The sequence below is a fragment of the Prionailurus viverrinus genome, chromosome D1, assembly GCF_022837055.1.
Source record: "Prionailurus viverrinus isolate Anna chromosome D1, UM_Priviv_1.0, whole genome shotgun sequence".
NCBI lineage: Eukaryota > Metazoa > Chordata > Mammalia > Carnivora > Felidae > Prionailurus > Prionailurus viverrinus.
In genome coordinates, this window is record NC_062570.1 from 4471692 (window position 1) to 4543780 (window position 72089).

Genomic DNA, 72089 nt, shown 5'->3' on the forward strand with positions numbered 1-72089 from the left:
ATTAAAAAATTAAAAACAAACACACACACAAGAAATCAAATAAATGATGCTAGATCCTAGGTGTTTTTTGTCTGGGTGTTGAAAGGGGCTTGATAGATTAGACAAAAAAGGCAAAAGGGAAAAAAGGGAAATTGTTTGAAAATTTGAAAAAATGAATACACTGAAGTAGAATAAAATGAAATGATGGAAGTAAAGTAGAATTTGAAAAATTTACACAAAAGTAATATAAAGTAGAAAAAAATAAAAATATTTTTAATAAAAATTGAAAATACACATAAATTTTTTCTTTTTCTGTGTTCAAGAAAAAATAAAATGACTAAAAGACAAAGAAAAATAAATTGAATAGACGGACTGGCGTACAAACTGAAATACGACTGAAATACAACTGAAATTACTTCGTTTTCCCCTCGAAGTCAAACTATGAAGTGCTTTATGGTTCATAAACTAAGTAGGCGGAGAGTCTTTTGTTCCTGAAGAGCGAGATTCGCCCAGTTGGATGGGGTTTAGTGCAATGGCTCTTTCTCCACTAGGTGGCATTGCTTAGCTAACTGGGGTGGATTGTTGTGGCGCTTGTAGGTGTGTGTGCACATGCACAGGAGCAGTGATAATGGCTTCACCCAGCTACCCCCCTCCCCCCCCCCCGTCTCTAGTATCAGAATTTTGTGCTCTCCCCTTTCAGCAGCCACACACCTATCCTTTGTCTTCAGCTGCCATCCACTCCCCACTTCCACACTGTCCTTTGTCTTCAGCTTCCATCAACTCCCTGCCCAAAGCAGAGCCTCCCTGCTGACTTTTATCTCAGATGTGGCTCTTTTTCCCCACCCCTTATTTCTGAGGAACTGCGGCTTTGACACGTCCTGCCCATCTATGAGAGGGTCTCACTGAGGAATGGCCAGGTGCTGGTCACACCCAGGAACGTTTGCGGGACCATGCTGCTGCTGAGACCCAGAAACTTTGGCCACATGCCAGGGCCCCCCCCCACCCCGAAAAAGTCTGCACGATCGTGTAGCAGCAGTGTTTCAGGAATTATGACATATCACAACACACACCTCGTGCCAGGTTTCCCTCTTAACATCCTTGTTCCAGCCCCAGTGAATGTGGTTGTTCTCCCAGGTCCACTGAGGCCTTTGCCTTTGGGGAGTCACATAGCCTCTATTAGGTGTCCTCCCAGCAGGGGAACCACCTTTCCCTGTGTGGCCCGAAGACACCTGGACCCCACTCTGCTCCTGGGGATTAGCCCTTTCCACCAGAGCACTGCCAGTATTGAGCTGTGGAGTTTCAGACTCTGCACTCCCCCTGTTTATAGTCTTAATGGTATTTAAACCCTCTCCTTTCTCCTTTATCCCTTTTTAGTTCAGTCCCTGCAGCTGTTTCCACTTTTCTACTTTCTCTATAGCTGCTTTGGGGGGGTGCTTTTCTCATACTCTCCCGCATCCTCATCTCTGTCCTCTCTCTGCACGCAAAAACAGCTCCCAGCCCTCCATGGCTGCTCTCTCCCCTAGTTCACCTCTCCATGCTGTGTACCTGCTTATTTCTGTGGTTCAGGTTGTGCAGATTGTTGTGTTATCTTCAAATAAGTTTTATAGGTGTGCAGGATGGTTTAGTGTTGATCTGGCTGTCTTTCATGGATACAAGAATCCAAAAAAAACCCACAAAAACAAAAACAAAAAACCCATGCTGTTCTGCCATCTTGGCTCCTCCTGGTGCATTACTATTAAGTAAAATCTATAATTTATTCAGATTTCCTTAATTTTCTCCTACTGTCCTTTTTCCCCAAGATGCCATCAAGAATAGCATATTGCATTTAATAGTCATGTCTCCTTAGGCTTATTTATGATGATGGTTGTTGTATTTGAATTTTATTGTAGGTGTTAGTTTGCAGAATATTTTTAAGAATTTTTCAGAAAATAATTTCCCTAGTTTTATTCCTTTGATATTGCTATATAACTAAGCAGATTTTATGGAGGTTTGTAGAAATATAAATTATCATTGTGCATTTTCATCTATAGTAATGAAAAAAAATAGAATTGAGAAAGAAATACCAAGATGTTAGGATGCAGGGTCCAGTTTGGTAGAAAGCATAAGAATTATGTTTTCATTTGGACTCTCATCCTTACAAGCTGCATTCTTTAGTAGGTCATTTACCCTTTTGCTTCTGTATCTGTGGAATAAGGTCTGTGAACCTGGAAATTCCCCAGCCCTTGCACTATGAGAAAATTTAAAAAATATTTTCCCAGTACAAGTTAATAATCTAATGTTTCATGTTGGATATGAGCCAACACTTAGTATGTACCTAAGCTGGTACAGTATCTCTGCATTATAGATGACAAGATGTTAGAGAAGTAATTTGACCAGGATCATTGAGCAAGTAAGTGATTGGTCAGATTCTGGTCTATGACAACTTCCAAAGAGACAACATTGCTTTCAGCATCCATAAGCCTACAGCACTCTCCATCCCAGCCACCATGCTTGTCCTAGGTTTGCTCTAATGACCAACACTCCCAGATGAGTTTGTTTCTCTTGACAGTTCTATTGGTCCTAGCCATGTAGACTCTATAAAACACTATATATGAGCCTGGGTTGCCACCCACCCCAAAACAGATGTGCTGAGGTTTCTCAAAGAAACCTCTTTCTCTAACCAACTGAAATGCCTGAAGTCTGAGGGGTATTCACAGTTCTACACAATTTGCTAATATTTTAATTAAACATATATTCTTATTGTTTTCAAAAGTCTTCAACATACAGGAATGTTGTCTTCTGGGAGCAAGAGAGAATATTGTGTTTCCTTCTCAAAACTGAAAGGTGTTATGTATGTGTGAATGCATATGAAAGTATTTACACAGTGCTGGCTAAAACCATTTGCTGGGAAAGGGTTGGGCTGTTTAAACTACTTGGCTCCGGCAGAAACCGAAATGATGTCCTACACTTGGTGATTCTCAACTTTGGATGCACGTTAGAAACTCTAGAGGGAGTTAAAAGCCCCATGTCTCATTCCAGACTCATTAAATCAAAACCTCTGGAAGTGAGAACCAAAACAGCAATTCTGAATCTCCCCAGTTGGTTCTTATGTGTGGCCAAGAGTTCTACATTGTAACTCAAGAATTTAATTTTGTTACTTTACTTTCATTTGGGGGATAAACTTGTCCATGCTATCAATTCTTATAAAGAAAAAAAAAGATAATGGCTTATAAAAGTGGGTAATTATTAATGTTTGGTAATTAAACTCAACATTTTTTTTTTACTTACACATCTATCAAGTGCATTTTCTGAGATATAGAACTCTTTCGAGATGTAAAATAAACTAAATTTTCCCTGAAGAAATTCAGTTATCAACAGTAATCATGGACATCATAATATATGCCATTTTATCACAGAGGAACTTTATTTAAGTACTTTATTTGTTTTAAGTAGTATCTAAGTGGAAGATTGTATATTTTCAAATTTAATTTCAGTTTTTGTAAAGTAGTAATGTTAATATCTCAAATATTGAAGGTGATATTTGTTGACCACATGTACATTTATGTTAAGAAATAAGGTTTCTACCTTCCCTTAATTTTGTAAGATTTCAGGTTCCTTGAAGGAAGTGAAGTGTCTTTCTGTCCTTCCTTTCTTCCACAATGCCTAGCAAGTGCTTGAGATTGAATTATTACCTAATAACCTTTAGAAGGAAAGGAAGGGAAAGGAGCTGAAGGGAAGGAATGGGCAAAGGGCAAAGGAGTTCTCACATTTTGCATTTCACATTTCTTTTGAGGGATTTTCTGTTCTTTCCAATTGTGCATCTCCCAGATTATTATTAAAAGGGCCCAACTTTCAGGCTATTTCTGTTGAAAGGAAAGTTATTCTATTGGTTGACTTTGGTGCTTGGTCTTGAGAATAAGTTACAAATACATAGATTAAAATATTAAAAATATAAAAAAAACTAATATAAATTTTTTAGTTTAGATGGATTTATTTATAAATTGATGAATACCCACTCCTTACTATTAGAATTCTTTGTAAATCCCTTTATGCCATTTCTACCTATTTCAGCTTTTTTAAATCACTTTTTTGAATCCACAATACTATAAAGATTTTTTTAGACTAGAAATTTGCTCTAGATTATCTCTTGTTACATTCGCATTTTGACAGATGATTTTCATCAGTTAACAGAGAGAATTGGTCAGTAGCAATATTTTTTAGTGGTAGTCTCAAAACAGAAACTTCTAAGGGCTTTGAAGTTTTAGCAATTAACATACTATGTCATTAAAAAAATGAGCCACTAATGAGGAATGCCTCTGTGATATCAGAAAGAGATTTCAACCTGTGCAATTAAACAATATAAACAATATAGATGTATTTAGTGGAACGATTTGATAAATGTTATAGATGTGATTTGTAAAGTAAGTATTCCCTTAGCATCATGGGTTAGATAGCCAAAGACTGGATGTTTCTTGAGAAAAAGGTTTCTAGAGCACTGGGTGTTGTGTGGAAACCTGTTTGACAATAAATTTCATATTAAAAAAAAAGACTTTAACAAATGCTGCTGGGGGAACTGGACAGCAACATGCAGAAGGTTGAAACTAGACCACTTTCTCACACCATTCACAAAAATAAACTCAAAATGGATAAAGGACCTAAATGTGAGACAGGAAACCATCAAAACCTTAGAGGAGAAAGCAGGAAAAGACCTCTCTGACCTCAGCCGTAGCAATCTCTTACTCGACACATCCCCAAAGGCAAGGGAATTAAAAGCAAAAGTGAATTACTGGGACCTTATGAAGATAAAAAGCTTCTGCACAGCAAAGGAAACAACCAACAAAACTAAAAGGCAACCAACGGAATGGGAAAAGATATTCGCAAATGACATATCGGACAAAGGGCTAGTATCCAAAATCTATAAAGAGCTCACCAAACTCCACACCCAAAAAACAAATAACCCAGTGAAGAAATGGGCAGAAAACATGAATAGACACTTCTCTAAAGAAGACATCCGGATGGCCAATAGGCACATGAAAAGATGTTCAGCGTCGCTCCTTATCAGGGAAATACAAATCAAAACCACACTCAGGTATCACCTCACGCCAGTCAGAGTGGCCAAATGAACAAATCAGGAGACTATAGATGCTGGAGAGGATGTGGAGAAACGGGAACCCTCTTGCACTGTTGGTGGGAATGCAAATTGGTGCAGCCGCTCTGGAAAGCAGTGTGGAGGTTCCTCAGAAAATTAAAAATAGACCTACCCTATGACCCAGCAATAGCACTGCTAGGAATTTATCCAAGGGATACAGGAGCACTGATGCATAGGGCCACTTGTACCCCAATGTTCATAGCAGCACTCTCAACAATAGCCAAATTATGGAAAGAGCCTAAATGTCCATCAACTGATGAATGGATAAAGAAATTGTGGTTTATATACACAATGGAATATTACGTGGCAATGAGAAAAAATGAAATATGGCCTTTTGTAGCAACGTGGATGGAACTGGAGAGTGTGATGCTAAGTGAAATAAGCCATACAGAGAAAGACAGATACCATATGGTTTCACTCTTATGTGGATCCTGAGAAACTTAACAGGAACCCATGGGGGAGGGGAAGGAAAAAAAAAAAAAAAGAAAGAGGTTAGAGTGGGAGAGATCCAAAGCATAAGAGACTGTTGAAAACTGAGAACAAACTGGGGGTTGATGGGGGGTGGGAGGGAGGAGAGGGTGGGTGATGGGTATTGAGGAGGGCACCTTTTGAGATGAGCACTGGGTGTTGTATGGAAACCAATTGACAATAAATTTCAAAAAATAAAAATAAAAAATAAAAAAAGAGAAAAAGGTTTCTAATTTTTTCCTTCATATCAGAATGAAAAATAAAATGCTCTTAGGAGATGGTATCAATCACCTTCTTAAATTAAAAAAATTCTTAACTTTTAATTCTGCTATTAATCTTTAGTATAATGAGCAGTTCTGTATGTGTTTAAAGCATAGCACTTTGTTAATGATTTACCAGTGTCCGTATTTCTGGCACAAAATGCCGTGTTTTTCAACTGCTAAATTATATGCTGGTTATTCCTAAATACACACATATTTAACTCAAGTAGGTCAACTGCCTTAAATCAGTTTCTTCCTTTCAAAAATAATTCTAAAAGTATTTTTTTCTGAATTTACAAAGGTAAATTTCAGATTCCACCTAGAGGCCTTAGTAATAATACTCCTACAAGTTCAGTCATATTTAAGTCTTTTATTAGCAGCGAATGTATTTAAATACATGGTTATCAGTGCCCTGTGAGAAGGTGACAGTGAAGCTGAACCATAGTGCCCTCCCCTTCCCCTGCAGTCTCTAATAACATTGCCAGTGGTACCCTTTGTAGGATTCCAGGCATGCCCTCCTAATCATCTTTTGTAAGGTCCTATCCTTCCCCACCAAAACACCATAAACAAGATTACCAACTCACTTTCTCCCCTAACTCTAAAGTACCAGTTATTTAAAATGTCACCATTTTATTTTATAAAAGTCACCATGTATCTTGTGTCTGAAATTACACGTTACCATACCGGTGATGAGAACCATTTTTTTTGGTCAAGTATTTTCTGTAAATTGAAATTTATCTGAGTGGTACTTCTGTAATGTTTAGAGTAAACACAGATATTTTGCCAAAGTGGTATTTGTCCAGGCATATTACTTGACACTATGACATTTTGACACCATCAGTTGGAGTCTGAGTCCCGTGATAGAAGGAAAAATGCCATGTATCTACAGAGATGATTTCTCCCTGCTTTCCTGCACATGGAGAAATTAGGAGAAATTGTAAAAACCTACAGAGGTTATATGAGTTGGTTGTATTCAGCCTAAGAATCTTGAACTTTTAAAATAAGAATTTAAAAAATTAAGTGATATTTTCTTCTCAGGGAAATATTGGTTATTAATAAAATAGGACAAAATGTGAAAATCAATTTCATTTATTTCCTTTTATTAGTGAAAAATTTTATGATGAAACTTATGCATGTTAATACTGGTAGAAGAATAAAGTACTTGTTTTCTTCCCTGTTTCTTAACAATGTGACTAATGGTTTTGGTCTCCTGGCTATTAAAACAGTTAAGTAACTATTTTTAAAATAATTGTTAATGTTTGTTTATTTTTGAGAGAGAGAGAGAGACAGCACAAGTGGGGGAGGCGCAGAGAGAGACATACACACACAGAATCCGAAGCAGGCTTCATACTCTGAACTGTCAGCACAGAACATGACCTAGGGCTCCAACTCATGAACCTGAGATAATGACCTGAGGTGAAGTCGGATGCTTAACCGACTGAGCCACCCAGGCGCCCCAATTAACTATTTTTAAAAGCTTAAAATCTTAATTACATGAATCTAAGAATGATACTTAAATGCAAACATGATTACACAGATAACTGGCTCTTTCTACAGAAGTCTTTCTTCTTTTTCCTACTATAGACCTGCTGTTTTAATTTGGAAATTCTGTCTTGCTCCAGCGGGACTATTTCAACACAAATTGGTATTTGATTTTCATAACTTGCTAGCTCCTAACTCCTGTTAATCATGGTTTCAGTCTGATTCGGACATTCGGGAATTAGTCCATCTATTTACTGAACTATAAAGGGGTCCTTGCCACATAAGCACCACGATGGGCGCCATGAGGTATGGGAAGGGAACTTGCACGAGCGCCCCCTGTGGGCTAATTGCTCTTTTTCATTGTGCTCCTCTGGACTTGAGTTTATTTGTAAAATGAGGGACTCAACTCATGAATCCGTGCTGCTCTCCCAACCCAAAGATTCCTTCTTGGTGAAACCAGTTTTGGCTAACCGAGGTCTAACCCTATAAGCCTTCTATTTTTAGGCACCGTGGGAGAAATATTATCTTAAAATGCACTTGTTTATGTGCCTCAGCAGATGAATAATCAGTGAAGTATTAGGAGAATAACTGCATCTTTTGAGGAGTGGGGACTCTGATGTTTCCCAGAGCTTTGCAGTATTTCACACATTTCAGGTAGATAGCGGAGATTGGGTAACAGGTAACCTAACCTCAGGATAGATCCAAAAGCTACTGTGTTTTTCAATAAATCCCTAGGGCGAACACTATTTGTTTTCATAAATGTCCTCTAAAAAGTGAAGTCTAGTGTTAGGCATCAAGGCTTTGGTCTGATTAAAGCATTTATTATTTCGTGTGTGTGCTGGTCTACTAAGTACCTAGGGTGCCAGGAGCCTGTGTAGGGCAGATTCTGCACCATTTCTCATATTCTGCACCATTGCTACTTTGGACTGGAAAATTCTCTGTTGTGGGGAGGCTGTCCTAGGCATCTCTAGCTCAACTGAATAGATGAAAAGAATAGAAGCAGCTCCCCATCCCAGTTGTGAAAATAAAAAAATGTCTCAAGACATTGTCAGATGTTCACTGAAGGGCACAAATGTTCCTAGTTAACAACCACTGGTTTAGTGCAAAATGACCTTCTTTAGTGAGGCCGTACTGGGCAGATGGATGCCAATGTTTCTGAGTGGTTAAATTATTTAAATGATGTTAAATCTTGCTGAAAGGAATCTAAATTCATCATTGAGAGTTGCATGTATCTATTTTGTCTAACTGCTCGATGTTCCTGACATATTCTGAGTGAGGCAATCATTCCCTTCTTTACATGGGCAACACTTCTTGCTATCCTTCCCAATTTTGGGGAAATCTCAGTAAGTTGTCAAAAGAAATGCAGAAGATGGGCGCCTGAGTGGCTCAGTTGGTTAAGCATCTGACTTTGGCTCAGGTCATGATTTCATGAGTTCAAGCCCTACATCAGGATTCAGTGCTGACAGTACAGAGCTTGCTTGGGATTCTTTCTCTCTTTCTCTCTCAAAATAAATAAATAAACTTAAAAAAAAAGAAATGAAAAGAAAAGAGAGGCTGATGATTCAGTTTATAATTTCTCAATAGTATCTCCTTCCAAAATTAAATAATTCTCTGAGTTTTGTTTCATTGTATGATAGACACAATGACAGCAAATTTGTGCTATTTGTGTGGTTACTGATATTTTTGTGCATGTTTGGTGATATTTTGTGCATGATGTTTTGTGCCTTCTAAGAGATAATCGTTTGTTTAAATGACCATTTCTCCATCCACCCTGCCCAAGGATATCAGGGTTTTTATTGCTAGCATTTTTTAGGTTATAATAATTCTAATTCTGATAATTTCATTTAAAAAACCCTCAGGTCTTTTGACAGGAGGCAGCAGTGGAACTACACAAGCCTTCTGTGTAGTGTGTGGTGGGTATAGAGTCTTTTTCTCAAACAAAACACACAGAGTAAAGAGGCTGTGAGATGTATCTTGCCTCTTGCATAAAAAGATCAATACAGTGATCACAGGTCCAAACTGACGATCTTAGCATCTGAGATGTTTTTTAGGCAAGCCTTCATTACACAAAGTAATTTAATATAAATGGGCCTCATAAAAGCAAACCCAAGGAAATATAATAATATTGCAAAATGCTTTCTAACTTGAGAGAAGGTGCTTTATAATTATCTTGTTTAAAAGGACTATTGCCATTCAGCAGTTTTCTTTTTCTTCTTCTTTCTTCTTCTTCTTCTTTCTTCTTCTTCTTCTTCTTCTTCTTCTTCTTCTTCTTCTTCTTCTTCTTCTTGTTCTTCTTCTTCTTGTTCTTCTTCTTCTTGTTCTTGTTCTTCTTCTTGTTCTTCTTCTTCTTCTTCTTCTTCCTTCTTTCTTCTTTCTTCTTTCTTCTTCTTCCTTCTTCCTTCTTCTTCTTTACCTTTTTAAATCCAAATAGATAATCGCTCATCAGAACCAGGCCTATGGGGCACCTGGGTAGGGTAGTTCAGTTAGTTAAGCATCTGACTCTTGATTTTGGTTCAGGTCAAGATTTCATGGTTGTGAGATGGAGCCCAATGTCAGACTCCATGCTGACAGCACAGAGCCTGCTTGGGATTCTCTTCCTCTTCCTCTGCCCTTCCCCTACTTGTGTGAGCACCTCTCTCTGTCTCTCAAAAAAAAAAAAAAGAAAAGAAAAAGAAAAAAATAGGCTTACATTTTTCAGACAGGTTTCTTAAAAAAAAAAAGTATGGGGCACCTGGGTGGCTCAGTCGGTTAAGTGTCTGACTTTGGCTCAGGTCTTGGTCTTGCCATCTGTGAGTTTGAGCCCCGCGTTGGGCTCTGTGCTGACAACTCATAGCCTGGGACCTGCTTCAGATTCTGTCTCCTTCTGCCTCTGTCCTTCCCCACTCATACTCTGTCTCTGTCTCTATCTCTCAGAAATGAACAAACGTTGCCAATTTTTTTAAAGTACTATCTATTTCTGCTTCCACTTAAAATGGAATAACAGACTGGATTTATACTTCTACCTTAAACAATTAAAAATCTGGAGGAAAAGGTACAATAGAACAGTTTTTATGACACTGGCCACTAGGCAATAGAAAACAGTGATCCCTGAGAGATAGGAAACAAATAAGATGAGACACAGGATTTCCCTGGTATGTTGCTTTTGGAACATCCAGACTGTGGTGCAAGGAGAAGCAAATCAGGAGGCATCGAACAAATTCCTGCAGTCAGAGAGGTGGAGCTCAATCTGGGGAGACCAAGGAAGCTTGAGGTCACAGGGAACCAGTAAGGAGAGAGTTGCACAAAGACCACCAACATTCTTCCAAGGAGCTCCCTATATGTTCTGCACAACATTGATTATTGTTTCTATGTGAGAAGATTCCCTTGGCTCAACAGGGAAAAACACCTGGAAGGACTAGAGGAAAAAGTTCCTGGCCCTCACAAAGGACCTGGAACAAATTGCCTGTTGCCATCGGGAAGACCTGAGAACCTCATAAATCATGGGCACTGGGTACAGTACTCTGGGTGTTCTTGCCTCAGTAGTGGAGAATAATTAGCCCTACATGAAATACTGCTCAAGACTTGCCTAACAAATCCTAAAAAAGCAAGACTTGAAAAGACTGAATTGTTTCCAAGGAACTTGACTACATCCATAGACAGAACTCAAGAATATGTACAAGGATTTCCGATTCTGTGTCTCCCTCTCTCTCTGCCCTTCCCCCGTTCATGCTCTGTTTCTCTCTGTCTCAAAAATAAATAAAAACGTTTAAAAAAAAAGAATATGTACAAGGATCTAAAAAATATCCCCACTCAACAAAGTCAAATTTGTGATACTGAACATTCAACCAAAAATTACTAGCTTGCAGCAAAGCTGAAAAATATTACCCATAATGATGAAAAAGACCAATCAACACTGAAAGAGACTAATAGATGTTAGTATTAGCAGACAAGAGTTTTAAAATAGTTATTTTAACTAAATTCCATATGTTGAAAAGTTAATTTGATGCCTGAAAAAGAAAAATCCCAAATTGAACTTCTCGAGAGGAAAATCACAATGTCTGAGATTAAACATGCAGTGGATGGGGTTAGCAAAAGATTACACATTACAAAAGAAAAGATTAATAAATCTGAAGATGTTATAATAGAAGTTATCCAAAATAAACAGAAAAAGTAATTTAAATGATTAAATTATCTGTCTTCCATGGAAATACTTCAAGTATCCCAATATGCATATAATTGGAGTTACTGGGATACAGGGGTGTATAGGAAACATATCTGAAGAAGAAATAGCTGAAATTCTTCCTAATCTGAAGAAAACTAAAACTCACAGATCCAAGAAACTCAACAAATCCCAAACACAAGAAACATGAAAAAAACAACATCAAGGAAAATCATAACTAAATTCTGCAAGGGGTGCCTGGGTGGCTTACGTGGTTATGTACCTGACTTTGGCTTAGGTCATGATCTCACAGTTCATGAGTTTGAGCCCCACATTGGATGAGCTTGAGCCCTGCTTCACGTGAGCTCAGGCTCCACACTCTCTGTCCCTCTCTCTCTCCCTCTCATTCTGCACATTGTGGGATTCTCTCTCTCTGCCCCTCACTCACTTGGGCAGTCTCTGTTTCTCTCAAAAATAAATAAGTTTATTAATTAAAAAAATATTTAAATAAATTTTGCAAAACTAGAAAAAGACAGAAAAAGATCTAGTACATATGAAGGAATTAATATAAGGACGACAGCAATGTTCTCATAGGAAACAATGCACAGGAGGAGATGATGGAGCAACATCACTAAAGCACTAAAAGAAAAAACTGTCAACCTAGAATTCCATACCCAACAAAAATATCTGTCAGATAGGGAGGCAAAATAAAAACGTTTTAAAACATACAAAAGCTGAAAGAATTCATCATCAGTAGACCTAGAGTTCAAAACATGTTTGAAGAAATCTTTTAGGCAGAAGGAAACTGATAGCAAGTGTAAGTCCGGATCTACCCAGAGGAATGAAGAGCACCTTAAATGGTAACATCATGACCCTTCCCTTGAACTTGCAATATCTATCTTGCCCCATCATGACTTGGAACATGAAAGTGCTCCTGACTCAGCTTCAGGTTTTCCAACAAGGAATATATGACGAGGCATAAGGAGGAACACAATGATAAGACCTGTCCCTGACCAAACAGAGCTTCCTGACAATCTGGACCACTCACCTGGGAACTATTACTAAGAGACTAATAAAAGTATACTTTTTAGGATTTATGTATTTTAGAGTATTACTTATACTGCACATTGACCTCTACCTTAATTAAAACAATTATTTTTAAAGCTGTAAAGTGCCCTTTACATTAAGATCTTTAATCTACTTGGAAATTTTTTTCAACATGAAGACACAGGTGATCTGTAGCATCCTAATGGAAATGCTGTCTTTTTTTCACTAATCTGAAATGCCAACTCTATTATATATCAATCACCTGTATATACATGGAAGTCTTCCTTGACTTCCTCTTCTGTTAGTCTGTTTATATATATACTGGTGTATGTTCACACTAATAGGGAAAATTTTTATTCTTTATAAATATAAAGTTATTTATAAATATAAAATTATTCTTTATAAATCTATATAAATATAAAAAAATAAAGAAAAATCTTTATTCTTTCACCAGTGTTGGATTTCAAAATAAGTGTTAGAATCACTTTTTAAAAATTAGATGAAGAGGTTATTAAGAGATACAGCTACATCACAGTGATTTCAGCCTGTCTTACCAATAGTTGATGTATCCAGGAGTCTCCAGTTCTATGACAAAGGTTAGTCTCAGAATGACTTTTTGTCCTTACAACTATAGGGACAGAAGGAGACATGGTAGTGAAGGAGTGACACTTTGCTTACATAGTAGCTCCTAGGGGTCAGATTGCTTCCCTCTCTTCCACATTCCCCTGGGACTAAGGATCCCATTCCCCACTTGGTCAACATTAGCTTCAGCTATTTTGGTGTAGACCATGTACATGCAACTTCATTGCTGTAATCACACTGAAGTTTATATTGACTTCACACTGAGGACTCCTCCAAGGCATGGGACAGACTAACAGTTATCAGATTCACAGAGTGTAAAATATACAGCCCTTAATTTATTTTTCAGGGTTTTCAATAGATACTTCTTGACTGGCACAAGGGTTAAATTCTTTATAACTCCATTTTGATACAATGTTGAAGAGTTGTGACAACTTATTCAACATTTATTACTTACCATTGAGGGCCTACTTTGTTCTAGGTATAGTATTAAGTACTGAATATTCAGCAATAAGAAAAAAGATATGGATACTTTTCTCATAGGACAATCCAATATTTAAACAAAATAAACAGAAATGTACATATTTAATTTATAATTGTGCTTAATTTTATGAAGGAAAAAATAGGGTTGTATGTGAGAGTAAATGGAGGGCAAATAATAAATTTTTTATGTGTTAGAACATGTGTACAAATTAAAGGTGATCTGACCTGTAGTATAACCAGATTTCTGTAGCTAATTAAATATAAATTTTTCCTATAATTTATTTTTTATTCCACAGTATTCATGTTCACTGCCACGATAATGGTCCAGATATCAGGTTCACAAAGATGACCAAGACCAACTTTCTGTCTTTGAGGAGATCCTAGTTTGGTGGTTTACATAATTAGCAGTAGTACCTCTCCTTAAAAGAATTGCATACCAAAAGAAAAACATAAATATATCCTTTTCATTTTTCTTTCTTTTTATTTTAGATGAGGATATCACTCAGGTTCTGTGCTCGCTGGAGTTGTTGGGGTAAGAATGCCACGATATTGCCTGTTTGGAAATAATGTCACTCTGGCAAGCAAATTCAAATCAGGAAGTCACCCTCAGCGCATCAACGTCAGCCCTACCACTTACCAGTAAGTGTTCTCTGGCCTCCACCTCATCCTGTCGTTGACATTGCCTTGAGCTGATATCCTGTCATTTGTGAGACCCTGTATTTTTTGTGTTTGATCCTTTCATTCTCTGAGGTAATATGAATAGATGCACCCAGTCTGAAAGATAGCAACTGTGACACAAACGTTTATTTGCATCATGAGCAAGCATGAAGAGCCTGACTTGGCTGAGAGGAAACACAGGTTTGTCATTTTCCACAGTCATTGTCCTTCTGACAAGAGAACAAATGTTAAGTGGCTGCATCACACAAGAAGTCTTCACATTTCCAAAATGTTCCTCAGTATTTACAAAAGCCAAAGGAATGAGATAGAAAAGACATTTTGTCTACATTTATTCTTTGGAATAATTAAGATAAAAACTCTCTAAAGATAAATATATACTGGGCACAGAGTGAAACTGCAAACTCTATTTATTCTTAAAGGTCATATTTGTTAACTCGATACATACAGCTGACAGCTGAACGTATCTGTATTTTGTGCCTGGTAGATGTCCCCTCACCCACTAGACACTAAACTCCACAGGGACAGGGATGATCTCTGCTTCAGCTCATCATTATCTTCCCAGAACTTACAAAACATTTTTGGCACATAATCACTGTATAAATATTTATTGAATTATTGAAAAATGCATTGATAGGGTGGACTTCTCTAGAGTAAGAACACATGACTATCTCCTACATGTTAGACTTTGGATTTACACTAGGCATCTGTGTGCAAACTAATTTAGTGCCATGATTTGGATAACTAGGAAATCGTATTGTAAAACTGTAGAGTGGAAATAGTGGCCATTGAGTCTCCTTTATTTTATTATTTATTGTTTACTGAAGTATAATTAATATACTTCAGTTTCAAATGTGTAACATATTGCTTTGACAATTCTATACATTCCTCAGTGTTCACATGATAAGTGTAGTCAACATAAGTCTTCATAAAATGTTTTTACAGTATTATTGACTATATTCCCTCTGCTGTAGTTTTCATCTCTGTGACTTATTTATTTCACATTGGAAGTTTAATCCTTCTTAATCTTCTTTATCTATTTTACCTATTCCTCCACCCACCTTCCTTCTGGCAACCACCAGTTTGGTCTCTGTAAACATCAGTTTGTCTCTTTTCTTTGTTTGTTTGCGTTTTAGATTCCACATACAAGTGAAATCCTACGGTATTTGTCCTTCCCTGTCTGACTTGTTTCATTTAGTGTCATACACTCTAGGTCCATTAATGTTATTGCAAATGGCAAAAGCACATTTTTTTTTAATGGCTGAATAATATTCCACTGTATATGTATACCACATACTTATCCATTCATCGCTTGATGGACACTTTAGGTTGCTTCCATATTTTAGCTGTTGTAAATAATGTTGCAGTAAACATAGGGGTGCATATGTCTTTTTGAATTAGTCTTTTCTTTTTCTTTGGGTAAATACCCAGTAGTGGAATTACTGGATCATATGGTACTTCTGTTTTTAATATTTTTAGGAAACTCCACAGTATCTTCGAGTGGCTGCACCGTTTTACATTCCCACCAGCAGTGCACAAGGGTTCCCTTTTCTCCACATCTTTTCCAACATGTGTTTTTTCTTGTCCTTTTGATACTAGCCATTCTAACTGGTGTGATGTCTCATTACTTGTTTTGTTGTTGTTTGGGGGGGGGTGTTGGTTTTTGTTGTTGTTGTTGTTGTCTTTTTCCTGATGATTAGTGATGTTGAGCATCTTTGCATGTATCTGTTGGCCATCTGCATGTCTATTCAGATCCTCTGCCCATTTTTAATCAGATTGTTATTTGATGTTGAGTTGTTTAAGTTCTTTATTTATTTTGGATATTAACCCTTTATCAGATAGATCATTTGCAAATACTTTCTTCTATTCAGTAAGTTGCCTTTGCCTTTTTATTTTGCTTTCATTTTGCCACTTCATTGTTTCCTTTGCTGTGCAAAAGCTTTTTATTTTGGTGTAGTCCAAAGTTTATTTTCACTTTTGTTTCCTCGCTTCAGGAGACATACTTAGAGAAACATTGCTAAGGCTGATGTCAAAGAGATTACTGCTTATGTTTTCTTCTAGGAGTGTTATGGTTTCAGTTCTCATATGTAGGCCTTTAATCCATTTTGAGATTACTTTTGTATTTGGTGTAAGAAATTGTCCACTTTCATCCTTTTGCATGTAGCTAACAGATTCCTCAGAAACATTTTTTGAAAATACTGTCTTTTCCCCATTATATATTCTTGCTCCTCTATTGTAGGTTAATCAACCATATATGAGTAGGTTATTTCTGGGCTCTTTATCCTGTTCCATTGATCTGTGTGTCTCTTTTGATGCCAGTACATCCTGTTTTTATTACTATTGGTCTGCAATATATCTTGAAATCTGAGATTGTGATACCTCTAGTTTTGTTCTCTCTCAAGATGGCTTTGGCTATTTGAGAACTTTTGTGGTTCTTTAAAAATTTTATTCTAGTTCTGTGATAAATGCTGTTGGTATTTAGAAAGAGATTGCATTTAATCTATATATTGCTTTGGGTAATATGGACATTTTACCAATACTAATTCTTTAAATCCATGAGCATGGTATACTTTTCCGTTTGTTGTTTCATCTTCAATTTCTTTCATCAATGTTTTATAGTTTTCAGAGATTAGGTCTTTCACCTCCTTGATTAATTTTATTCCTAGGTATTATATCCTTTTGTTGCAACTGTAAATTGGATTGTGTCCTTAAATTTTCTTTTCTGCTACTCTTGCATTTCTCTACAGAAATGCAACACATACTTTATATTGATTTTGTATCCTGCAACTTGACTGAATTCATTTATCACTTGTAATAGTTTTTTGGTGGTGCCTTTAGGGTTTTCTATATATAGCAACATGTCATCTATAAAGAGTGACAGTTTTATTGCTTCCTTACCAATTTGGAAGCTTTTCATTTCTTTTTGTTGTCTTATTACGATGGCTGACTTCCAGAACTCCAGTGTATGAAAGTGGGAGGAGTGGAACCCTTATGTTGTTCCTGAAGTTAGAGGAAAGTCTCCCAGTTTCTCACCATTGAATATGATGTTAGCTATGGATTTGCTGTGTACAGTCTTTATTATGTTGAGATACTTCACTGAGTTTTTATCATAAAAGGATGTTGAAAATATCAAATGTTGTATCTGCATATCTTTACATATGGTTTTTACCCTTTCTCTTGTTAATGTGATTTGTCACACTGATTGACTTGCACATACTGAAACACCCTTACATCCCTAGAATAAAACCCACTTGATCATGGTGACTGATCATTTTAATATATTGTTGAATTAGGCTTGCCAATCTTTTGAGGATTTTTACAGCTACGTTCATCATATATGTTGGCCTGTAGTTAGTTGTTTGTTTGTTTTGCATTTCTGCTATTGTTGTTGTTAGGTTTTTGGTCTGGTTTTGGTATCACAGTAATACTGGCCTTGTATGATGGATTAGGAAGTTGGTTGATTACTGAGTCAATTTCATTACTAGTAATTACTCAGTTCACATTTTCTATTTCTTCCTGATCCAGTTTTGGAAGATTATATGTTTCTGTAATTTATCCATTTGAGTAAATTGTCCACTATGTTGGCATATCATTTTTCATAATATGCTCTTATCCTTTGTATTTCTCTGGTGTCGGTTGCTATTTCTTCTCCTTCATTTATGATTTTATTTGAAACCTCTCTCATTTTTTCTTCATGAATTTGGCTAAAGTGTTACCAATTTTATTTTTTTAGAAAACTGACTCTTGCTTTCATTGATCTTTTCAATTATTCTTTTAGTCTCCATTTTGTTATTTTCTGCTCTGGTGTTTATTTTTTATTCTTCTAACCTTGGGTTTGTTTGTCCTTTCTTTTCTTCTTAGTTTCTTTAGGTATAAGGTTAGGTTCTTTATTTGAAAATTTTCTTATTTCTTGAAGCAGGCCTGATTACTATAAAATTCCCTCTTACTGCTTTTGCTGTATGCCAAAGATGTTGGACTGTTGTATTTTCATTTTCATTTGTCTCCAGGTGTTTGTTGATTTCTTCTTTGATTTCTTGGTTGACACTTTCATTGTTGAGTAGCATTTTGTTTATCTTCCACCACATGTTGGTGTGCTTCTTCCAGATTTTTTTCTTATAATTGATTTCTAGTATCATATTGTTGTGGTTGGAAAACATACTTGATATGAGCTCAATATTTTTATATTTACTGAGACTTACTTTATGGCCTATCTGTTGTATCCTGGAGAGTCCATGTGCACCTAAAAAGAATTTGTATTCTGCTCTTGGGGGATGGAATGTTCTGTATATTTGTCAGCTTCATCTGATATAATGTGTGTTTCAAAGCCACTCTTGTTGATATTATATCTGGATGATCTATCCATTGATGTAAGTGGGGTGTTAAAGCCCCCTACTACTATTGTATTACTGTCAGTTTCTGCTTATATCTGTTAATATTTGCTTTATGTATTTTGGTGTTTCTATGTTGTGTGCATAGATATTTACAATTGTTATATCCTCTTGATGTATTGTTCTATTTATCATTATATAGTGCGCTTCATTGTCTTTTGCTACACTGTTTTAAAGCCTATTTTGATATGAGAATTGCTACACTGGCCTTTTGTGCACTTTCATTTGCATAGTATATGGTTTTTTTTTTTAATCTCTTCACCTTTAGTCTGTATGTGTTTCCAGGTTTGAAGTGAGATAGTTGTAGGCTGCATATAGATGGGTCTTGTTTTCTAATCCATTCAGTAATCCTATATGTTTTGATTGGAGTATGAAAACCATTTACATTTAAAGTAGTGATTAGTAGGTATATACTTATTTTCTGTGTTTTTTTTTTATAGTTCTTCTCTGTTTCTTCTATGGATCTTTTCCCTTGTGGTTTGATGGCTTTGCTTAGTGTTATGCTTGACTTTCTATTTTTTTGTGTATAACTATTAAAGGTTTTTGATCTGTTGTTACCATTGTGTTCATATATAACTTCTTTTTTGAATGTTTTTTAATGTTTATTTTTGAGACAGAGAAAGAGATAGAGTGCAAGTGGGGGAGGGGCAGAGAGAGAGGGAGACCCAGGATCTCAGGCGGGCCCCAGGCTCTGAGCTGTCAGCACAGAGCCTGACAGAAGGCTCAAACCCATGAACTATGAGATCATGACCTGCGCTGAAGTCAGATGTTTAACCAACTGAGCCACCCAGGCACTGCTGTGTTCATTATAACTTCTTAAGTATCTAGCAGTCTAAATTAAGTTGATAGTTTCTTAAGTTCAAACACATTGTAAGCACGAAATTTTTACTCACCCTCCATGTTTTATGTATATGATGTCACATTTTACATCTTTTCGTTTTGTGTATTTGGCTAATTTTTGTAGATACAATTGATTTTTACCACTTTTGTGTTTTAACCTCCATACTGACTTTATTAAGTGATTAATCTATTTTTTTACCATATGTTTGCTTTACATCTCAAAATTTTCCCTTTCATAATTTTCTTATTTCTAATTATATCCTTTCCTTTACACTTAAGGATTTCTCTTTAAAAATTTACATAAGGCTGGTTTAAAGGTGATGAATCCTTTCACTTTTGTTTGGGAAACTATCTTTCCTTCTGTTCTGAATGATAGCCTTGCTGGATCAAGTATTCTTAGTGTAGTTTTGTTTTGTTTCTTTTCTTTTAGCACTTTGAGTATATCATGCCACTCGGTTCTGGCCTGCAAAGTTTCTGCTGACAAGTCAGCTGATGGCCTTGTGGAATTTCACTTGTATAGAACCTTTTCTTTTTTTATGGCATCTGTTAATATTTTCTCTTTATCATTACTTATTACTCTTTTAATCATTATTTGTCATTTTGTGGGCCTCCTGGGATCTTTCTGCTTCCTGGACCTGGATGTCTGTTTCCTTTGCCAGGTTCAGGAAGTTTTCAGCTATTATTTCTTCTAATAAGTTTTTTTTTCCTTCTTTATCTCTTCTCCTTCTGAGATCCCTATACCGTGAATGTTATTACACTTGATATTGTTGAGTTCCCTTAACCTTTTCTCATTTATTGTTATTTCTTTTTATTTTTGCTGTTCAGCTTGGATGCTTCCCATTACATTGTCTTACAGTTTGCTGATCCATTTTTCTGCATCCTCTCGTCTGCTATTGATTCTCTGTAGTATATTTTTTATTTTATTAATTGAATTCCTTATCTCTGAGAGGTTATTTTTTCTATTTTCTTCTTGTTGAAATTCTCACTTATTTCATCCACTCTTTTCCAAAATCCACTGAATATCTTTATGACCATTGCTTTGAATTCTTTATCAGGCATATTGCTTATCTCTGTTTCATCTAGTTTATTTTAATGATAGTATCTTGTTCTTTCATCTGGTACCTATTCCTTCATCTCATTTTGCACGACTCTTTGTGTTTGTTTCTATGTATTATGTCAGCCGTGTCTCCTGGTCTTTAAAGTAGAAGCCTTGTGTAGAAGAGGGCATGTGGTGTCCTATAGTAATGTCCCCCTGGTCACCAGAACCATTTGCTCCAGGAATGTCCCCTCTGTGGGCTGCATGCACGTCCCATTTTGGCTGAGCCATGATTGTCTCTATCCCAGCCTGTTGCAAGACTAGCTTTGCCTGCTGTTGGTGTACTATTGGGTGGTGAATGTTGATGGGGGGGGTTAGTTTCCTCAATGTTGAGAGGCCTGAGGCTGCTGTGGGCTCATTAGTGGGCAGGGTTAGAAGTCCAGTTGACTGTCTGCAGCTGGGATTTGTGCCAGAACTGCAGGTACATCAAAGGGCAGGGCTTTCTCCCTGCAAATCTCAGAGACCGTTATTGGTGAATGGGGCCAGTGGTCTACAGTTAGCATCTCTGCCACAGCTATTGGAACACTGAATGGCAGGGCTTACTCCCCCAGCAGACAGCTAAGAGGCCAGGATGCTGGAACTGAGGGCACTGGGGTGTGTGGTTATCTTATCCCTTCCCCAGGGCAGGAGTCACTTTGGAGTGGTACTTGTCCCTGCTGGAGCTGCTTACAGGGTGTTGCAATGGAGGAGCTGCTTTGGAGTGATGTCTGCTAAGTTGAGTGGGTTGGATCAGTGTAGCCGGAAAGGAATGTGAAAGCTGGGTGCACAGGGCTAGCAAGGTAGATGGAGAGTGTTATCATTGGCTCCTGCAAGTTTCCAGCTACCTAGGCTGGGGGAGGAGAAGAAAAATGATGCCCACCAGCACTCTTCTTCCTCAAGAAATCTCTTGAAGATCTCTGCCCCTCCAGAACACATTCCAAGATTAGTAAATAAATCTCCTTCACATAATATCCAAGCTCTTTTAAACTGTTGCTTCTGTGATGTTTCTCAGGGTTGAGTTACCACGCTGAGTTTCCTACTGCCCTCTATGCTTGTGACATACCTTCCATTGATAGTTAGTCTCACTGGAAGTTTGGTTCCCAACTGTAGCTCCACCGCTCCTACCCTTTTCATTCCTCTCTGGGATTAGTTGTGGAGGGTCTGCTCTGCCAGTCTTCAGGCTGTTTCCAGAGTCAGTTGTGCAGACGTAGCCATTATCTTAGCATGTCCTTGGGCTGAGGGGAGCTCAGGGTCCTCTTACTTTGCCATCTTCTCTGAGTTTCCCTTGGGTTTTAAATTGTATCTAAAACAAACACCCTGAGACAGAAAATGTGAATATATAGATAAACAAAATGGTGATATTTTGAACCTTTTGATATATCTGTAGAGAGAGACGTTAGTCTTTTAGATGAAAGATATATATGCAGATTTCTGAGGTGATGAGAAAGGGAACTGAAATTTCAAATATAAACTTGAAAGTTGCATAAGAACTACCTGTCATTTAGAGGGTATTTACATAAGGGTTTTGCCTCTTTTAAATTTCTTCCATTTTTTTCTAACACAATTCTGGGCATAATATTACAGATGATTTGACAGTTTTCATCTTAAAATTTTTCTATTTTAAAAAATGACATGTAAAGAATGGATTAACTGTTTGAGGAGTTTGTGCCCTGAACTGAGACAGGACAGATGTAGCTGGCTTTGTTTATGCATAAGCAGTAAAGGAAACCTTGCAAGCCACACAGGATCTGTGCCTTTGGGTGCTGTTTCTATCATCATCTTTTTCACATTGAGTTTGTGATGATCCTCGGTGGTCAATAAGGTCCTCAGGCTTGAATCATTTCAACCAAAACGTTTTATTCTGTTATTGTCTACCTCCATCCCCCCACCAAAGAAAACAAGTGGAGCCATGGTCAGACACATTGAGCTGCCATATGGATAGATTCTAAAAGATATTTTTTCTGATTGGGCCCAAATCCTGTCATTCCTACTAATACTTTATGCAAATATTTTTACTTTTATTCTATTTTACAAAAAAACCCCTTTCCTTCCTCTTTCCCCGCGTTTCCTCCTCCTTCCCTTCTTTCAAGAAACATTTGTTGAGAACCTCCTACATTCCAAGCAGTATGATAGGCACTAACATTATAAGGATAAACAGCATAAAAACCATCTCTACCCTCAGGGACAAGATCAGAGACTAGATGATAAATGTACCTGAGCAAAACAAATTAATTTAAACAGACTAGTGCTGAGGTGAAGAAACCCCAATTAGAGTATTGGAGCAAGAGGAGGAGTGGGCTAAAACGAAGCCGGTACATCATGTTAAGAGGTTTCAGCCTAACGCCAAGTGCGAGGAAGTATATTGAAGTCTTTTAAGCAGAGGAGTGACTCGACCAGATTTGTGCTTTAAAAATGACGAAGATGGTGGAAAGGAGAACAGATCAGGTGGTACATAGGGGCAGCACTCCATTGATTGGAAGTGGGTAATCCTACCCCCATTGCATTGCTGGGAGCACAGCTTAGTTATACTGAGGATTCCTAACCTTTGGCTATTTCACCTTGTCTTCCCAAGCTTCAGAAGAGCAGGTGGTCTTACTGACCTTTGACATCCATGTAAATCTGGGATACCATTAAAAACACTACACCTGGGGTCCTGGCAATCATCTCAGTATGACTGGGTTTTCAGAGTCTGGATCAGTTGGTTTAGCCTGTGCTACTCCGCACAGTTGACTCATGTCTGATTGTTGTGTTCTACACTGCACAAGGTGATTTATGAACCCACAAGTGCGGAGTGTACCTCCCCTTTCCTAGGACACTGAAAGTGAAACACCAGGATTAAATTCTCAGTAATGTTCCCTACAAGGAGGCAAAATTACACTTTTTAGAGCAAATAGGAACTTGTGATATAAAACTCAAAGTTTAGCTCCTGAGAGCTTGAAGTTTCTAGTTTTCTTTCCTGAATTCAATCCTGTAGAATGCTCTGTCTGGTTATCTGGAAATCTTCAGAGAGGTTTATGTTCACTTTGTTTTTAGTAAGACTATATGATCATCATAAACACCTGTGAATCATTTGCATATTATGATGAACTGAAATAATTTTCTCAATTATTCATTCCAAACACATTTTGCCCAAAATAGTAGTTTCATGAAATCACTGAACTTTTACAAATATTTTGAAGTACTAAAAATTAAAAGAAATAATACTCATGACCCCACCACTTGTTTAATACTTTATTTGCCTCAGATATTACTTAATAAAATAAAACTTTTCCTTTGGAATTTTTACTCCCTTTCATTGTGACAACCACCACCATGAACTTGATATATTTCAAAGTTCACTGTTTTATACATTAACTTTCTCAAAAATATCCATAAACAAGAGAATTTTATATATTTTTATTTGCATGAGTGATAACACAGTATATGAAAATTTCTCAAACATTGGTTTTTATGTAAAAAATGTCATAAATCTAAGATCGATACATGATGGAACATAAGCGCTAGTTCATCTACTGCAACATTCCATTGTATGACTACACTATATTTTAATACTTATTCATCTGCTCCTCTATTGATCGACACCTAATTGTTTTTTCCTAGTTGTTAACTATGACAAAGTGTGTTCCTATGAATGTTATGTACCTGTAATTACTTAAGTCACTTTACATTTCATGTCATATAAATTGAGTGTCTTATACACATAAGAGTTGGAATTAGAGTACTTCACAATTTTGTAGACATGAGGAATAACACTTTAAAAATCAGAGCTACAAGTTCTATATGGTAACCTTCACTTTTTTAGACTCAATGTGTGAGTCATCTTGTTGCATACAGTAATGGCCAAGAACCATTCCTTCTTCACCTAGAGCAGTTTATTGCTTGTTTTAGTTCTGGGAAAAAAGGTAGCCAATGAGTTTTTAAGTTTTCCATATTTGATGTTTTTCCCTTTTTCTCTAATAAATGTGAAGCTTATACTCACCTTTATTCCCACTCATCCCAGTTTTGAAATAATGCACACATGATAAACACTTGTCTTTTACCATTATGTTACTGATCTTTGGAACTAAAATAATTGATTATATTTAGGATAGTGGAAGCAAATTTTGAGATGGCTTGAATTATCAAATGATTTGCCTGAGCAAAATCCATTTCCTTGCTAATTGCAAACTAAAAATGTGCGAAGACTCTTTAATTACTGCGATAGAAGTTTTCCTTAACCTTCAAACATTTTTCTTTTCTTATTTTACAGTTGATCTACTTCTGGGTTTTTCAAAATACCTATTTTTCATTCACTGTCAAAGTCCCCTTCTGCTAAAACCCAGTTACCTACTAACTACTGCTCATCATGTTAGGGGATCTACAGTGGACAAGATGAGGTAGTGGTTGAGTGTACAAATTCCACTATCAGAGTGCCTATGTTGGAATCCAGGCTCTAAATATCTGTGCACAGTTTAGCAACTTAATTGCTTTGGATCCAGTTTTCTCATCTTAAAAATGGGTACCTATCCCTGATGATTATCATTAGGATTAACATGTTGTTTATAAATCTCCCAATACTTGGAACACAGTTGGAATTCATTTATTGCTTCATCCCATTCTTTTTTTGAAATTATTGTTGACACACAATGCTAGATTAGTTTCAGGTGTACAGCTTAGTGACTCAGCAAGTATATACCTTGTTATGTTCAACACAAGTGTAACTACCATCCATCACCATACAACATGTTACAATACCACCTACAATATCCTCTATGCTCTATTTTTTATTCCCATGACTTCCCCATTCAATAACCAGAAGCCTGTATCTATCTCCCACTGCCCTTCACCCATCCCCTCCATCCCTAACTCCTTCCCCTCTGGCAATTACTAGTTTGTTCTCCATATTTATGGGCTATTTTTGCTTTTTTTTTTTAAATTTGCTTGTCTTACTTCTTAGATTCTATGTTTAAGTGAAATCATATGGTATTTGTCTTTCTCTTATTCCCGTCAGCATCATACCCTCCAAGTCTATCCATGTTGTTGCAAATGGCAAGAGCTTATTATTATTATTGTTATTATTACCTTGGTGGCAGAATACTATTCAGTTGTATATATACCCCATCCTCTTTATCAATTCACATATTAATGGACACTTTAATGCCTATTAATGCCATACATTAGCTATTGTGAATATTGCTGCCATAAACATGGGGGTGCATATATCTTCTGGAATTAGTATTTTTATTTTCTTTGGATAAACACCCAGTAGTGGAATTACTGGATTCATATGGTTTTTCTAGTTTTAACTTTTGAGGGACCTCCATACTGTTTACCACAGCAGTTACACCAATTTACATTCCCACCAATAGTGCATGAGGGTTCTCTTTTTCTTCACACCCTCACAAACACTTGCTATTATTTTGTCTTTTTGACAGTAGCCATGATGACAGATGTAAGGTGATATTTCATTGTGGTTTTGATTTACATCTGCCTGATGATGAGTGACGTTGAGCATCTTTTCATGCGTCTGTTGGCCATACCTGTGTATCTTCTTGGAAGAATGTCCAGTCAGGTCCTCTGCCCAGTTTTTAAATCAGATTTTTTGTTTCTGTGTTTATTTGTATAAGTTCTTTATTTTGGCTCTTAACCCCTTATCAGATACATCATTTGCAAATACATTCTCCCAGGGAGTAGGTTGACTTTTTTACTGTGCAAAATCTTATTCTGGTGGAGTCCCAATACTTTATTTTTGATTTTTGCCTTCCTTGCCTGAGGAAACATATCTAGAAAAATGTTGCTAAGGTTGATGTCAAAGAGATTAATACCTGCATTTTCTTCTAAATTTTTATGGATTTGGGCCTCACATTTAAGTCTTCAGTCAACTGTGAGTTTTTTTTTTTAATTTTTTTTTTAACGTTTTTATTTATTTTTTGAGACAGAGAGAGAGAGCATGAACAGGGGAGGGTCAGAGAAAGAGGGAGACACAGAATCTGAAACAGGCTCCAGGCTCTGAGCCATCAGCACAGAGCCCGACGCGGGGCTCGAACTCACGGACCGCGAGATCGTGACCTGGCTGAAGTCGGACGCTCAACCAACTGAGCCACCCAGGCGCCCCTGTGAGTTTATTTTTATGTATGGTGTAAGAAAGTGGTCCAGTTTTCCCAGCACTATTTATTGAAGAAACTGTCTTTACCCCATTGTGTATTCTTGCCTTCTTTGTTGTAGATCATTTAACCATTTATGTATGGGTGTGTTCCTGGAGTCTCTATCCTGTTCCATCTGATCTGATTTTCGTGCCAGTACCATCCTGTTTTGATTACTATAGCTTTGTAGTATATCTTAAAATCTGTGATTGTGATACCTCTACCTTTGTTCCTTTTCAGCATATTTTGGGTTATTCAAGGTCTTTTGTGGTTCCATACACATTTTAGGATAATTTGTTGCACAAATAAATAAATGGACAAATAAAATGTGTTCCATACACATTTTAGGATAGCATTTTGTGAAACATGCTATTGGTATTTTGATAGGGATTACATTGAATGTTTAGATTGCTTTGGGTAGTGTGGACATTTTAACATTAATTCTTCCACTCCATGAGCGTTTAATTTTTTTGTGCTTTCTTGAATTTCTTTCATCATTTTTAAAAATAATTTTCAGAATATAGGTTTTTAACCTCCTTAGTTCAGTTTATTCCTAGGTATTTTATTCTTTTTGTGCAAATGTAAAGGTAATTGTCTTCTTAATTTCTCTTTCTACTACTTTGTTATTAGTGTATAGAAATGCAGCTGATTTCTGTGTTAATTTTATATCTTGCCTCTGTATTGATTTCACTTGTCAGTTCTAATAGTTTTTGGTGCTGTCTTTAGGCTTTTCTATATAGTATCATGTCATTTACAATCGTGACAGTTTTACTTCTTCCTTACCAATCTGGATGAGTTTTACTTCTTTTTCTTGCCTGATTGTTTCACTAGGACTTCCATTACTACACTGAGTAAAACTGTCAAGAATGGACATCCTTGTGTTGTTCCTGATCTTAGAGGAAAAGCTGTCAGTTTTTCACCATTGAGTGTGATATTAGCTGTGGGTTTTTCATATGTGACCTTTATTATGTTGAAGTATGTTCCCTCTAAACCTACTTTGTTGAGTTTTATCATGAAAGGATGTAGAATTTTATTAAATGTTTTTTCTGTATCTACTAAGATGGGAATTCACTTTGTTACTGTGGTGTATTGATTGATTTGTGGATATTGAACCAACCGTGCATCCCTAGAATAAATCCCACTTGATGGTGGTGAATGATCCTTTTAGTGTATTGTTGAATGAGGCTTGCTAATACTTTGTCAAGGAGTTTTAAATCTACATTCATTAGAGATATTGGCCTGTAATTTTTTTTTTGTGGTGTCCTTGTCTGGTTTTAGTATTAGGGTAATGCTGCCCTTATACAATGTAGGTGGAAGTTTTCCTTCCTCTTCTATTTTCTTTTTAAAGAGGGAGTGAGCAAGAGAGAGAGAGCATGCATGTGAAAGTAGGGAAGGGGCAGAGGGAGAGGGAGAGAGAGAATCTTAAGCAGGCTTCAATCTTATGATTGTGAGATCATGACCTGAGCCAAAATCAAGAGTCAGATGCTTAACCAACTGAATCACCCAGTTGTCTTCTACTTTTTGGAATAGTTTGAGAAGAGTAGGTATTAACCCTTCTTCAAGTGTTAGGTAGACTTCATCTGTGAATCTATCTGGTCCTGGGCTGTGTTTTTTGTTTGTTTTGATTAGTAAGAAAATTGAATTGGTAATCAGTCTGTTCAGATTTTCTATTTTTTTCTGATTGAGTTTTTGGAGATTGTATGTATCTAGGATGTAAGTTGTCCAATTTGTTGGCATAATTTTTTTTTGTTTAGTATCTTATAATCCTTTGTGTTTCTGTGGTGTAGGTTGTTATTTTTCCTCTTTTAATCCTGAATTTCATTATTTTGACCCTCTGTTTTACTTGATGAGTCTGGTTAAAGGCTTATCAATTTTGTTTATCTTTTCCAAGAATTAGCTCTTGGTTTTATTAATCTTTACTATTATTCTTTTTACTCTCTATTTCCACTGTGATCTTTATTATTTTCTTCCTCCTATTAAATCTGGGGTTCATTTGTTCTTCTTTATATTATCCCTTTGGGTGTAAGGTTAGATTGAGATATTTCTTATTTCTTGAGGTAAGCCAGTATCACTATTAACTTCCTTCTTAAAAGTGCTTTCACGTGTCCCAAAGATTTGGGACCATTGTGTTTTCACTTTCATTTGCCTCCATGTATTTTTAAATTTCCTCTTGGATTTCCTACTGACCTATCAGTTTTTAAACAGCATGTTGTTTAATCTCCATGTATTTGTGGTTTTTTCCTATTTTTTTCTTATAATTGTTTTCTAGTTTTATATCCTTGCAGTCAGAGAAGAAACTTGATAAGATTTCAGTCTTCTTAAATTTATTGAGACTTGGATTGTGGATTAACATGCTGTCTATCCTGGAGAATGGCCCATGTGAACTTGAAAATAATTTACGTTCTGCTCTTTTTGGATAGAATGTTCCGTATATATCTGTCAAATCCATCTGGTCAAATGTGTCACTTAATGGCACTGTCTTCTTATTTATTTGCTGCCTAGATGATGTATTCATTGATGTAAATGTGGTGTTAAAGTCCCCTACCATTTCTGGATTATGGTCAGTTTTTGTGTTTATATTTAGGTGCTGTCATGTTGGATGCATAGTTATCTATTTTTTTAAAATGTTTATTTATTTTTGAGAGAGACAGTGTGTGCATGGGGGGAGGGGCAGAGAGAGAGGGAGACAGAATCCCAAGCAGGCTCCAGGCTCTGAGCTGGCAACACAGAACCCGATACAAGGCTTGAACCCATGAACCATGAGATCATAACCTGAGCTGATGGAAGTGGAGGGCGGAGGTGATACTTAACCAACTGAGCCACCCAGGCACACCCTGGGGGCATAGATATTTACATTTGTTATATCTTCTTGTTGGACTGATCCTCTTATCATAATGTAGTACCTTTGTCTCTTGATACAGTCTTTGTTTTGAAGCCTATTTTGTCTGATATAAGTATTGCAATCCTGGGTATCTTGTTTTCTGTTCTTTTGTGTGTGTGTGTCTGTGTTATTTTGTTTTGCTCCCACTTGCATGGTATGTATTTTTCCTTGTCTTCAAATTCAGTCTGTATGTAGTTTAGGTCTGAAGTGAGTCTGCTGTAGGTAGTATATAGATGGGTCTTGTTTCTTCATCCATTTTCTCATACTATGTTTTATTGGAGCATTTCAACCATTTACATTTAAAGTACTAATTCATAGGTATATACTTATTGGCAGTTTGCTAATTGTTTTGTGGTTGTTTTGTAGTTCTTCTCTGTTCCTTTTTCCTTCTGTTGCTCTCTTTCCTTGCGATTGGTGACTTCTTTAGTGTTATGCTTGGCTTTATTTTGTCTATTTTAGGTTTTTGTTTCCTGGTAACTATGAAGCTTATAACATCCCAAGTATATAGGGTTCTATATTAAATATTGACGGTCACTTAAACTTGAACACATTCTAAAAGAACTTCCATTTTTACTACCAGCCACATTTCATATATATGTTGTTCTATTTTAACCTTATTTTGTGAGTCCCTTTAATTTTTGATACAATTGATTTTACTACTTTTATTTTTCAACTTCATACTAGCTTTACAAATGATTGCTCTGCTACCTTTACTGTGTTTACTTGTACTCATGAAATATTACCCTTTCATAATTTTCTTCTAAATATGGCCTTTTCTTTTAACGTTGCTACTAACGCAGGCTTAGTGATGAAGTCCTTCATTTCTGTTTGCCTAGGAAACTATTTCTTCTTCTGTTCCAAATGATAATCTTACTGTGTTGAGTGTAGGGGTGTTTGTTTTTTATTATTCAGCACTTGGAATATGTCATATGTCATACCTCTCCCTTCTGACCTGCAAAGTCTCCAGAATAATGAGGAGATTGCTGTATGGAGCATCTGTAGTACATAAGTAGTTGCCTTTCACCTGATGCCTTTAAATTCTCTCTTAATGTTTCATGGTGTGGTTCTCCTTGGGTTCATCTTGTTTGGAACTCTTTGTGCTTCCTGGACCTGGTAGTCTGTACTAAACTTTTCCAGGTTGGGGAGGTTTTCAGTCTCTCTCTCTCTCTCTCTTTTCATGTTGGGGCCTTCATAATGTGAATGTTTGTTTGCTTGCTGTCCTAGAGAGCCTTTAACCTATTCTCACTTCTCCTTATTCCTCTTTCTTACTAGGTGTTTAGGTGCTTTCCATTAGCCTGTCTTCCAGATCACTGATCCATTCTTCTGGATCTTCTTTTCTAATATACAGTTGACCCCTGTATTTTTCATTTCAGTTACTGTATTTTTCCACTTTAGTTCTTTTTCCTATTTTCTACCTCTTGAAGTTCTCACTGAGTTGATCCATTCTTTCCAGTCTGGTGAACAACTTTATGACATCACTTTCAACTCTTATCAGCTACATTACTTATCTCCAATATTAATTATTTTTCTTAGGTTTTGTCTTGTTCTTTCATTTGGAATATTTTCCCCCTTTCCTTATTTTGCTTATATTTATGAATTAGAAGAAAAATTACTTCTCCCAAACATAAAGGAATGGTCTTGTGTATTGTTATGTTCTTTGTAGACTGCGTGTTCCTGGTGACTGTGCCAGCTTGGAGATTTGGATGTGATGGACTAGGGATCCTGGAACACTCCTTGCTGAGGCTTCCCTGGTGGGATGTCTGGAACCACACTGGGTGCAGTCCAGGCTATCGTGCGGAGGGTGCCCTGGCAGGACAACTGCAGTGGAAGTGGATGCAAGCTGAGGGATCTTGGGGATCTCTGCACCAAGGATGGCCAGGTAAGGATGCTGAACTGTCTGCAAGCTAGGGGATCCTGCAGATTTCTACACCAAGGACACCCAGGTAGGGAGGCTGAAGTGGCTGTAAGCTAGGGGATCTCTGCACCAAGGCAAGGGGCGGAAGTGGCTGCAAGCTGGGAGATCCTGGGGATCTATGCACCAAGGACACCTAGGTCGGGGGACTGAAGTTGATGTAAGCGGGGGGATCTTGGGTATCTCTGCAAAAAGGACACCCAGATAGGCGGACTGAAAGGTCTGAAAGGGGATCTCTGCACCAAGGACGCCCACGTAGCGGGGGGCTCAAGTGGCTGCAAGGTGGGGAATCCCAGGTATCTCTGCACCAAGGAAACCTAGATACGGGTACTGAAGTAGCTGTAACCTAGAGCATCTCTGCATCAAGGACACCCAGGTAGCGGGGGCTGAAGTGGCTGCAAGGCAGGGTATCCTGGGGATCTTGGCACCAAGGACACCCAGGTAGGGGGGCTCAAGTGGCTGCAAGGTGGGGAATCCCGGGTATCCGTGGACCAAGGAAACCTAGATAGGGGTGCTGAAGTGGCTGTAACCTAGAGCATCTCTGCACCAAGGACACCCAGGTAAGGGGGCTGAAGTGGTTGCAAACCGGGGTATCCTTGGGATCTCTGCACAGTTATACCCAGGTAGGTGGGCTGAAGTGGCTGCCAAGTTGGGGGACCCTGCACAAAGGACACCCCAGTGGGGGCGGGGCTGAAGTGGCTGCAAGCTTGGGGATCCTGGGAATCTCTTCACAAACAACACGCAGGTAGGGGGGCTGAAGTGGCTGCATGCCAGAATGTCTGTGGGCTCTCCATACAGGGGGTGTGCTAACAAGGCAGCTGGATCTGAGGTAGACACAGTGATATCGGCAGTGTGCTCTCTGGGGTGAGCACATAGAAGACACCCTGTTAAGTTGACTGGAGCCTAAGTGAGGGTGGGTTGTCTTGTGGTACCCTGTGTTACAGGTGCCCTGGTATGTCCTTTGGAACCTAAGTGGTATCGACCCTGAGCTGTAGTGAGCACTGACAAGGGCCGCTCTCAAGGATAGTGATGCTCTTCAGCCCTTCTAAACCAGAGTCCCAGCAGCTGCCCCACCCCATGACCCCGCCATTTGCCAAGCTTCTAGGACTGGTTCATTTATATTCTTGTTGCCCATTTAAATTCAGACTTTTTTTTGTCTGTGGCCCACGACAGACACATCTGCTCAGGGTCCCTCAGGGGTATCCATGTCCGCTGCGGTTTAAAGTGTTGGGGTGGGGTTCCCATCCTTACCATGCTCTGTTTCTCTTGCCTTCTCTCTGTGGCCGACCTTTTGGTGTGCAGAAGCCATTCAGTCAGCCCTCAGTTCTGCAGGAGGACTTGCTCTGTAAGTAGGTGTAGATTTGGTGTGTTTGTGGATAAGGTGAGTTCACGGTCTTCCCACATCTCTGTCTTGGACCAGGACTCTATGCTGTTATTTCCAGGAAGGAATAGATCATCTTATTTCTGGACTTGATCCTCATATTTTGTAAGTTTAGCCATATTGAATGATGTGTGATAGTTGGATTATAGGCCTTATCTGGCAATCCCAAAGAAACAATGTATTTGGTAATTTGGCCAAAGCCATTTTAAGCCATGACTCAGAACTGAGCTAGCAATCAGCTTATTCCTACAAGTTTCTATTAGCAAAGGCCTCTTCCTGATGACTAAGTCATAGTAATGTGATTTTTAAAAACCTACCTATTTCCTTTGTAAATGCCCATATTTAACAGAGATACATAATTATATACATGTTAATTAGGTTACTGCACACTTTCTGGCTTAAATGACACAAAGTTTATTATCTTCCTGTTTTGTAGAACAGAATTCTAACATGGGTGTCACTGGGCTAACGTCATTATGACTGCATTCTTTTCTGGAGGTTCTAGTTGATTATCTGTTTTCTTCTCAGCTTCTAGAGGCCACTTGTATTCCTTGGTTCATTGCTTCCCTCCTCCATTATCAACTCAGGAATATTGCATCTTTATTATGCTGTTTCTATTCATCACATCTCTTGCTCCCTCTTCCACTTTTGAGGACCCTTGTGATTACATTGGGTCCACTGGATAATCCAACCACCTGAATTCATCTTTGCCAGGTGTCCTAACATACTGTTTCCAGACATTAGGACACAGGCGTTTTTTGGTTTGTTTGGTTTAGTGAGGGAACTGCTTATTCTGCCTGTAACAAGGGGAAAAAATCTCAGGACTAAATCAGCCTAGAACTATAGCCCTGTCATTTTGTGCTGCTATAACAAAGTTCCATTGTCGGGGCAGCTTATAGACAACATGAATGTATTTCTCATAGTTGTGGATGCCTGAAGTCCAAGATCACATTGTTGGGTTCTGGTGAGAGCTTCCTTATGGCTTTTGGATAACTGTTCTCTCCCTTTATCCTCACATAGCAGAAATAGAGGGGAAGCAAGCTCCCATAGGACTCTTACAAGGGTTGATGCCCTTACAAGAGTCTCAACCCTCCCCTGACCTAATCCCAACTCTATCCCAAAGGTCCCACCTCCTAATACCATCACACAGTGTGTTGAATTTAAACAAATTAATTCAATCCATAACAAGGAATGAATTACAATTTTGTATTTAAGAAGAAGTGGAGTCCTTTGCTTGAGGAGGAGATTAAGGAACAGTTCTAAGAAACATGGAATTTTTATAAAGATGACTATTGTCTCCTCACTCCACAATCTGCCTGCAGACATACTTACCCCCTATATATCTCTTAAAAAGCTGGGCACTCAGGTGGTAATCCTTAACATCAATAGAAGACCAGTACCAAGCCATCAGGTTCCACAAACCATGTTGTGCAGGCTTGAGTTTGTTGTAGTGCATAGACCCAGTTCTCCTGAGTTCTGCACTAGGAGTCTCCTCTTGGTTCAGGGATTAATTTGCTGTGTAATTTTTTGCAAACAAGATAATGACACTGGGTTTGGTTTCTTAATCTCTACAATGAGGGTGGTGGTGACTAAGATGGTCTCTAAAATGAGTCCATTTTTCAGGTAAGAGGAAAGTGAGCCTTTGAGTAAATAAGTCAATAAGAATGCATGGCTAGATAAGTGTGGAGTAAAAATTCAATTCATACTCTAGAGCCTTACACTGGGCTGCCTGCATTCTTCTCCTTGGCTAAACCATCTCCTTTGGTCAGTAATGAATGATACGGAATGATAATCTCTGAATAGGACTTACCTTGATGAGTGGATTTTCTCTGCAAAAGAGTGGTGCAGAGAGCAAAAGGGAGCAAACCAGAATCAGGAAGGGGATCTTGTTCTTGTTCCTTTCCCGTCTCTTGGTACCCTGGAGTTTTCTTCATACTCAGGCTGGTGAAGAAGAGGTATGTTCTTCTTAAAATATTTACTTGGTGTCTCCATACTTCTACCCACATCGGTTTCACTAACTCTGGATCTGAACCCAAGTGTATATGACAACGATGTGTCAAATACAGTTCTCCATGTTAAACAGCACACTGTCTTTTGTTCATGGGACTTTGTCTCTAATGCATGTAATAACCCTGGCAATCTTCCTGGAAGCACATTGCTAGTGTACTAAGATAGGTGTGGAATAAAAGAAGAAAGATGGTTACTTGTTTATATTTTTCTGTGCATGTAAAAGTTAGTAGTTACTAACACTAGTTCAAAACACTAGCTGGAAAATCTTCTTCTATGCCTTTTGTTGGTATAATTATTATACAAGAGGTAGGTACTATATTTTAAATACTTACTCTTTTTTTTTTTAAATTTTTTTTTCAACGTTTATTTATTTTTAAGACAGAGAGAGACAGCATGAACGGGGGAGGGGCAGAGAGAGAGGGAGACACAGAATCGGAAGCAGGCTCCAGGCTCCGAGCCATCAGCCCAGAGCCTGACGCGGGGCTCGAACTCACGGACCGCGAGATCGTGACCTGGCTGAAGTCGGACGCTTAACCCAGGCGCCCCAATACTTACTCTTTATAGAGATACTTAATGTAGGGGAAGATTCCCAAAGAGCTTCAGAAAATTCCTAGATCTAGTAGTTTACCTGTAACTTTCTGTTTTTAAAATATCAAAATGCTCATCTGCACTAGTCATGTGATGTTTAAAGAAAATAAGAAGTATTTGGCCTGTTCTTTTACACTGTTCTGTTAGTCTTAAGTGAATTTATTGATCGTGTTAATCCTTTATAGAAGCACCGAGACAGTAAACACTGTATTTTACCAAAAAAAAAAAAAGTAATAATAATCAGTGAAGACAAATGACTTAAAACTTGAGTTGTGCCTCAAGAATTATATTTCTACTTTTCTAATTATAGATAGTAGCATTAATACTACCCTTTTAAATGTGCCAATAAAAGTCTCATCTAGCAAAATTGAATGATATGTGAATTCTCAACCTGTACTAAATGTTAGAGCCATAAATAAGCTTGGAAATAAATTAGATAGAAATCTTTCTTTTTCCACAAGGAAATTGAGAACCAGAGAATGTAAGTGATTTAACCAAGGCTATTAGCTAATTTGCTTCAATGTCCCCTGTATGGGGGGTGGGGACTAAATTTAAGAGATCAGATTTATATACTTCATCAGCCTCTTCTCCTGTCTCATCTCTATTACTGCCTTAACATACTTTCTCCCCACAAAAATTAGTATTTTTAGAAGCATCATTTTAGGGGAAGTTGCAAGGAATGTTTGCTATAAAATATTATCCAAAAAGAGATAGGTTGAACTTTTGGAAAAAAAGGAAGGAGTTTGCTTTTGTTATTTAGCTTTTAAATATTTTTCTCAGGCTGCCTTGCCTTCTGTGGGACTGAAGTCATGAAAACTCTGTATATATCTCCTTACAATTTAAGCTAATTCTACATGTGATTGGTTCAAGAATATAAAATATAGAAAACGTAGAATTCCTTAAAATTAATTGTGGTCCTAATTTTTAAATAATGAAATCAACAGAATTGTCCATTTTTCAAAATAAATGTGTATATTTTCTTTTTTTCTACTCTGTCACTTATAAGAAAGGCAAGTGTGATGATGGACTTGTTTTTAAGAAATAATTTTGATCAGAGAAATGAAAAAAATATGAGGCAATTATTTGACACAAGCTGACTACAGTTATCTTTTCTAATCCCTCATTTGTCATATCTTTTTAAAGTTCCATCATTAGACATCGAAAACTTTTGAGTACTTTGAATCTTTTGGTATTCAGTCTGTTAGAAGGAGTTTTTAGGCTGTTAAAAAGGTCATAATTGAAAATGGTCACAGAATCCAGTGGGGGAGAATCATCTTTTGGCTTTAGGAGTAGAACCCAGTGATTAATCTCTTACATAGAACACAGAGTGCTTATCACAGGTGCCCTCCTTAATGCCCATCACCCATTTAGCCCATCCTCCCACCCACCTCTTCTTCAGCAACCCTCAGTTCTCTATAATTAAGGGTCTCTGATGCTTTGCCTCCCATAGTTTTTATCTTATTTTTCCTTCCCTTCCTGTAGGGGTGAAATCATCTTTAGCTATTTAGCATCCTGAAATTCATGAATTTAACAGACATTTGTTTTGCCATTCAAATAGGAAATGCATGCCAGAATGTACCCTCTCGCAAAACACCAGGCATGCAGACTATGGAATCCATAGTAAGCACACTTGGCTGTCAACATTTAACTCAGGATGCTTGCAGAAAAAAAATGAGTCACAGCATCAGCATAGGGCTCTCTGCCCTGTATTTTTCAGAGGACATGCAGGAAGACTATCCCTTTCTGAGGATTAACTTGAATTAAAAACCCATAAATTCATATTTCTACAGAATTCCACAAAATCTGCAACTTCGAGTTTTTGTGACCTTAAAATGCATACATATTTGGTGAGATCCTTCTTGCTGTATTTCATAGTGAGCTGGATTCTTACTGTCCTTATTTGGGCAAGAGTGTTATTTCTAGAGCATGAATTATTGAGTTTCAAGGGATTTTAGGCTCTCTAGCTGACTCAATATCTATAGTTGCATTGGGCCTGTCTTCAAACCACATCAGATCTCAGAGCAAAGAGCAATGAAACACAAAGCAAAAATACAGAGACTTCCATTTCTTCCACTGAGTCGGAAAGATGAATAGGAAAAATTCAGGACCTACACAACTCTTTAAAAAAACATAAAGAATCTTCATCATTTTTTATTTTCATTTTTCAGAACTGTCATCCTTCTCCAGCACTCAAAGGCATAGTGTATAATGCCATCATAATAGGGTCCAGATACATTCCTTATCAAAAAGATATTCAGATAGGGGCGCCTGGGTGGCTCAGTCGGTTAAGCGGCCAACTTCGGCTCAGGTCATGATCTCTCGGTCCGTGGGTTCGAGCCCCACGTCGGGCTCTGTGCTGACAGCTCAGAGCCTGGAGCCTGTTTCAGATTCTGTGTCTCCCTCTCTCTGACCCTCCCCTGTTAATGCTCTGTCTCTCCCTGTCTCAAAAATAAAACATTTAAAAAAATTTTAAATGAAAAAAATTCAGATGGGTAATTAGCAACAACAGACACTTCTAATGTAACACAGCAGATTGAACGCCTGACTTCATCATTACTATCATTTTACTATTGTTTCAGAAAAAATTAAAGGTGTAAAACAAGTACAGTCATCTCCCAACATACAAGGAATGGATGAGAACAAGATGGAAAGTATATATGTGAGCGGTATTTCGCTTTGTACAGAGGACAAAGCTGAAGTCTAGGGTTCTGATGAAAAGGTACAGATAAGAAGCAACCATATGCACTCTAAACCTAGGTACTGGCCAATTCACTCACATACACAAACACAGACTGAGAGAAAGGAACTAACAAGAGGGTTAATCTCCCAAGTACAACATATAATGAAGAGGATTTCCAGAATAAGTACAGGAAGTGGAAACCACCCCAAGTATTTTAAGCAGGAAGAGATTTCATACCATGAATGATGTGTTTACAGAATCAGTAAAAGGGGGGGAAAGCGGATTCTAAACTGGGTATTTCAAAATGATGCCCCTAAAATGTAGAACTGGCTAGTTAGGCCAGCCCCTACCCCTGAGGTCACCATGAGAGCCATGGCCACCACCATAGCTGCCTGTGGACATCAGGAAACTGAAAAGTGGACACATCCCAGTGATTAGGAAATTATGTGAGAAAGTCACCTATAGGTGAGAAAAGCCCACTTTATGAGACTCAGGGAGCTAGGACCTGGAGATATAATCTATAAGATTCTAATCTTGACAGTGTTAATAGTTGCCAAAGGAAAGTGGAGTCTACTTCACTTCTTCCACTCAAAATGGGCAAATACATCTAACTGCAATAACTTAATAATCACACATAAACAGTTGTAAGGAATTGGGGGAAATCTAGTTTTCTACCTGGGTAAGTGATGCGCTTACCTGAACTCCACTACTAAAAGAATAGAGTTGAGGGGACAAGTAACCTGAGGAGGATATCAGAGGTTTGCATTCCTTGAGATTTTGAACCAAAATTGTTCTAAATTTAGGCAGATAAATATACGGGGGTTAAGTAAAAGTCTACATACTGAACAGTGTTATTTCTAGCCCAATTCCTCCATTCAGCTTTCAAAATGCTGGAAGCTAGGTGTAATGCAAGGGGCATGTTTGCAACATTAGTACTTGGACAAATTAGCCCAAGGGAAAGCCACTAAATATATTTGTATCTGGGGAGCTTAATGACATGGTCAGGGGAAACCCACAATTCCACAGTCTCACTACATTTATGATAAAGCCTCCAATCAGATTTTAATGGCTCACAGTTAAATAGAAGGAGACTTGGAGGAATATTAGTCATTTCTTGAATGCCTTTAATATGAAAGGGAAATACCAAAACAAACAAGAAAACAATAGTTATTTATTTGATGTCTGGAGAAGCAGAAACAATACAGAGAACCACCACCGAAACAAAAAATCAATAAAAGGTTGATTAATATTGTCATAGGTTTCAGATGATAATTAAGAACACAACACAGTAAAAAAGAAACAATCCAATAGCATGAATGAGATTTGGAAATTAAAAATGTGGTATGTGAACTTTTAAAACTCTATAGAAGAATGAGAAGGTAATACTGAAAACAATCTCGTAGAAAGTAGAAGAGAAAAATGAGCAAGCAGATCAGATAAGAAGGAAAACAAATTTAAGGATCAATTTAAAAAGTCCAATATCTGACTAAGCATAAATCTAGAAAAAGAACACATACAGAAAAACCGTAAGAAATTATCAAAGAATTAACAACAACAAAAATCCCAGAACTAAATTATTCTGTATTTAGTTCAATATTCAATATTATTCAATATTAAAAGGTTCCACTAGGGGTCATTTTAATGATTAAAAAAGATGCATTGATGGAGTTGTGGTCCAAGATGGTGACGCAGGAAGACCCTAAACTCCCCTCCTCCATGGATGCACCAAACCTACACCTATTTATAGAGCAATTCATCCTGAAGAACTGAGGGATAACTGAACAGCTTCTGCACAAGAGATAAACCACTTAATAAGATAACAGCAAGAGAAACAGACATAGTAATAAAGGAATTGCCCACCTTCAACACTACCATTTACAGTGGGGAGGGATAGTACTGAAGAAACTGTGAGCAGACTTGTCTGCTTTGGGGAAAATAAGAAAAGCTATAGCTTAAAACTAGAATATGTTTATTCATTTTTGAGAGAGAGAGACAGAGACAGAGTGAGAGCAGGGAAGGGGCAAAGAGAGAGGGAGACACAGAACGAAGCAGGCTCCAGGCTCTGAGCTGTCAGCAGAGAGCCTGACATGGGGCTCAAACCCACAAACTGTGAGATCATGACCTGAGCTGAAGTTGATGTTCAACTGACTGAGCCACCCAGGTGCCCCAACGTACACTATAATATAAAGGAAGCAGAACCCAACCCAGACTCTTGCCCTATGGTGGAGGAGTTACTGGGACTCTTTCTAGGTCAGAGGGGCTGATGAAGGCCAATGTTTGCATTCCCACTCCAACTTGATGGTGTGGACAGGAAAGAGTCTGGGTGTCATAGCCAACCTTCTGCTTCAGTGAGCCCTGGATCCCTAGCCCACAACAGCCCCAGATATCCTGGGACACAGGAAAAAAAAAAAGCCGTGATTTCAAAGAACAACTAGAATATAAAGATCCTTGAGAATGGCCAGGGGATCTCCTGAAACCTTCTCCAGGTGGAAAGGGCTGGCAAATACTATGGTTTACATCCCCACCCCCTCACACAGCTTAAGAGCAAAGACAAGAACACTGTCCTGGCCTCCTTACCAGCCTACCACCTCAGTGACTCCTAGGCTCCAAGCCCACACCAGCCTTACCTGTTCTACCTAGGCAACCCCACATGGCATACAATAGGACACCCCTGGTCCGTGATCACTACAGCTCCAGCCATCTCACCACGGTGACAAAGATGCAAAGCACCCCATAACATTCTAGGTGCATACGATGTTGGTTCCGGACAACTTCCAGAGTGCTGCTGGTGCAGAGTGCCCCAAAACCTCCTTATCCATGTCTGTTTTGACTCCAGCCAGAGGCCCTTGAATGGAGTGCCCCAGGATCCCCTCCCACACACACATGCCTCTGATCCCAAGGTTCTACTAGGGCACCCCCTGTGCAAAGCACTCAGGAAACCACCAGGGTACCCCTAGTTCAAGGCACTCCAAGACCCTTGGCTTATACTCACTTCAGCTTCACGTGTTCTCCCAGAGGCGCTCTGCATAGAAAGCCCCAGGACCTCCCTGGGCAATACCCACTCTAGCTCCACTCATTCCTCCAGGGTAGCCCTAACTCAGAAAGCCTTGGTACCCCCAGACCATGACAGGCAATTTCAACGAGCCAGTCAAAGTCAGCAGGCACACACAGTGTTTGCAGGAGATGACCACAGAAAGATCATTCCTTCAAGTTTAGAAGTACCAGTTCAGCCTAATTCATGGAACCAAACACAGAAAGTCAAGGAAAATGAAGAGACAGAGGAATATGCTTCCCATGAAAGAATAAGTACCAAGCACACTACAGGAGAGGCCACCTCCTTAACGTGGGGAACCCACTCCTTTTATCTGTGTCTTGCTGGAGGTGGGCCAACTTCCAACAACTCCCAAAGCTGCTTTTGATAGCTGAGCTGTGTACTTCTTTACTGGCATTACCGTCCAGGAATCAACTCCGAACAGAACCACCAGGAGTGTTCACAACTCTCTAACGGCTGCATCAGGTAGCGGAGACATGGCTCAAGCACCCTCTGAGCAGTTGGAGTGTTAGGACAACAGAATAGCAGCAGCTGCTTAACTCCATGTGTCATCATGAGAATTGAGTTCCATGTTTCTGCTGCACAAGAACCTCTCAGCTGTGACACTTCCTCAACAGCCTGCTCAGTCAGTACACACGTGATCCCAACATTCAATCGTGGACTACAAATCTAGCCGTTTATTTCATGAGTTCATCTTCAGAAAAATGCCATACCTTTTCACACGTGAGAGAATCTAGTATGTTTTCCAGAAATGCCTACATCCCTACTTCCTGTTGGGACTTTTTTTTTTTAATGTTTATTTATTTATTTTTGAGAGAGGGATGAGAGAGAGAGAGGAAGGGAGGGAGGGGGAAGGGCACAGAGAGGGAGACAGAATCTCAAGCAGGCTCCACCCTGTCAGCACAGAACCCTGTGTGAGCCTCATTAACCACAAGATCATGACCTGAGCCAAAACCAAGAATCAGATGCTCAACTGCCTGAGCCATCCAGGCACCTCTGGTCCTTCCTTTAAACTTTCTCACTTACATTTTTCCTCACCTCAAAGAAATCGATATATAGTAAAAGATTGTAACGCCTTTTTTCATTCCATGTTGAGCTCCCGCAACATGGTTTTCCACCTGATGGGATTAATAATCACAAGCATTTATGTAGCAAGTACTCTATGTGAAGCACTGTGCTAAAAGCTCTACAAATACTGTCTTATTTAAACTTCACAGAAGCCCATACACCCAAAATACAAAAACACTAATTCAAAGGGTTATGTGCACCTGACATTTATTACAGCATCATTTAGGGTAGACAAATTATGGAAGCATCCGAAGTATCCATCAACTGATGAATGGATAAAGAAGAGGTGGTGTATATATATACAATGGATTATTAGCCAAAAAAAGAATGAAATCCTGCCATTTGCAATGACATGGATGGAGCTAGACAGTATAATGCTAAGTGAAATAAGTCAGTCAGAGGAAGACAAATACCACATGATTTCACTTGTATGTGGGGTTTAAGAAACTAAACGACTGAGCAAAGGGAATCGAGAGAGAAATAGACACACCAAGAAGCAGACTCTTAACTACAGAGAACAAACTGATGGTCCCCAGAGGAGAGGTAGGTGGGGAGATGGGTGAAATAGGTGAAGGGGATTTAAGAACACACTTATGATGATCACTGAGTGATGTTATAGAATTGTTCAATCATTATATTGTACACCTGACACTAATATAACACTGCACGTTAAATATACTGGATTGTTTATAAAAATTAATAAAAAGTAAACTTCATAGAAAAGGAGGATCTCTGTATTCTACAGCTGAGGAAGCTGAGATTTTAATAAAGTTCAGTAAGTTGCCCAAGTTCTCACAGGTGGTGAGTGAAAGGGTAAGGACGTGAATCTGAAAGTTCTCCCAAGCCACTTGTTACCACACCACCAATAATTTTCCAAGTATGTTCCTGGATCTGCAGCATCAGCATTAAATGGGAACATGTTATAAATGCAAAGCCTCCATTTCTATCCCAGACCTTCCGAATCCAAAACTCTGGGGGTGGCAGTCCGTTTTTGAAAACCCTCCAGATGATGCTGGTGCATGCTAAAATTTGACAACCACTGATAAACTGGGGTCTGCAGACTGAGGCCAGACAGACAAATCTAGCCAGCCATCTCACTGTGAGGCCCTGAGCCAATAAGGGTTTTTATGTTTTTTGAAAGTGGTCAAAAATAAAACAAGTGTATGTTATGGAGAATGTATGTGGCCAACAAATCCTAAAATATTTACCACCTGGCCTTTAAAGAAAAAGTCTGCTAACACCTGACTTAGATTATACTTTTCAGGGACTGTACTTGATTTGTTCCAAATATTTATTTTCCAGTAATTGATAACAAGCAATTCCCGACATTGCCTTCCTCACTTTCTCTCTCTTGACCCTACTAGTTGTCACCCTAATACTTTTAGCAAAGTACAAGCAGTCTGTTCTATAGATTACTGTCCCTTTATATTGACATATCTTTACAGATTTGAATTTGCAGCAAGCATTCTAGAATGTGTTCACTTTCTCTGGGGCACTGTGCTTTCAAGCACTCCCTGGTGGCTTGGAATACTTTTTTATGGTTTTCTCCTTCATACATCTAAGCTCTCAGAGTACTTATTATATATAGATGGCTATATTTTTCTCATGTGAAGATATACTTTCATTAAGTAAGTACTCTTTTCATTGATTCTAAAACATAACTTTTGGTTTTTAAATCTCTGAAACAAGGATACATCTTTTTAAGTTTATTTTGAGAGGGAGAGAGTGAGAGTGGGGGAGAGGCAGGGAGAGAATCTAAAGCAGGCTCTGTGCTATCAGTGCAGAGCCCCATATGGGTTTCGAACTCACAAACCATGAGATCATGAACTGAGCCAAAGCCAGATGTTTAACCTACTGAGCCACCCAGATGCTCGTAGGATCCATCTTACAATACATGATGCTTACAGCTCTTTTGGACCAGGAAGCAGTCATGCCATTGTTTTCTTTTCCTACAAGGATGGACTAGGTCACAGCTACTCACATTTCTAGAGTTATGAACATAGTCAACTACCCATGTGGAGTTTTATTTAAAAAGTATTAAAAGATCACATGGTATTTCTTCATAGAAATATAAAAGCTTCTCCTTATTCAAAATAACATGGGAAGTGAGTGAAGCCAATATCTTTGGATAATAACCACAATTCCACATTTTCTTTCAAAACAATGAAAAATGCTTTATAGGATTGAACAAAGGAAGACACCTGTGAGTAGATGAAGCTGTGATACATTCTGTTGATGAGAAACATGAAAAATTGCCTCAAACATGGTAGGCACCACGGTGAAAGTTGGGAACCACCCAGATCCTTAGAGCAGAGGAAAGTAATTTCTAAGCAGTAAGAGTCTGTGCCAATAATTCATGCAGCATGCAAAATTATCTTTCTGTGATATTTTATTTGGCAGACGTTTGGTTTTACTTAGTCGTTCATAAAATAGAGGATCTTGAAATTGATGTCATCTTAAATTATATAAAACAGAGTCTTAAAAGTGATGAATAAATTTTGCTAAATATTATGTGATTATACGCTAATTACAGCAATCTGAATTTAATAACGCCTATTTTTTAAATGCCAATATTTGGATGCTACTTAGCCAACATTCAAACAGCTACAATCAAGGTTGCCACAAACACACAAGTGTTGCTCAATTAATGGGTCTCAGTCTACTTAGATATTTTTTTCTAACTTATTCTAAATCTATTAAACTCTATTTTTTTTAAATTTTTTTTTCAACGTTTATTTATTTTTGGGACAGAGAGAGACACAGCATGAACAGGGGGAGGGGCAGAGAGAGAGGGAGACACAGAATCAGAAACAGGCTCCAGGCTCTGAGCCATCAGCCCAGAGCCTGATGCGGGGCTCGAACTCCTGGACCGTGAGATCGTGACCTGGCTGAAGTCGGACGCTTAACCGACTGCGCCACCCAGGCGCCCCTATTTTTTTCCTGAGGTGAAAGAGGCCAGGATGTACTTGATTAACTGTGTCAAACTCTTGCAGATTACATCCCGTTTCTATTTTATATTGTTTCACACCTCTTTTTCACTCAAGACTTTTAACTACCTGCCTAAAATCAACCTGAAGAAAGGCTTAGGTAGCTTTTCCAGAGTAACCATTTTCAACTTCAGCTTCATCACAGAGAGCAGAAACAAAGAAAAAAGATCATTCACTTTCATGAAAGCATTGGGTTTTTTTTTTAATTGTATTTTTTTAAATTTACATCCAAATTAATTAGCATGTAGTGCAACAATGATTTCAGGAGTAGATTCCTTAATGCCCCTTCCCCATTTAGCCCATCCCCACTCCCACAACCCCTCTAGTAACCCTCTGTTTGTTTGCCATATTTAAGAGTCTCTTATGCTTCGTCCCCGTTTTTATATTATTTTTGCTTCCTTTCCCTTATGTTCATCTGTTTTGTCTCTTAAAGTCCTCATATGAGTGAAGTCATATGATATTTGTCTTTCTCTAATTTTGCTTAGCATAATACCCTCCTCCTCCTCCATAATACATTCCATCCATGTAGTTGCAAATAGCAAGATTTCATGCTTTTTGACTGCCCAGTAATACTCCACTGTATACATATATATATATACACCACTTATTCTTTATCCATTCATCCATCAGTGGACATTTGGGCTCTTTCCATAATTTGGCTATTGTTGATAGTGCTGCTGTAAACATTGGGGTGCATATGTCCCTTCAAAACAGCATACCTGTATTCCTTGGATAAATACCTAGTAGTGCAATTGCTAGGTCATTAGGATAGTGCTATTTTTAATTTTTTGAGAAACTTCCATACTGTTTTCTAGAGTGGCTGTACCAGTTTGCATTCCTACCCACAATGCAAAAGAGATCCTCTTTCTCCGCATCCTCGCCAACACCTGTTGTTGCCTGAGTTGTTTATGTTAGCCATTCTGACAGGTGTAAGGTGGAGTCTCATTGTGGTTTTGATTTGTATTTCCCTGATGATGAGTGATGTTGAGCAGTTTTCATGTGTCAGTTGCCCATCTGGATGTCTTCTTTGGAGAAGTGTCTATTCATATCTTTTTCCCATGTCTTCACTGGATTATTTGTCTTTTGGGTGTTGAGTTTCATAAGTTCTTTACAGATTTTGGATACTAACCTTTTATCTGATATGTCATTTGCAAATATCTTCTCCCAATCCATCAGTTGCCTTTTAGTTTTGATGATTGTTTCCTTCACTGTGCAAAAGTTTTCATTTTGATGAGGTCCCAGTAGTTCATTTTTGCTTTTGTTTCCCTTGCCCCCAGAGACGTGTTGAGTAAGAAATCGCTGCAGCTGAGGTCAGAGAGGTTTTTTCCTGCTTTCTCATTGATGATTTTGATGGCTTCCTGTCTTACATTGAGGGCTTCCATCCATTTTGAGTTTATTTTTCTGTATGGTGTAAGAAAGTGGTCCAGGTTCATTCTTCTGCATGTTGCTGTCCAGTTTTCCCAGCACCACTTGCTGAAGAGACTGTCTTTATTCCATTGGATATTCCTTCCTGCTTTGTCAAAGATTAGTTGGCCATATGTTTGTGGGTCCATTTCTGGGTTCTCTATTCTGTTCCACTGATCTCAGTGTCTGTTTTTGTCCATGTACCATACTGTCTTGATGATTACAGCTTTGCAGTATAGCTTGAAGTCTGGGATTGTGATGATACTGCTTTCGTTTTCTTTTTTAAGACTCTTTTGGCTATTCTGGGTCTTTTCTGGTTCCATACAAATTTTAGGATTATTTGTTCTAGCTCTGTGAAGAATGCTGGTGTTATTTTGATGGGATTTCATTGAATATGTAGATTGCTTTGGGTAATACTGACTTTTTAACAATATTTGTTCTTCCTATCCAGGAGCATGGAATCTTTTCCATTTTTTTATGTCTTCATCAATTTCTTTCATAAGCTTTCTACAGTTTTCAGTGCATAGATTTTCACCTCTTTGGTTTTGATGCAATTGTAAATGCAATTGATTCCCTGATTTCACTTACTGTTGCTTTATTGTTGGTGAATAGGAATACAAATGACTTCTGTGCATTGATTTTATATCCTGCCACTTTGCTGAATTCATGAATCAGTTCTAGCAGTTTTTGGTGGAATCTTTTGGGTTTTCCATATAAAGTATCATGTCACCTGTGAAGAGTGAAGGCCAGACCTCCTCCTGGCCAATCTGGATGCCTTTTATTTCTTTGTGTTGTCTGATTGCACAGGCTAAGACTTCCAATACTATGTTGAATAACAGTGGCTAGAGTAGACATCCCTGCAAAAGTGGCTCCCTGTGCTTCTCTCTCCCCAAGTTCACCTCTCTGCACCACATACCTTCTGGATTCTGTGGTTCAGGTTGTGCAGATTGTTGTGTTAATCCTCAGATCAGTTTTCTAGGTGTGCAGGATAGTTTAGGGTTGGTCTGGCTGTATTTCATGGACGCAAGACACACAAAAACTTCCATGCTGTTCTGCCATCTTTGCTCCTCCCTGAGCACTGGCTCTTCTAAAGCTCATGATTATATATTTCACATTAAACATAAAGGGGGTGGCTCCCATCGTCCCTATCAGCCTGTGTTTACTGAGAGGTCAATGCTTCATCCTTCTATTTGACATTTGTCCCCTTGCCAATCATAACATGACCACCTCTGAAAACTGCTTAGCACTAGGGGGAAAAACCCAAAACAATGATCAAAATCTATGAATTTATTCATATTTAAATGGAGTATCAATTTTAAAAATTAAAAGATATTGGTACCTGCAAAAAGAACACTGACATTTGAATCCTCTTTATAGCCTTACTTGAATCAAGAGAAGTCCAAGATTTATTTCCTACTTGACCCTCCAAATCACTACAGAGCAAATTGCACAGTGAGCGTCCATCTGTGGTGACTTAAGATTCATATGCTGTCTTGCCTGATAATGATCTAGTACTACGTGAGTGTTTCTAAGTGAGGAAAGATGTGTCCCTACACTGGCAGTTACAAAGACAAGTAGCTCTTGAATTTTGGGAGAAGAAGATCAGCCTTGGTAAATCAACAGCATCCTGGCTTTAGCTCTTTTGCCCTTTCATGTAAGAGTGTACTTTGAAATACTGTCACCTGTGGGACTAGTGGTGCAGAAAGGAGATGAACAGTGCTTCAAGCACAGTGTCAATGGAGAAAACTATGTACAGCATTTCAATGTTAGCATCTCCATGATGAAAATAATAGGGAAATAACAGTCTCTTCCTGTCTGTCTCACACAAACTTTGTAGGCAAGGTCATTTTATCTGCTTAGTTTCCTTAACAAAATCTTATAATCTGAAGAAAATCGTGAATCTCAAGATGTCCTGCTTTCTGAAGTATGGCCACAAATCTACATTAGAATGGAAAAAAAAACACATGACATATTTTTATTTTCTTCAGTATATGGTCAAACTACACCAAAGATTTCTCTAGTATTTTAAAAATATCATTTTGGGGTGCCTGGGTGGCTCAGTCGGGTGAGCGTCTGACCTTGGCTCAGGTCATGATCTCGTGGTTCGTGGGTTCAAGCCCCACATGGGGCTCTGTGCTGACAGCTCAGAGCCTGGAGCCTGCTTCAGATTCTGTGTCTCCCCCTCCCTCTGCCCCTTCCCCGCTCATGCTCTGTCTCTCTCTCTCAAAAATAAATAAACATTAAAAAATATCATTAAAAAATAAAAATTTAAAATATCATTCCTTGATTAGCTTTTCCTGAGTAGGCTAAATGGCCAGTTGGTCAGCTGCATTAAGAGTCCTTTGATAAGATCTTGCCTGATCATTTAGTGTAAAATAACTAGTATAATCTTTTAGTATAAAATACCACACTATATAATAAAATGCTGATAGGAAGACAGGAAGGCAGAAAGGGTAAAAAGGAAGAAATAGAAGGAAAGAGAATGGGGAAAGCAGTAAAAGAGAAGAAGGGAGGAAAAACTGAAGGAAGGGAGGGAAGAAGGGGAGAAAATGCTAACTTAGAATATGTTAGACAAATACTTAACATTTTAGCTGATTTTCCAAAATACGTAGACATATATAAAAACAGAATCTAAATCTGAATTAAAAAAGAGCTTACTTTGGCTATTTCAGTTATTAATTATAGATTGCAAATAAGCTGGGGTGTTGATTTCTGGCAGAGGTGGGGAGTACGAGATAAAGCACACTTTGAAAATTCCAACATATCTACACTTTTGGATGGTGAGTACGTCCTCTGGCTTAACCCTAATCAGATGTCCTAACTGCATATTCACCTACTGGGGGCGTGTTAAGGGGCAATCTTTGATTGCTGGGGGACACTAAATCCAAAATTATACATGAGCTGAGACTGGGCTTATTTTTGCTCCTTGGGCAATACCGAACATTTGTTTTTTCCTTTGGGCTCTTTGGGAAATCTGTGGGAGGCCCAGGCCGTGGTGGGGTGTGGTTACACGGACAGTATTCTAAATATATGGGCAGGGGAAGACCACCTCAGAGGGATTGGGAGCAGAACCTGTCACTGTCCCACCTCTCGTCTCTGTTAGTCTGGATAATTTAGTGTTGATTGAACCTAAGGACTTAACAGGGATGGGGGGAAAGATCACTATCAGTTCTTTGAATTGTTTTGGTGTAAAGTAAAATCTATCGTTATGGCTATTTTTCTATTTCTGAAGGTGAACAAACACAGCAATGCTAATAGTTAAGTGCCATTTAAAATATGTGTGGCAGGGGTGCCTGGTGGTTCAGTGGGTTGATTGATGGACTCTTAATTTAGGCTCAGGTCATGATCTCAGGGTTCATGAATTTGAGCTCCACTTAGGGCTCTGCGCTGAAGGCATGGAGCCTGCTCGGGATTATCTCTCTCCTTCTTCTCTACCCCTTACCCACTTGTGCTCTTTCTCTCTCTCAAAATAAATATAATAAACTTGAAAAAAATAATAAATATTAAAGAATAAAACGTTTGGCAAACTGCCATCTTATTTGGCATAATCTGACATATTTGCAAATGGTGTTGGTTTTTCACTCTCATGTAAAGTACTCATTAAGTTTTATCCGAAGTTGAAATGGTAAGGACAGGGTGGAAAACATGAAGAATAAAATGTCCAGTATGAGGGGAGGGAAAGTAGAGAAGAAAACAGCGTGAACATACTTTTCTTTTCTTGAATAAGAAAGGGATGAGGATGCACAGAAACTCCTGTGCAGCTGATTAAAAATTCCAAGAGAACTGTTCCTTCTTCCTCATTTCACACAAAATGAGCAGTGGGTAAAATGTGCCATCAGACAGAAATTTAAACATGGACTCTACTCACTCTCTGTCAATACCGAAGAGAGCACTGACCTATTTTTCTTCATTAAAAGTTTGACGCTTTAAGTATATAGGACATTCTCAGGACTGAGTCTGAGCACATTATGCAATTTATTGTCAGGTATATTTGGAAACCTAGGAGTATTTTATGAGTTGCAACATACTAGTTTTTGTTGTTGTTGTTGTTGTTTGTTTTGGTTTTTTGGTCCATTTCAGATTACTGTGATTCTCAGAAATGAGAATTTAAAAATTGTTAACATTTACAGTTTACTCTGTGAAATGCATTACCCCTAGTGTAAAAAAGAAAACTACAGATTAGGGCTCCTGGGTGGCTCAGATTCTCCCTTCCCTTTTCTCTATCCCTCTCTTGTGCTTGCTCGCTCTCTCTCTCTCTCTCTCAAAATAAATAAACTTAAAAAAAAAACCTCAGCCCCAAAATGGAATCACTCATGTTAGAGCCCCACATCAGCAAACCAAGACTTACCACCCAACTTCCCTGTGGTTTCAACACCCCGGGAATGTGACCTTTAACCAGCCGGCCTAGAACTTCCTCCTGCTCAGCACTAGGAGGAAATCCCATGAAAGACCCTTTGGGTTCCCCTTAGGAGGGCAACCTTGCCTCAAACAGTGCTTTCTGTGTTAATACTTTCCTAGTCTCCTTTCCCTCTATGACCTTAAAAACCTTTTCTTTCCTGGAAGCTGGAAGTTGCTCCTTATTCTTTGCTGGGTGGGATGCTACCTGATTCATGAACCGTTCGATAATGCCAGTTAGATCTTTGGATTTACTTGGTTGAATTTTTGTTATTTAACACCAATGTTCATAATAACTGTGCAAAGTGAGTTTCTTTAACCTTATTTTACTGACAGTGCATAGTATAAATGGTAAAGAGTGTTCACAGACCTGGATTCAAATCCTAGCTCTACTCCCTACTTGTGATGTTTAGCAATTGATGTAATGCCTCTCTCATAGTCTTCATTCATGAAATGGGATTAATAGTACCTATTTCAAGGATGTATTGTAGGAATCAAATTGGACATGCACTGGCATATAGTGATGACTCAATGTTCCTCAGCTTGAATTTAAAATACCTTGGGTGAGGCCAGAGAAGTAGTCAGTAATGCTTCTGGGTATCAGATCTGGACTTACCTACCCTCAAAACGAAAATCACATTTTCTAGTGTAACGCACTGCTCAAATCATTACAACAGGATATTTCACATACATTTAAGGTGTGAGACAGGTAATACATTAATTCACTACACTTTAAGGGCATTCCTATACATGGTCAGTGCTTTATTATCAGATTTTTAAAAAACAGTAGGTCTTAAGAGCCCAGAGGATTTCAGATGGCTTACCATGAGTAATGTGTATTAAAACCTGAGATGGCCTTTAACTACACACTTGAAAATAAATTACATTGAGTCCATTTGCAAGCAAAACTTGTCAGATAAAATTATGAAGTGATGGATTCTTAAAATAATAATGAGATACAGCTCTTTTACAGGTTCTTATTTTCTGCATGATGGTATGCTAAGGCCTTTCAATGCCCTATCTCAGCTGAACGTCCAAATAAAATTCATGAGGTAGGTCACACATTCTTCCCAATTTGTGGCAGAGCAGTGGAGGCTTGAAGTCCTATAATCTAGCCAAGTGGAAAAGCCAACATTTGAGTCCAAGTGGGCCTGATGCCTAACACTACTTTTTTGGGTTTATTGTTTGGTATTTTCTGACAACTTTTATTTTGCTGACATATTTTGGTATCATCACAGTGTCTCTTTAGCAAGGAATTTTTGTGTACATTAATAAGGGTATGGAACAATGAAAGCCTAGTTTCTAACCTTAAAGCAGAAGTGCATTCAGTGGGACATGTTAATTAAGGCACAAGTAGTTACTTATGGGGAACAATAGATCTGGGTAGAATCAGATGGGAATATGTTTCGATGTCCATCCCCAGAAATCTCACAGGAAAGAACTTCTAAGCTATCTATAAAACTCTCAAAAGAGAACTATTTCATTCAGTGGCTGTTTGACCCAGGCTGCTGCTTCTGGCCTCCCTCGGCCATCTGGTTCCTCTGCCCTAGATTCTCCAGGCCTATCTGATTAAACATCATGAAGCTGTGGAAGACCCAGCCACCATGGGCTTTTGGATGTTCCAGATGAAGGTCAGCGTCCTTCCCTATCACTTCCTCTCGACAATTTTCTTCACTGGCTGATAATGGACACTAAGAAATTTCCAGTCTGCATGTGGGGCAAAGGCCATCTCACCTTGTGTGAGCTTGTGTCTCAAGCTACAGGAGACCTGAGCTCCCAAGGTAATCAAATGCTTGGCAGTCATGTCATTTACTACCATTGGCCAGAATGAGTGTCACTCTTCAACTCGTGAAACACTGCAAGAGAGGTAACCAGTGACCTCATAATTGTTGAAGCAGAGAACTCTGCCCAGGCCTGTTAGGACTTGATGCTGAGTTGTTGTCCACTCAGCCTTTACCCAAAGTTTGTCTCAACTTCCTCACTGCCCTCCATAAAGACAAAGCTCTTAGGACAATATTTACCTCTCAGCATTGTTCATTAAATCTTAGATATGCCCATTATTACCTCCCTCATCAATCTTATCCACAGCCATATCTCCCTGCACTGCCCCCCATATATCCAGCTGGCTGGAGTGGACTTAGAGGACCACATGTAGATGCTTAAATGTTCAATGATGTTTCCTAGCTCGGGTTCTCTCTCCACATGATGCAGATTCCTCGCTCCCTTTTTTAATTTCCCCTTTTTCAAAACTTAGCTCATGCATCCCTTCCCCTGGAAAAGTCATTTCTGACCATTCCATATAAAAGTGAACACTCCCCTCTTCATAGCCTTGCTTAACCCTATGTATATTTCTGTTTTAGCACTTAGAGTGCTTTACTGCACTTATTTTTACTCATCTCTTCTGTAACTAGACTGCAAATTCATTAACTTCTTCTGGACCAACTATAATCTGTAGTTACTAAAATTAACTCTCTCCTTCCCCCTTACTTCTAGCCCTAAGTCTACTCTCCAGATGTAATCAGTTACTAGATTCATGTGTATGCTACCCGAAATCTTCCATGCATATGCATTTATATTTATAATATTGAGATTTTGATAGATGCTTCCATACTTAAGACAGGGTACAAACTGGTCTGAGGCTTACTTTTTAAATACATTTAACACCATCATGGACATCTGCCCATATCAAGACATCGTTTTAAATAACTCTATGAGATTCTGTCATAAACATATATCCCGCTTAACCAGAGGGAAGAGATCTCACTCATTTTGTGTGCCTTCCACTTAATAGGGTGCTTAGTACACCCAGCACACATGACACGTGTGAGGGGCATTACAAATGCCATTATCCAAACAGAAACACATGCCTTTTCCACTTGCAAATAGGTGGCCTTCTGCTTGAACAAAGTCACAGCTCTTTACCCCTGGCTCCTTCTAGACTCAGCCTTCCGATTCCTGACTTTTTCTGGAACACATTTTGGACTGAATAACCCTGACTTCATCCTTGGAATATCTGATTAAGCCTGGCTTTTTTCTTTTCTTTACTTTTGTTTGCTTTTTTTTTTTTTCAAAGAAGAAGACCAGCTGGACAAAAACAGAACACTTGATTCAGAAACTCATCTCCAGAGCCAGAAGCACTTCAGTGCTGTCCCCCTAAAATGTGGACATGCCAGGCAGTCGCCAGCAACACTGGCCTGATTATCTGTTCTACCCGGTTTGTGACTCTGGTCAAGGAAATGAAGATTTGACTTGGTGGTGGAATTAGTCATCTCAGGTTGCCATGACTGAAGGCCACAGAACAAAGGGGGTGGCTTTAAAGAATAGAAATGCATGTTGTCACAGTTCTGGAGGCCAGAAGTCCAACACCCAGTTGTTCACAGAGTTGCCTTCTGGTGAGGCTTCAGGGCCCTACCTTTATGACCTCATTCCACCTTTAATTGCCTCCTTAAAGATCCTACATTCAAATGCAGTTACTTTGGAGGTTAAGGCTTCAACATGTGCATTTTGGGGACACACAATTCAGACTGCAAGTGGTAACACATCCACGGTAATTGTATGTCCTGGTCGCCTGAGACAATTCCCAGTTTTGTCTGTTATCTGGTGTATTGTTCAGTTGGCCACCCCTTGCACTCTCAATAAATATGGTCACCCTGAGCATCCTCTCTCTCCCTCCAAGGCCTTGTCCTCTATCTCCCTGGTTGGATAAGACATAAATTCAACCACAGGAGAAGCATTATTGTGAGCCGTACACAGATACCTCTTTGGTATGAACTGTGTTGTTCAAGTCTATAAAAATGGTTTAATGCTGTTTTTTATGTATGGCCTGTTACTTCTGTTCTTTTCAGGCACACTGCCAATCAATTTTTGTCCCTCAGGTCCTTTGGTCTTGAGGTCTAATATGGCTTTGGGTGTAACCACGTATTTCAGGAGGGGTCTCTGTGATCCCCTAGAGGAATAAGAAATCTACCTCTGTTCCAGATACTTTCAGCACATGATCCTCAACATCCCTTTAAAATTCATGCTTTTGGCTTGGTCTACTCATCTGTGAAAACTGTCTTCCGAAGGCTTTGTATTTTCCTCCTTCCTTCATTTCCTTCCCTCCTCTCCCTTTCTCCTTCTCCTTCTTCAGTGGCGTACTTATTTTGTGATTCGGAGCAGTGTTTCCCTCTTCTTCAGCCCCAGCCCTCTCTCAGCTTGCTCTTTGATGAATATTGGCTTGATCCCCAGGCCTTCTGCACTGTGCTCTTCTTAGATCTTCACTTTATAGGGACTACGCTACCTCTTTCCTCTGCTTCTGCCACTGAGCCTGAACCCCAACAGGATTTGGTAGAGACACAGCTCCTGTTCTCAAATTACAGGAAAGAACACCTCTGAGGTTGATCCATGCTTTCACTCAGAACGTTTCCTTATCTGGACAACAAACTGATTGTATGAGCTGGATGTACCTGCTCGAAATAGAGTTTCCTTAGCATTGTTAAAATTCAATGGGAAGTGAAAATTCAACTAGCTGCCAGTCTCAATATTGAATATAGTTAAGACCATCCTCAACTGAGTGCTAACAGGCTGAGTACCATACACGCAAGAAGAAACTGTTTGTTTTGGCCAAGTGTTATTGCACCAGTGCAACAGTATTTTCGCATTAATTTGTTCCTTACTCTTTCAAAACATAGTTATTGAGTACCTACTGCAGTGTGCTAGGTGCTATTCTAGGTGCTGAGGAACCACTGGTAAATAAAGACAAGTTTGTGCCCAGACTGAATTTGGAACAAGTCAAGAAGAGTAAAAATTAAATCCACTATTATAGCATAATGAGGTAAATACTTTAAAAGGTCTAAGCACTGACTACTATGGGATCCCCAAAATAGGGCACTGAATCCAACATGGTGGCATTAAGTATGGTTTAATCTTGAGTAAGTCTATACCTCTTAGAGTGCTTCATGGTTCAGAGATTGGGAAAACTATCAGATATGGTGGGTGGCAGTGAATGAGGAATATGTTTGCCTCTGCTGTCCATTGTCCTAGCCATCAGTCACATGTAACTATGAGGCACTTGAAATGTGCTTAGTGCACCTAAAGGATTGCATTTTCATTTTATTTTATTTCAATATATTTAAATTTAAAGACTGAAACAGTGTCAAATATTTTAAGTTAAACAGAACTTTGTTTTGATAGGACTCTACTTCACATTAATTGGGAATATTCAGCATTTACATCTCCAAATTTACATTACCAAATTTCCAAATTTAGCACAAGAACTAATAGTAATAATCCTATTAGGAAATAAGATATTAGACTGAAGAGGGGAGAAGATGATGGCGTAGGAGGATGCTGGGCTCACCTCGTCCTGCTGATCGCTTAGATTCCACCCACATCAGCCTAAATAATGCAGAAAACTGCCAGAAGACTAGCAGAATGGGCTCTCCAGAGCCAAGCACAGACAAGAGGCCCACGGAAGAGGGTAGGAAGGACGGAGAGGCAGTGCGGGCTACACAGACTGGTGGGAGGGAGCTGGGGCAATGGAGGGGCAGCCAGCCTGCCCAGCAAGGCAGAGCCCCCAAGTCTGACTTGCAAAAGCAGAGGGGCTGGACAGAGTGAGTTCTGAGAGCCAGCAGGACTTAACATCTGGAATGTTGAGTCAACAGCTCTGCTCTCAGAGAGTGGGGAGGGCGAGAGGAGCTAGGGGGGACAGTTGTTGAGCCCTGGAAGACGGAGCTCAGCTCTGTGGGGAACAAAGGCACTGGCCAGCGCCATCTCCCTCGCCCATCCCCCAGCTGAAATCCCAAAGGGAACCACTTCCCCTCACTGAACTTGCTTGCACCTCACAAACACCCAACGCTGTGCTTCTGTGGATCCATCCCTCCAACTGGTCGGCCTCCCTCCTGGTGCTGCAGGACCCCTCCCGCAGGGGACCACCTATGGAAAAGTGATCTAAGCCTGCCCCTCCCACCCCTGTGCACCTTGCGGATCCACCACGGCTAATACACCAGATCCAATCAAAGCAGCACCTCAGGCCTGGCAGTGTGCAAGTAGTCCAGACAGGGGCCACACCACTCAACAGTGAGTCCTGCCCCTGGGAGAGGGGAAGACAGGGTACATACCAGTCTGACTGTGGCCCTGGTGGTGAGCTGGGGGCAGACATTGGGTCTGACTGGGGCCCCACCCACCAACATAAGTTACTCCAGACAGCACAGGGGAAGTGCCCTGCAGTTCCCCACCACTCCAGGGACTATCCAAAATGACGAAACAAAAGAATTCTCCTCAAAAGAAACTCCAGGAAGTAGCAACAGCTAACATATTGATCAAAATGATTTAAGCAATATAACGGGCCATGAATTTAGAATAATAGTCATAAAATTAATCTCTGGGCTTGAAAAAAGTATAGAGGACAGCAGAGAATCTATGACTACAGAGAACAAGGGACTAAGAAACAGGAGGAGCTAAAAAATGCTATAAATGAGATGCAAAATAAAATGGAGGGGACCGCGGTTCAGATTGAAGAGGCAGAGGGGGGAATAGGTGAATTAGAAGATAAAACTATGGAAAAAGAGGAAGCTGAGAAAAAGAGAGATAAAAAATTCCAGGAGCATGAGGGGAGAATTAGAGAATTCAGTGATGCAATGAAGCATAACAATATCTGTATAATAAGAATTCCAGAAAAGGAAGAGAGAGAGAAAGGGGCTGAAGGTGTACTTGAACAAATCATAGCTGAGAACTTCCTGGGGAAGGAAAAAGGCATTGAAATCCAAGAGTCACAGAGAACTCATTTCAGACATAAGTTGAATTGACCTCCTGTGCAACATATCATAGTGAAACTGGCAAAATATAAGGATAAAGAGAAAATTCTGAAAGCAGCTAGGGATAAACACGCTCTAACATATAAAGGGAGACCAATAAGACTAGTGGCAGATCTATCTACTGAAACTCAGCAGGCCAGAAAGGAATGGCAGGAAATCTTCAATGTCATGAACAGAAAAAATATGCAGCCGAGAATTCTTTAGCCAGCAAGTCTGTCATTCAGAATAGAAGGAGAGATAAAGGTCTTCCCCACTAAACAAAAACTGAAGGAATTCATCACCTCTAAACCAACCCTACAGGAGATCCTAAGGGGCATTCTTTGAGTGAAATGTTGCAAGGACCACAAAGTACAGAGACATCACTACAAACATGAAACCTAACCTACAGACACCACAATGACTCTAAACCCATATCTTTCTATAATAACAATGAATGTGAAAGGACTAAATGCTCCAATCAAAAGACATAGGGTATCAGAATGGATAAAAAATCAAGACCCATCTATTTTCTGTATACAAGAGACTAATTTTAGACCTGAGGACACCTTCAGATTGAAAGTGAGGGGATGTAGAACTATCTATCGTGCTACTGGAACTCAAAAGAAAGCTGGAGTAGCCATACTTATATCAGACTAACTGGACTTTAAATTAAAGGCTGTAACAAGAGATGAAGAAGCACATTATATAATAATTACAGGGTCTATCCATCAGGAAGAGCTAACAATTATAAATGTCTATGCACCGAATACAGGACCCCCCCAAATATATAAAACAATTAATCACAAACATAAGCAACCTTATTGATAAGAATGTGGTGATTGCAGGGGACTTTAACACTCCACTTACAACAATGGATATGTCATCTAGACACAGGATCAATAAAGAAACAAGGGGACTGAATGATACATTGAACCAGATGGGCTTGACAGATATATTTAGAACTCTGCATCCCAAAGCAACAGAATATACTTTCTTCTCGAGTGCACATGGAACATTCTCCAAGATAGATCACACACTGGGTCACAAAACAGCCCTTCATAAGTATACAAGACTTGAGATAATACCATGCCTACTTTCAGACCACAATGCTATGAAGCTTGAAATCAACCACAGGAAAAAGTCTGGAAAACCTCCAAAAGCTGGAGGTTAAAGAACACCCTACTAAAGAATGAATGGATCAACAAGGCAACTAGAGAAGAAATTAAAAGAATACATTAAAACAAATGAAAATGAAAACACAACAATCCAAATGCTTTGGGATGCAGCGAAGGCAGTCCTGAGAGGAAAATACATTGCAATCCAGCCCTATCTCAAGAAACAAGAAAAATCCCAAATACAAAATCTAACAGCACACCTAAAGGCAACAGAAGCAGAAGAGCAAACACACCCCAAACCCAGCAGAGGAAGAGAAATAATAAAGATCAGAGCAGAAATAAACAATATACAATCTAAAAAAACTGTAGAGAAGATTGATGAAACCAAAGGTTGGTTTTTTGAAAAAACAAACAAAATTGAAAACCTCTAGCCAGGCTTCTCAAAAAGAAAAGAGAGGTGACCCAAATAGATAAAATCATGAATGAAAATGTAATTATTACAACCAATCTCTCAGAAATACAAGCAATTATCAGGGAATACTATGAAAAATTACATGCCGAAGAAATGGACAAATTCCTTAACACCCACACACTTCCAAAACTCAAACAGGAAGAAAGAGAAAATTTGAATAGACCCATAATGAGTGAATAAATTGAATCAGTTATCAAAAATCTCCCAACAAATAAGAGTCCAGGACCAGATGGCTTCCCAGGGGCATTCTACCAGACATTTAAAGCAGAGATAATACCTATCCTTCTCAAGCTATTCCAAAAAATTGAAAGGGAAGGAAAACTTCCAGACTCATTCTTTGAAGCCAGCATTACTCTGATTCCTAAACCAGAGACCCAGCAAATAAAGAGAACTACAGGCCAAAATCCCTGATGAATATGGATGCAAAAATTCTCAACAAGATACTAGCAAATCAAATTCAACAGCATATAAAAAGAATTATTCACCATGATCAAGTGGGATTCATTCCTGGGATGCAGGGCTGGTTCAACATTTGCAAATCAATCAATGTGATACATCACATTAATAAAAGAAAAGAACCATGTGATCCTGTCAATCGATGCAGAAAAAGCATTTGACAAAACTCAGCATCCTTTCTTAATAAAAAACCTCAAGAAAGTGGGGATAAAAAACCTCAAGAAAGTGGGGCATACTTAAACATCATAAAAGCCATTTATGAAAAGCCCACAGCTAATATCATCCTCAATGGGGAAAAACTGAGAGCTTTCTCCCTGGGATCAGGAACACGACAGGGATGTCCACTGTCACCGCTGTTGTTTAACATAGTGTTGGAAGTGCTAGCATCAGCAGTCATACAACAAAAGGAAATCAAAGGCATCAAAATTGGCAAAGATGAAGTTAAGCTTTCACTTTTTGCAGATGACATGATATTATCCATGGAAAATCCGATAGACTCGACCAAAAGTCTGCTAGAACTGATATATGAATTCAGCAAAGTCGCAGGTTACACTAACAATGTACAGAAATCAGCTGCATTCTTATACACTAATAATGAAGCAACAGAAAGACAAATAAAGAAACTTATCCCATCAACAATTGTACCAAGAAGCATAAAATACCTAGGAATAAACCTGACCAAATATGTAAAAGATCTCTATGCGGAAAACTATAGAAAGCTTATGAAGGAAATTGAAGAAGATAGAAAGAAATGGAAAAATATTCCATGCTCATGGATTGGAAGAACAAATATTGTTAAAATGTCAATACTGGGGTGCCTAGGTGGCTCAGTCAGTTAAGTGTCCAACTTCAGCTCAGGTGATGATCTCGCAGTCCGTGAGTTCAAGCCCTGCGTTGGGCTCTGTGCTGACAGCTCAGAACCTGGAGCCTGTTTCAGATTCTGTGTCTCCCTCTTTCTTTGACCCTCCCCTGTTCATGCTCTCTCTCTGTCTCAAAAATAAATAAACGTTAAAAAATTTTTTAAAAATATTAAAATGCCAATACTACCCAAAGCTATCAACACATTCAATGCAATCCCAATCAAAATTGCACCAGCATGCTTCTCGAAGCTAGAACAAGCAATCCTAAAATTTGTATGGAACCACAAAAGGCCCCAAATAGCCACCGTAATTTTGAAGAAGAAGACCAAAGCAGGAGCCATCACAATCCTAGACTTTAGCCTCTATTACAAAGCTTTAGTCATCAAGACAGCATGATATTGGCACAAAAAAAGACACGTAGACCAAAGGAATAGAATAGAAACCCCAGGATTAGACCCACAAAAGTATGGCCAACTAATCTTTGACAAAGCAGGAAAGAACATCCAATGGAAAAAAGACAGTCTCTTTAACAAATGGTGCTAGGAGAACTGGACAGCAACATGCAGAAGGATGAAACTAGACCACTTTCTCACACCACTCACAAAAATAAACTCAAAATGGATAAAGGACGTGAATGTGAGACAAGAAACCATCCAAACCCTGGAGGAGAAAGCAGGAAAAAACCTCTTGGACCTCGGCTGCAGCAATTTCTTACTTGACACATCTCCAAAGGCAAGGGAATTAAAAGTAAAAATGAACTATTGGGACCTCATGAAGATAAAAAGCTTCTGCACAGCAAAGGAAACAATCAACCAAACTGGGAAAAAATATTTGCAAATGACATATCGGACAAAGGGCTAGTGTCCAAAATCTATAGAGAGCTCAGCAAACTCCATACCTGAAAAACAAATAATCCAGTGAAGTAATGGGCAGAAAACATGAATAGACACTTCTCTAAAGAAGACATCCAGATGACCAACAGGCACATGAAAAGATGCTCAACGTCGCTCCTCATCAGGGAAATACAAATCAAAACCACACTCAGATATCACCTCACGCCAGTCAGAGTGGCCAAAATGAACAAATCAGGAGACTATAGATGCTGGAGAGGATGTGGAGAAACGGGAACCCTCTTGCACTGTTGGTGGGAATGCAAATTGGTGCAGCCGCTCTGGAAAGCAGTGTGGAGGTTCCTCAGAAAGTTAAAAATAGACCTACCCTATGACCCAGCAATAGCACTGCTAGGAATTTACCAAAGGGATACAGGAATACTGATGCATAGGGGCACTTGTACCCCAATGTTTATAGCAGCACTCTCAACAATAGCCAAATTGTGGAAAATGCCTAAATGTCCATCAACTGATGAATGGATAAAGAAATTGTGGTTTATATACTCCATCATTTCTTTACCTAAATGTTGTCCCCACATAAAGGCATTCTTTGATCCCCAAACTCAGTTATGCCTTCCTTCTTTCCCTCTCACACTTCCATGGCCTTCACATGAAAGTGATCTGTGTGACAGTCTTCCCCAATGAGCTTAAGCAGGGACTGGATTATTATTTATTCATTTATCCCCATATCTAGCAGAGTGATTAGTACATAGTAGGTGTTTGATAAACACTTGTTAAACACTTGCTGCTTCATTGAGTGAATGGTCCAATAAATAAATGAATGAATCAAGTTAAATCCATCATCCAGTTGCTCACTTAAAAAAAAAGCCCATCGTTAATAGTTGACATTTCCTTCGATGTTCGCTGCCACACATATTCACCAAGTGACGTGTATAACTACACAGCCAGGAGACACTCAGCATGCAGTTTCTAATATGAGGCCAAACTATTTCCATGCCCAGAATGGAGTTAGCAGAGATTGGCTACCGATAACATCTCCTGGCTGGAGATTAAGCAACTGAAAGATCTTGCCTACCTTCCCTACCCCTTCTCAGATCATCAGCTTTTGAGGAATAAGTCAAGTTGGTTAAAAATAAATAAATTGCAAAACTAAGTTTCATGACACTCCTACATGGTAATAACTACACCTTGAAAACCCTAAAATGTTCAATGGAAATTTTTACACATTACGATAAGATGTCAAGGCGATTAAGATAAAAAGCACATCAACCTTTCCACTAATGAAATATTAAGGCCAAGATAATAGGTCAAAAGCAAACAGGGAAATTTAATTTTTTTACTGTGTTGTTGACTTTTCTTCATCTTCCTTGAATTCATTAGGAAAAGCAGTTTGTTCTTCCCAGAAATGGATCACATGCCCTGTGTAAATCTCTAGCAGCACATATCAGAATATATAATTTTTGTAAAAACTAATTTGAATCGATCAAAAATAATAACATACTTTTCTTTCAAGGAAAATAAACTGAATATTCTAACCATAGAGAAAAAATTAATTAGAAGATGAAATTAAAACTATAGAAAAACAGAGCATCCAAATATTGATTAAAATTTCAATCACCCAACTGTCTCTTAAAATACACTGAGAAGCTCAGTAGAACCCAAATGCATGATGTTTGGGAAATCTTGACATTTTCTAGCAAAACCCAAATGCATTCTTATCATTATTTATGTAATATATAAGCAACTCCTCACTTCACATTTGGGGGGAAAGAGTGTTGAACAGAAGCATATTAGAAATGTATCAACCTGGGGCAACTGGGTGGCTCAGTTGGTTAAGCATCCAACTTCAGCTCACATCACGATTTCGCAGTTGGTGGGTTTAAGTCCCGCAGTGGGTTCTCTGCTGTCAGCCTGCTTGGAGCCTGCTTCAGATCCTCTGTCTCCCTCTCTCTCTCTCCCCCTCCCCTCCCCCCGTCTCTCAAAAATAAATGAACATTAAAAGATACATTTCCATTGCAGGAGACTGAAATCTCAAACTGTGGCCTCAACATTGTCATCTGAAAGCTGGTTGTCTATTTCCTGAATTTTTATACTGACCTGGAAGAGAAAGCAAGAAGAGCTAGCACTTTGGGCGTCTCTACACAGGTCCATACTGAACACATTAATTTTAATTAATTTGTATAAACTTGTGATCCAGACATTGGGAGCACTCACCCAGTCCACACTACCCTTTCTAGAATGTATCCCATTCACAGCCCCTTTTGAAGGAAGTGACTCCTTACCACCAGCTGATGTGGCTTAGGTTGAATGCAAACACAAGAAGAACCAGCATGTAGATGGAGAGGGACTAATTAGATTCTTTCTTCTGAGAAGTTGCACTTGGAGATACAGGGGATGTTATTCAGATGATAGTGGACAATTGAATTGAAGTGTCAGGGCAAGTAGAGGAATGTAAAATCATATGAAACTCAACGAGGGAAAAGAAGGAAGCAGAGATAAAGGAGAATCTCATGCCCTAAAAACATAAAGAATGAATGTGCACAAGAATTTTCTGTTCTAGTGTCCGTCCCCAGGAGGCTTGGCTTATTTCATTTCTTTCCTTATCCTAAAACTAAATTTACCTTAACTTAAACTGGCTTAAATGGGCTTTATCCCTTGCAACCAGTGATGCTATGCTGATATGTTAATTTATAGAAAGGTCTGTGGCTGAAGATAACCAGTTTCTGCTCCCTTAACCAGTCTGTGTGTGTTCAGACATGGCTTGAATGTCTATCAGTGAACTCGTGGCGCCTCCAAATTAGCAATATCATTTCTAATGGCCAGTCCTCACACTTTTAAATTGACAACGGCCATGGAAGCTAATTTTCCAGAATCAGGCAAACTCTCATCCCATTTCTCCCTTGCAAATACGAAATTCAAGCAGCATCTTGCAGAAACAGCCAGGAGCAGGTTATTGCATCTGGGCTTTTGGGACTCAGAGTGCCAATTTCCCAGCACTGATAGGTGAGGTCTTTGAAGCTCCCTTCCTAAAATGGCAGTGCTCTAAATAACACAGTGGAGACATATTGAGATGGATTCACAACTGTCTGCAAAGAAACCTCCTGCTGACGTCAATGGGAGTTTATCCTGAGGGCCTGAGAATTAGGCTCGTATTAATACCTTTTCCTCAGTGATTTCAATCTGATCTAAAAGCTTTAGCTTTTTCTTTCCCGAGAGTGGGTAGGAGAAATGGAGGATGTGACTGTGTGGGAACACTTTGAGGTTCCTGTGTTTTACTTAGGAATTTTACTTCCAAATTCAAGTTGAGAGAAACTTAGCCCTGGTTCTTCTACCTCTATGCTTTGACTCTCACCTCCCCCGCCATCCCCCCGCCCCCAACTCCCTTTTAGTATTACTGCACTTCTCCTGCATGATTTCAAGTTTCACTGATCATTGGGAAAAGTTCTCAAAGTGACATCGACATTTAAAAGCAGATGGCATTGCAGATGTTGAATATTTAATCCTTAGGTTTGGGGGTGGTGTACTCAGCCTTTTTCTAAATTTTTAAATTATTATTATTTTTTACTTTTTAAGAAGTCAACTTGTTTTTTGGCAGTTTGGGTGTGAGCACTCAAACTGATTAATTTCAGTGTGACTATTAAGTTAGAGAAAACCTTTTAAATATAGAGAAAAGAAAAAAAGGCTTATAACACAAAAGAAAGGCTATAGCTTTGGAAATGCATTGTGTTTTTTTTTCAAACAATATATGTATGAATAACACATTCTCCATTTACCCCATTGGATATTGTTACTGCACAGACTAAAACTCATCATTGGAAAGACATATTTTTCTAATGTTTCAGGTGTCTAACAAAATGATTCTAAAAACACACATAATCTCTTAATTTATTGTCTAAATCAGGACACTGGGACAACAGGTATAAACCAGTTTATCTCATAAATAAGGCACCGGTTGTCACCATTTTCCCCCAAAAGATCAAAATCAGTGAAAACAGTTCTCTTCTAGGTTTCTACCATATGCCATTAGGAAAATTCCAATTAAAACAACAAGGTGATGCCACTGCATACCTAATAGATCAGTCAAAATCTGGAATACTGACAATGCCAAATGCTTATGAGAACATAGAGCAACAGAAACTAATTCATTGCTTGTGGGAATGCAAATGGTACAGCCACTTTGCAATGGTACAGCCAATGCAATATGGCCCCAGAATACACCTCAGAGTGGGATGATGGGAATATGACAGATTACTGCCTTTTCTTTATTGCTGGCCCTGGCCAAAATGTTGTAAAATTTATTTCAACCGTTGTACTTTACAAGTAGACAACCACAAGGAAACGGAATGTCATAACATTTTTAAGGATCAGACTCAGGTTCACAGCAAAATTAGGAGAAAAGTAATGAAATTTCCTATATGCCGCCCTACTCCCATAGTATGACATTTATTTTTTATTGTGGTAAAATACATGTAGCATAAAATTTACTATCTTTAGGAGCACGCAGGTGGCTCATTCGGTTAAGCGCTGGACTTCAGCTCAGGTCATGATCTCACTGTTCATGAGTTTGAGCCCCACATTGGGCTCTCTGCTGTCAGCACAGAGCCTCCTTCAGATCCTCTGTCTCTCTCTCTCTCTCTATGCCACTTCCCTGCTCATGCTGTCTCTCTCTCAAAAAGAAACATTTAAAAAATTACTAGTGTTAAGTGTACAGTTCAGTGGCATTAAGTAGATACACATCATTGCACAACTATCAATACTATCCATTTCTGGGACGTTTTCATCACGCCAAACTGGAAGTCTACACCCATGAAAAGGCAACTCCCATACCTCCTCCCACCAGTCCCTAGTCACCATTATTCTGGTTTCTATCTCTATGGATTTGACTGATTTATATGCCTCAGGTAAGTAGAATAATACAGTAAGTGTCCTTTGCTAACTGGCTTGTTTCAGTTAGCCTAACTTTTTCAAGGTTCATGTATGTTCTAACATGTACCAGAATTCCATATGTTTTAAAAGCTTAATAATATTCTAATGCTTGCATATACCACATTGTGTTTATCCCTTTATCAACTGATGGACACTTGGGTTGCTTTCACATTTTGGCTATTGTTAGTAATGCTGGTATGAGCATGGGGGCACAAATAACTGTTTGGGTCCTTCCTTTAAATTCTTTTGAGTATATACCCAGAAGGAGAATCGCCAGATAATATGGTAGTTCTATTTTTAAACTTTATTTTTGAGAAACTACCATACTGGTTTCCTTAGCAGCTGCTCCATTTTTCATTCTGACCACTAGTGCACATAGGTTCTGATTTCTCCACAACTTCACCAACACTAATTTTGTAAACATTCTTTTTGTTAATAGGTAGCCTAATTAATGGCTGTAAAGTGGTATCTCGTTGTGGTTTTGGTATTTCCCTAATGATTAGTGATGCTGAACATCCTCTGTGCTTATTTTGCCATGAGTGTATCTTCTTTGGAGAAATGTCTATTCATATTCTTTGCCCATTTTTTACATTGAGTTGTTTTTCTGTTGAGTTGTACCAGTTTTCTTTATATGTTCTAGATATATCTGAGTTAAGTAGATATGGTATAACATAAGGATCTAAAATTTTTTGCATTGTTTTCAATGTCCAGTTTTCCCACAATCATTTTTTTGAAAAGACTTTTCTTTCCCACTGAATCCATTTGGCACCCTTATAAAAATCACTTGACTGTATATGTGAGGGTTTACTTGCAAATTGTTAATCCTACTTATTGTTCTGTATACCTGTCTTCATGCCACCACCACAGTGTTTCTACAACTGTAGCTTTGCACTAAGTTTTGAAATCAGGAAGGGTAAGATCAACTTTTTTTTTCCAGATTGTTTTGGCTATTCAAGGTCCTTTGCAAGTCCATATGAATTTTATGATAAATTTTTCTACATCCGCAAAAAAAAGTCAATGTTTAATAGGATTGCTCTGAATCTGTAGATCATTTTGAATAGTACTGACATTTTAACAATTTAAGTTTTCTAGTCAATGAACATGGGATGCCTTTCTACTTACAGGCATACCTTATCACAGATAGTGCTTTTTTTTTTTTTTTTAACAAAAAGTCTGTGGTAACCCTGCATCAAGCAAGTCTATTGGTGTCATTTCTCAACAGGATTTGTTTACTTCATGTCTCCATGTCACATTTTCTTTCTTTTTTTTTTTTTATGAAATTTATTGACAAATTGGTTTCCATACAACACCCAGTGCTCATCCCAAAAGGTGCCCTCCTCAATACCCATCACCCACCCTCTCCTCCCTCCCACCCCCCATCAACCCTCAGTTTGTTCTCAGTTTTTAACAGTCTCTTATGCTTTGGCTCTCTCCCATTCTAGCCTCTTTTTTTTTTTTTTCCCTTCCCCTCCCCCATGGGTTCCTGTTAAGTTTCTCAGGATCCACATAAGAGTGAAACCATATGGTATCTGTCTTTCTCTGTATGGCTTATTTCACTTAGCATCACACTCTCCAGTTCCATCCACGTTGCTACAAAAGGCCATATTTCATTTTTTCTCATTGCCACGTAGAATTCCATTGTGTATATAAACCACAATTTCTTTATCCATTCATCAGTTGATGGACATTTAGGCTCTTTCCATAATTTGGCTATTGTTGAGAGTGCTGCTATGAACATTGGGGTACAAGTGGCCCTATGCATCAGTACTCCTGTATCCCTTGGGTAAATTCCTAGCAGTGCTATTGCTGGGTCATAGGGTAGGTCTATTTTTAATTTTCGGAGGAACCTCCACACTGCTTTCCAGAGCGGCTGCACCAATTTGCATGTCACATTTTCAAATGTATTCATGATGATATCAAAAGTGCTGTAATCCTATGATAAAACTTTAACGATTGAGGAGTTGTTTCTATTAATGTTTTCTTAAGATGGGATCTATTCCTGCTGAAGATGCTGTCATGACTGTTGACATTACAACAAAGGATTTAGAGTATTACATAAACTTTGTTGATAAAGCAGCAGCAGAGTTTGAGAGGAATAATTTCAGTTTTGAAAGAAGTTCTGTTGTGGATAAAATGCTTTCAAACATCATCACACGCTACAGAGAAATAGCTCATGAAAGGAAGTCAGTCAAGGAGGCAGATGCCACTGTTGGCTCATTTTAAGAAATTGCCACAGCTGCCTGAACCTTCCGCAACCACCACCATGATCAGTCATCAGTCAGCAATCATCAACATTGAGGCAACACCCTCCACCAGCACAAAGATTAAGACTCACTGAAAGCTCGGGTGATGATTAACGTTGTTTAGCAAGATTTTTAAATTAAGGTAAATACATTGGTTTGTTAGAAATAATGCTATTGCATACTTAAGAGACTACAATATAGTGTAATCATAAATTTTATACGCACTGGGAAACAAAAAAATTCATTCAACTTACTTTTTTGCAGCGGTCTGGAACCAAACCTGCACTATCTCTGAGGTGTGCTTGTATTGGTTTCTTCTGTAATTTCTTCCAGCAATGTTTGTAGTTTTCAGTGTACACATCTGTTACCTCCTTGGTTAGTTTTGTTTTCATGTATTTTATTCTGTTAACCCTTTGGAGCCAATGTGGATTGAAAGATATAAAGAAGAAAAAAACCTGTCTTCTTCTCCATTAACACGTGGCCTCAGTACTCCTTAGATGAGGGAAAATGGCCCTTTAATGCGTTCTTAAACTTCAATACCCCATCTCTGCTAAGATCCTGTACATACTTCCCTCTTTTTCCTGAATTACTGTCTCATCTTTGTTTCTTTTCAAGATGTGAAGTATATCTTGAGAGGATTGGACAAATGTGGCCTCACTTTTGTATGGGGGATTTTTCTCCCTCATTCATTTCCCAGGTTAATGGTTATGATAATGGGGGCCAATTGTCTGGTTAGTGTAGCTTGGGATGGGGCCTTTAGGGAATCTTCCCAAGCAGCTGCCCAAACTCCTTTGTTTCAGGGTGGTTCCTTGTCTTCCCCTGCCCAACATGGATTGCCTATTTTCACTTTTTGCTGGTGAAAAGAAAACGTGTGTCTGTTCATCTGTCTGAGCTGACCAGCTTTAGGATTGGGAGGCTTCTTTCTCTGCCCTCTGGGCTCTTATCTGCCTCTGGCCTTGCTGGTGGAGCCTAGCCTCTTCTGCCTTCCCCTTGCCCATTCTGTTTCTGCACCGCCGTGGGTGTGGCTTGCATAATCCACTCCTGTACCACCCTCTGTGCCTCCAGTGCCACTGGCTCCTGGTCCTCCTACCCTCGCTTTCAAGGAGCGACTAGCACTCCAAGCTCTTGGGCCACATCTTTATGAGATTCAAACTGGAGCACCTCCCTAATCAACGGGGTGTCCAGGGACTCCTCCTTGGACTTCAACCACCCACTTCAGATTTTCCCACAAGTGCCCCAGGGAAAAGTTGACAGTGAAGAACTGACTTTTAAGTGGACATAGGTGCATCATATTCTGTATTCAAACTAATTTAAGTGTGTTAGTTTAATTAAGATACACATGTCTTTAGAGTTATCAGCATTAACTATAAAACCTTAATTCTACCAAGGTTTACTGAAAGCCAAACAAGCATGTGTTATTTCTGTTGCAATTTTTCAGCAAAAAAAATATGACTTCATATGAAGGTTAACTTTTTCTGTCTCAAAGGTTTCATGGGTTATTGTTAAAAAACAAGTAGAATGAATGAATAAATAAAAAGGTTCAGAACTTTCAAAATATTTAGTAACCTAAAACTTTCAACTTTTACTAAGTTAGATGATAAACTGGATTGAATTCACTGGATATGTAAGTCTTCTCCAAATAAGATAAAATACTGAAGCTTTGATTACTGATGTAGGTTTGTGTTTTTGGTATCTCATTGCACAGGAACTCAGGATTCTTGGGTCTGTTGGTAAACGTGCCCTGTGTTTTGCTATAAGACTGTACTATGGAAAAGCATGTTTTTAGGAATTGCAAATTATATTTATAAGGTTCAAATATAGAGAATTCTGGTGTAACAAACAGTTCACAACTGGTTACTGATGTTGGAGACAACGGCATAAAAAATTAAATTTCCTTACTACTACAACCCATTGACAAGTTACTCTTGTAACCTCTTCCACTTTCTCTCTCTCTAAAAACAAACAAAAAACCCAAAACAAACAAATAAAAAAACCCACTTCCTTTGGAAACTTCCTTTATCTTTACCCACCCCCCCCCCCAAGATATATGATGATGGCAAACATCCCTCAAGCATATGACCCACTGATACACATCTGAAGGGTTTAATGACTGAGGTTTTACTAAACAGTAATGAATGACGTTTTCTTTTTTAAAAATCTTTTTAAAGTTTATTTATTTATTTTGAGAGAGAGAGAGACAGAGACAGAGAGAGTGAGCAAGCAGGGAGCAGTAGAGGGGCAGAGAGGGAGACAGAGAATCCCAGCAGGTTCCATGCTGTCAGCCCAGAGCCTGATGTAGCTGGAACTCACAAATCATGAGATCATGACCTGAGCTGAAAACCAAGAGTTGGATGCTTAATTGACTGAGCCCCACAGGCACCCCATTAAATGACATTTTCCTAACAGCTAGCCACCTCAAGGTCCTGGAAACCTTGCTTCCAAAATTCCTTAGAGACTTAAGCTATCCCTAACCCCCTCCCAATGTGGAAGTATATAATCAGTCACTCCTCATGACTCCAATGCAGGTCTTTCTGTCCAGGGGACCTGTCCCCATGTTTTAATAAAACAGCCTTTTCACACCTAAGACATCTCAAGAATTCTCTCTTGACCATTTGCTCTGAACCCCAACATTCCCATGTCAATTACTGCTTACTTTTCACTGGAAACTAAGGTTTCTGAGATCAAAGTTCTGATAAATATGGTTAGGACACTTGGGGGTGATGGGAGAAGCAAAAGTGTGCAGGAAAGGAGGAGGTATATGAGAAAGATAAAAGGAATCGAAATATATTTTGCTGAGGAAAAAAGAAAGTAATTTTCTCCTAAAATAAGATTATTTAGAGAGAAAAGGCTTAGGACAAAATCTGAATGAAAAAGGAAATTGTACAAGGTTTGTGAAGGGCAGTCTTTGCAAAAGAATTTGATGTGTGGTCAAGAGAAAAGTTCAAATGAATGGACTTTAAAAGTACACTGGTGTAAGATTGACATTCTGCTATTCTCTTTATTAAAAAGACAAAGTTTTCTTGATTTGTGGGTCTGTTCTTAATAGGAATTATAGACAAAGTTTTTTTTTTTATCTTCCCAGAAAAACAAGGTTTCTATGTTCTGTCTTCCTCATCTTTGATTACTTATGATAGTGAAAACTTCCTCAATATGGGGCACCTGGGTGACTCATTTGGTTGAGCATCCAACTTTTGATTTTGGCTCAGGTCATGTTCTTGGTGCTGTGGGATTGAGCTCTGCATCACGCTCCATGCCCAGCATGGAGATTCTTTCTCTCCCTCTCCCCTACTCACATCCTCTCTCTAAAATAAAAATTAAAATAAAAATAAAAACAAACAACAACAACAAAACTTTGTCAATATTAAAGAAGC